This window comes from Aristolochia californica, unplaced genomic scaffold, assembly GCF_029961685.1.
Source record: "Aristolochia californica isolate CCGP_79_NKW_82.1479 unplaced genomic scaffold, dmAriCali1.0.hap1 SCAF_2, whole genome shotgun sequence".
NCBI classification, from domain to species: domain Eukaryota; kingdom Viridiplantae; phylum Streptophyta; class Magnoliopsida; order Piperales; family Aristolochiaceae; genus Aristolochia; species Aristolochia californica.
In genome coordinates, this window is record NW_027181881.1 from 558,833 (window position 1) to 614,123 (window position 55,291).

Sequence of the window (55,291 nt, forward strand, 5' to 3'; positions counted from 1 at the left end):
CACAAACTTCGGATGTTCGCGCATTGGGACAATGGGAGAGAGCTGCCGCTGCAATAGTTATTGTCTTTTGTGTTTTTCTTTTTTACTGTTTCCACTCTCTTTCCTTTATTAAAGAAAAAGGAGATTTTTTTTTTTATGGGAGATAAGGTTCACATGAAAAAAATGTGGAAATTAGAGGAGACAGAAACCAGAGCATCGTCTTTGCTTGCTCTTATTTGGGTCTCTCTCCATTTAAGGTTCGTAGGCTTCCTACCAGTTCCAAATTTTACCCTGAAAAGTGCATGTGATGACAACTTTACAGATCACGATTACCAGCTTTTGTGATTGTTTATTCCATGTGCAGCCGTGTCTTTACGATAGTGTCAACAGTGGAAGAGAAGCGTCTAATCCCATCGCTTTCTTCTCCATAGAAGTTATCTGAAATTCGAGAAGACACGTTATGCTGGATTTTTCAAAGAATCCTGGACTGTCACAAGTTTTGCTTGATAAAAAGAAGCTCTTTACCGAAGTCAATTTCCGGGAAAAGGGGCTGGTTCATGGGTGGGGTGTCCTAAACAGGTCAAAAATTTCGTCCGGAAGAGATTGGGTAACGTGTTTTTTTCTCGTTTCTCTCATGAGACACGAGACGGGACGCGATCTGCCAATAATATCAGTGTTCAGAAAGGGAATTGTGCTGTCTTCGTACGAGCCGAATGATTGAATTGAACTGTTCATTCGTGGGGTCCTCATCGTCTTTTAGTTCGATTAAAGAACTAGAGGGTACAGTTCTCCGAGCCACAGGCGGGACAGCCACCCACGACGGTTGGAACTTGAACTTTAACGTCCTTTATCTTCTGATTCAGCAGCTGTAGACTTATAAAAGAGAGTCCGCGGATAGGAGAGCGAGAAGAAGTTCTGTTGTTGTGAATGGTGAGAGAGGCGGAGAAGAAGGGAATGCGACTGGGGAAGTACGAGCTAGGACAGACGCTCGGAGAGGGCAACTTTGGGAAGGTGAAATACGCGAAGAATCTCGAGTCCGGGAAGGGATTCGCTGTCAAAATTTTGGAGAAGAAGAGGATTCTCGAACTAAAAATCGATGATCAGGTAAAATAACATACAAACTTTCACGCCTTTGGTATCCGTTATCTCTATAGGTCTCTTTTTGAGTTTTTCCAGTTTAGTTTCTCTGAAAAATTAAAAGTTTCTATGGCGATCGAGAGATTTTGATCCTTTGGATTCATTTCTTGCAGATAAAGAGAGAAATTGGAACTCTGAAGCTGTTGAAGCATCCGAACGTAGTCAGATTGCACGAGGTAGGAATCCATCCCCTGAGACGAAATTAAAATGCTTCCATTTCTCTCTGTTTTGCGAAATCGTCTCTTTTTATCTTTCTTCATTCCTGTAGAATCCCCGTTTTCCTCCTCGACGGAATCGAACGGGTTGATGAATTCGGCTTTCTTTTCCAATTATTTCTTCAATTATTTGTCTGTCTTTGCTGTCTCCAAGTTTTTAACGTAAATAAAAATTAACTCGGACCATTTATTTCTCTTCTTGTGCGGCACAAGAGATTCAATGAACGCTGCCATGTGGCAGCCATCCCAACCTGGATGGAAATTGAGACTTGGGTCCCACTCGACGCTTTATCGACGTCTCTTCGCGTCTGTGAACGTAGTATCGTTTTCGACGCCGTTAGAGCATATCATTTCAAGTGGGACCTGTTCCTGCGCGGTGGTGGCGGCTTCCGAAACATCTCAGGGCCACCGTAAAATGAACAGTCGGAGAGAAGAAGACTGATGTCAGCTGTCTTGAGTGGACTCTTTTTTTTTTCTGGCTCGTCTCCGAATATAGTTACAGTCGAATTGCTCAGACTGAACAAGTATTTTTAGGTTGAGTTCACCGAGCCACCTCGACAGAGTTTGGCTATTCCTCAGTGTTGAATTCTTTTAGTATTTGTTCATAGTTTCTCAGTTTAAAGTTGCAGAAGTTAGGTGGCCAATGTATAGAGACAAAAATTACTAAGAAACTTTAGAAAACTTTTGCTGTTTGCTTATCTGGTTCTGCTAAGCATGCGATCTCCAGACTTTGCTAATGCCATGGCAAACTGCAATCTGGAGAATTAAGTATGGTGGTCAGCTGTCTACAGCTCCAGTTATTCTGTCATTTTGCTAATCTTATTCCACTTTTATAAACAGCTTGCAAATGCTTATGGCATTCAAATTATTGAAACTTTAATTTTACTCTTTTGTGCAAACTTGGAATGCTACGAAATCCACAGTTAATAAAGCATTTCTCACCTTTGTTCAATTGAAATCACTTGAGAGTGTTTACTACTGAAGGTCAAATTATTAGGCTTTTCAGAATGAGAGTTCAACTCACTGAGGTTGGAATCTCCAGAGTGTCTCTCACTCCAATGATAATGTCCAATTTGTTTGCAAAGCTCTCGCCCTTGGGGTTGATTTCTATGATTTTATAATGACCACTCAAGAAATTTTATTCACCTTTGGTTGCTTTCCAGCTTTTTATCAACCCTATCCTGTTGATTTTTGTCTACACCCTGTTTCTAATATGTTTTTTTATCAATTTTTGCTCCTAATATTGACTTTTTCAGGTTATCGCTAGTAAAACCAAGATTTACATGGTGCTTGAATATGTCACTGGTGGTGAATTGTTTGACAAAATTGTGAGTATCCACATCACTTGTTATGAAGGTTTTTGTTTCTCTTTTGGTTAGTTATGTGATAAATCACCACAAAGATAATAATCGTTGATCATTTTGAATAATTTAGGCATCAAAAGGACGGCTAAGTGAAACTGAAGGTCAGAAGCTCTTTCAGCAGCTAATTGATGCTGTGAGCTACTGTCATGACAAGGGTGTATTTCATAGGGACCTGAAGGTTTGTTGAAGTTCCAAAAATCTTTCTGGCGTTTCCTGCTAAGAACAAAGAAGAATATATAGGACAATTCAATTGACCTAAAACATACCCTATAAATTTCCAAGTGGCTGGATAACTAATTTCATAGGAATGTGATTGAATCTAGAGTTGATTCTAGTAAATACCCTTGCTGGCTACCTTGTCCTCCTTTCTAACAACTTTTCTTGTAGCCCATAAAAAGTGCTTCTTCATATTCTGATATGCACTCGAGTTCTGTCAACTTACAAGCTAGTCTGCTTGTTTACAGCTAGAAAATGTACTTGTCGATGCAAAGGGGAATATAAAGATATCTGATTTTGGTCTCAGTGCTTTGCCCCAACATTTCAGAGTATTGTCTGATTGAAACTTGTTCTCCACTGAATTCTGATTCCAAATTCTATATTAATCACAAAATTCTTGTCTCAGACTCTTTGCTTTTCATTATCAACTTGCAGAATGATGGATTGTTGCACACAACCTGTGGAAGTCCAAATTATGTTGCTCCTGAGGTAACCTCCATCTTTCATTTCTTTTCCTAATTCATAAATTTATCAGTGTGGTATATCCCACATAGCATCACTAACTTGCTACCATATATGACAGGTTCTTGCCAACAGAGGATATGATGGTGCCACATCGGATCTTTGGTCATGTGGTGTTATTCTTTTTGTTATTCTTACAGGTTATCTTCCATTTGATGACAAAAATCTTGCTATTCTTTATCAGAAGGTAAGGAGGGTTACTTTTTGTTCTCATGCTTTGTTGAGCTAAAAGTTAGCTCTTTCATTTACGTTCTGACTTGTGATATGCTCAGATCCTTAGGGGTGATACCCAAATACCAAAGTGGATTTCTCCTGGTGCTCGAAAAATGATTAGGAGGATTCTTGATCCAAACCCCAAAACAAGGATAACCATAGGACAGATAAGAGCAGACGAATGGTTTAAGCAAGATTACATACCAGTGAATCCCTATGATGATGATGACAAATATATTGAAGATGAGCCCATTTCTATACAAGAGGTATGGAGAAGTTTTTTTATTCAAGTGCTGGAAGATACTATTTTTAGTCTTTCTTTTTACTTCCATTTAATTCATTCAGTATTTCACATTTCTCTTCTAAAGCCAAGTGAAAAGGATAAACAAGGAGATGTACCAACTCTCATCAACGCCTTTCAACTAATTGGGATGTCTTCATTCCTTGATCTTTCTGGGTTCTTTGAGAAAGAGGTGAGGATACACTTCTCTAGCTTCCAATCTAGACTGGCAATTCTAGCATTTCACCCATAAAGAACCAACGATAATCTTCCTGAGCTTTGATTAACTACAGGATGCTTCTGAGAGAAAGATCATGTTTACATCAAACTATTCCCAGAAGGATATAATTGAAAGGATTGAAGGCATTGTCTCAGAAATGGGATTTCGAATACTTAAAAGAAATGGCAAGGTTAGTTATTACCTAGAATAGTTGGAAGAGAAGCAAAAAGACTGTCAAGCACTCATATCTGAAATGAAATGTATATCTGTTCATGCAGTTGAAGGTGATGCAGGAACGTAAGGATTTGAACAGTCCAGGTTGCCTCTCAGTTGCTGCGGAGGTAATACAAAGTTTATCTATATTGAATAAACAAAATTATAAGAAAAATTGTGAACTCAAAAAACCTCACAAAGATTGTAACCTATATCCTTGCCTCGCAATGCTTATGAATGATCTATTTCTGATTTTGCGCAGCTGTTTGAGGTTAGTCCATCCCTTTATGTGGTAGAATTAAGAAAATCTTATGGAGATTCTACCCTGTATAGACAGGTGAGTGACTGAATTATTATCTCTCAATTCAAATGATCTTCGACCTTATGTCTTACATCCCTGAATCTGATGGCCACGCAGTTGTGTAAAAAGCTATCAAATGATCTGGGCATCTGCCAAACTCAACAGATTTTGACGGCCGAAGTATGAAGCTGAAATTTAGAGATTACCCAGGCGGAAATTTGTCCTTCAACCCGATTTAATTTCTGTACATATTTTCAATAGTATTAAGAGGACCAATAAATTGAAAGAAAACCACCTATCGTTCTACTTCTGTTCAACCTGTATATATGAATATCATACCTATTCAATCTTGCAGCTGAAGTTTAACAACATATAAAAACGGTATGATCCATTGGCCAAGTGAACCAGTACATCACTTCATTGAAGCGTTCGGATTTGCTTTTAAACAAAACCTCTTTTTGTTCTTCATGAGGTTGGGCCCAAAATAAACATAGTTTCAGTGTTATGCATAAAATTTCCCCTGCAGATTAAATGAAGGAAGCCTGAAGCTCTAAATATGTTTACATCACTATGAAACTCTTGAACAGGTCGAGATATCTCCCAGATAATCTGATATAATTGAAAGCTCACTCTTCACAACAGAGCAAAACTATATCTGATTGATGGGAGGTACAATAATTGACGGGTAATCTGCTTGGCAAGTCTGATACAAAAGTTTCTCGTATTACATGAAAGAGACCAAAGAGTCTAAACAGGGATGTGAACAAACAAAACTTTTCTACAGAATTCATAACTCGTGAGAAGGTTCTTGAAACTGATAATCCTTAAAACAGCTTAGTCAACTGGATAAAAACAATACAGAGATCTAATTAGTTGATTCTGCTAATGCTTCCTCAAAAAACTCTGATTTCCAGAGGTCACGTTAGAAGATGAGCACCCTCCAGAAAGAAAATCCTATGTCCGCATCTTAGGCTGCAAGCACAGGGACAGATACATTCAGTAACAATCCATTCCACTTCTACTAGGCTCAGTACTAGTTGAAGGGAACATAAAAAATTTCAATTCCATTAGCTTGCACATCACTTGCCTGTCAAAGCATACACAACAATTGATGCTTGAAGCTCCTTGTCCACTTTGAAATGTGCATGAAAGAATCTTTTTAACTGTTAACCATCATATCGATTGATTCACTACTCTAAGAATCAAAGCTGACAGGAGTACAAAAGCTTCATATGAAGTAGTCTACCATTTCAAACTAACCTCTTTATAGGAATGTGAAGTTAAGAATTCCTGTAGTTGTCTTTCTTGAGGATCAAACAATACAATATGACTAGGGAAAGACCAATTTGCCTTCATGTTTAGTATGAAACCAACAGGGTCCATCATGAAGCGGTCTGATTCATCCAACGTTCCTTTTTCATTGCTGCAAAATCATGCAGAAATGGCGTTAAAGAAAAGACAAATGCATAAAACAAAAAGATGGACAGCCTTGACAGGCAAAAGTTAGAAGTTTGATGATAACCACCTCGGTGAGCAATCTAAAAACCACATGGGTAGATCATGATGTAGTGATGAGTAATATGGCGTTGCATGGCAAGGTGTTAGGAAAAGAATGCTCCTCACTTCCCCTCCAACAGCCTCGTTAGCTAGAAAGTTCATAACATCTTCACTTCCCCTCTGTAGGCAGTTTTCAGGTCAGGGTCAATGAAGGCACTTACACAGCAAAAGAAGTCAACTCAGCAAACTGGAAAAGCTAAAAAATGATAGCTAGAAGGTAATGATCAAATAATTGCTTACCTGATGAACCAAGCTCATGTATAGGGCCATAGGAAGATTGGTTGCAAAAAGAAAGAATATAGCCAACTGCATCTTACTAGGACGGCGTACACTGAAGTTCAAAGATCTCTTCCTTTTATTGCTAAGATCTATTTCTGCCAATGTGTATCCAGCAAACATCAAAGCTATTGGAAGCACTGGCAGGACAAACCTGTAACTCAAGTCCTAGATATAAGTGTGCAGTTCATCATGAAGTGAGCAAAGGAAAGCACAAGTACAAAACCTCTCAACTTGATTGTTTTCCTATTTCTTCCTTCCTATCAGACTTGGGTTTGCATCACAATCATTTCTCAAGTGAAAAGAGTTCACATTTTCTATGAGGAAAATAGTCCTCTTTAGCAATGCAAGTGGGAGATCAAGCTACAGGTCAATTAAGCTACCTGAATTCCTTGTGACCAAGTATACTGTAAAGCCCCAGGACCCATACGATTAGACCAAAAAGTTTCCATTGTTTAGATTTATGGATTCCAAAGGCAGAGAATGGTAGAAAAGAGAAGATCATAACTGGAAATCCCTCCGTGAAGTACCAATGCCACTTGTGTGTTCCATAATAGTCCCCACCAGTGGAGAGAAAGTTGAACTTCAGAAAATTTAGTGGCACAAAGACCAATGAGCCATACATTATCCAATCCACTAAACCTGTAACCATGATCACAAGGGTCCTGAGAACAGAAGAAAATTATGTGAGGGAGACTACCTTGCAGAAAACAATAAAACAAGAAAAGCGCTACAAGCATCTCCGCCTTTTTAAATTATGAATCATTTGATTCTGTTATGTGGAGAGAAGCAATTCAGATGGAGAGGCCAGGTAGATTGAAAGTGCCAGAACTATTTCAATAGTACAAAATCAGACATTCCTTGAGAAAATTTCAATTGCAATGGAGACTAAGAATCCTTGTATAACTAAACGTGGGTAGGTGCAATAAGGGAAAAATACATGCATACATCACTGGGCAGCTTGGCTAGGAACAAACATAATGAGCTGCAAAGGGACACAAATTTTTTTTTTAATCTCTCTGTAATTATTCTCATCCTTAAACTGCTTATCTTTTCTATATATTGTCTGTGTGTAGCTGAAGCTGTTTCTCACTTAAACAAGAACACCAAAATAGTATGATGTAAGTGCAAATCCATGTTCAAGTTTTGAAGGCTTCCGAAAGGTCAAAATATTGACAACACAAAACAAAGATATCCCAGAATAAGAATCTAGGACAAGGACTGAAGCAAATATATTTAAGAAAACATTAAATGCTAGCAATAAGAAAAGAAAAAAAAGACAGCTCTATTACCTACCCAATTGGGAGTACCTCGAAAAATAAAAACATCATTCTGTCATGTGCCTCAAATAGCTCCAGAAGGCCAACATACAACCATGTGATTGCACTTGTTGGTCGGATAGCACAAGCTAGTCCTGCTAAAGCCAAAGCCAACTTTCTTGAATCTGTTGGAACTTTCTTAGAAGAGCCTCTAAAAGTAGGCCAGTAGTATAGACTAATAACAGTTAAAACCGTCTCCAGGACATTTGATAAAGTTCGAGGCGAACAGAAGAACATAAACCAGTTCATCAACTGACAAAATAGCTGAACATAAGTCAAGTACAGCATGGGAACCAGCTCTTGAAAATGGAAGTTTGTCCAGTCTGTTCATATTTATAACATATAATAAAAAAGGATACAACCCCATTTTTTAATGGTGATTGGCTTTTCATTGAAATTGTAAGGATACAACCCATTTTGCTACGTGCTCATTAAAAATAAGACAGGAAAGTTTGTGTAGATAAAAATCGCCAAATGATGAGAATATGGATTGAAGAAGTCGGGGAGCCTTCATCTGCCATTCCAGAAAAAAAATAAACATAAAGTATGAGTATAAAGAAATTTGACATGCAGTCACAGAGTAGTGGAACAATACGAGGATTTGTATTGGATGTGAATACTTAATAAACCAAATAAACAGCATAAGAAATCTGGTATGCACTTCCATGCCTGTGGAAGAAAGATTCAACATGCTTTTATAGACAAAAGATCTGGAAACTTATACATATAAGAACTTGATGTTCAGCTTTATAAGGAACTTTATGTCAGCTGAACAAGAATAGTGTCAACCAGGTAGGGGTATAGCTACATTATGCTGAGGGGACCATTGCCATGCAGCAATCTTTCTATGGCCATTCAGTTTTTTAACTTCTGTCTTTGGCCCCCACCACCAAAATTCTAGCTATGACCCTGCTATCAGGAGATGGTGTCCATGCTAACACAATCATTCCTTAATTACATGTAAACCCTGAGGAACTGACATTGCCACTTCGAAGCCACTTCTATAGAAGGATGGTCATACATAACCTACTTTGCAAGAAACACACCTGACATAGGACAACTAAGCAAATAACAACCAATTCGACATTACCATGAACCACGGTGTGTCCAGCTGAAAGAATGCCATGATTTTGTAAAGTGAGGCAAAGATCAGTGGATGAAGATAACTGCGAATCCCCCTTTGCCATTCCCACGTCAAATGCCCGTACCTAACATTTGCATTAGATCCCAGCACCCAATAAATATGCCAGATTATCAGATCAATTGAACACATTTAAACTGAGTGAACTGCAGCCTACTTACCCAAATACAATGCGATGAGCAACTTCTAGAGACTGCCAGTGCTCATCAGGGTTGAAATAGGTCTGAACAAGGAAGCAGTTCACTAATCGAAATGTAAGACAGATTCCAAAAATTCTTTTCCCTGATGAAAAGAAAAGAGTGGTTCTTTTAGTCTTTGGAGTTTCTTCTTCTTGTTGCTCAGCAAGGATAGGTTTGAGGTCAATTGGATCTTGGGTTTTCAGTCTCTGCTTCATATTTGCCAAAAGGGCTGCCACTAGGAAGAATGGTAAGCTCACGTAACTGGGTCTTCAAAGATGACACTGCGAGCTAGCAGAAATGTACAAAAATAGTATTAGGATCCATAACTCAGTGAATTCAGTGACTTTTGGTTTGCATATAACGAAATTCAAAGTCAGCCAGTTACTCAATGGTGGTTTCATTGAATAGTAATTTCTCCATCTTCATTTCTGACATTTTTGCTAATTTTAAAGTTGTCTAACTTGAGTATAAATCAATGAATCAACAATTACAAGCTCCATCAAAATAGATATCTACTTGCCGCTGTGCATTGATATGGTGAGCAATGGGTGCCAGCTGTCATAGTAAGATATTAAAGCAGAAAGTAGAAGTTCGTGTAAAGAAAGTAGATCATCTAAGCGAAGAGTAACTGACACTGATGGTAAGAGAAAATGGAAACTTATTTTAAATTCATATAATTTTGATGGCCTTTTTCAAGTTTGACACTTTGTATTGGTGGATTTGAGTCAAAGAAATTCAACACGCCTATTAGCAAAACAGATGTTTCCACAAGATACACAATCGGGCAAACATCACGTTAGAAAAATTGATGATATGGCTTTCAATGTGACAAAGATTTATTACTAAAAGAAAGCACCAAACTCAATATTGTGATTATCAAGTCAGGAATCAGAATTCATGATACAAAGTTGATATATCGGTGATACTGAGTCAGTACAATGACAGAAACTTGGTATTCATATTCTATATTGCAACAAAAGGGCCAAGTGGGTCCCCCTGAAACCTGCCTTATCCCTATGTCAGTGTTGATGCCAAGAATGGAGAGAAGCACGGCTCCCCTCTCATTCCCTTGCTGTCAATTTAAGCGGAAAAGTATACCTGAGAGGAGAAAACAACAAAGAATAATTTAATCGAACAGATGACCAGAAGACTCACCGAGACAGGGCGAGAAGATTTAGCCAAAGCGGTAACTGCAAAGCACGTTATGAGCAAGAAGCTAAACAATAAGAAAACAAGGAACCGTAGCGTTCAATGCTTCACCCCAGTCAGAGCTCAGAACCCAGTCTGCAAACACCTCCGGTCTCCGGTCTAATGGCCGCAAGCACCTCTAGCCGAGAGAGAGAATGGGGAGAGAGGGGCAGATGAGCTTCCTCGGTTAAAAATAAAATCAATTGACGACGAAGAACGAAGAGATTAACGAAGAAATCGTAGAAATGGAGGATGATTTTGCCGAGCCTCTCGAGTTTCTGATTCGCCGACTCCCCGAAATCGAAGCCCGAAGACAAAGTCGAAGAGAGGAACGTTTGCCGGAAATTAGGTTCGGGCCCGAAATTGCTCGTGAAGTAACGAGCCGGCTCGCGAGCCGTTGAACTGAATCGCCGTTCGCGTAAACGAGCCCGAACCTCTTACTCGAATTCGGTTCGAGTTCGAAATTTATAAAACCGAGCTCAAGCAATTCGCGACTCGATTCGACCACAGGCGAACTAGGAAAATGTCAAGGAAAATGCCTTTACAAAATGCTGCTCTCCAATTTCAGCATTAAACGACACAAGACATAACTGTAAAATTCCAGATCATATGGATCAGTCAAATCGCATAACCAATCCAATTCAAGTAATGATGGAGAGGACAGAAAAGCCTGTAAAAGTACAATCGCATTTGATTTCTCATTTTCTTCAACCGGAATCAATATATCTCCACAAACAGGAAAGAAAGGAACAAACCAGAAAAGAGATAAAATAACCCGAATTAGGTCTACGGATTGATCGAGTGAGCGAAGCTGTTGTGACACGAAAAAAAGGGGAAAAGATCTTAACACAGGAACCGTGGCCCAGCCGGAGTGACAGTACTGAGAAGCAGAGAAAGCTCCAGCACGACGCCGACGAGGTAAGGGTTGGATCCGGTTGAAGCCAATTATCTAAGTTTGAAGTTGAAACCAGAGAAGATATCACGCATACGATCTTATCTCACCAACGTATTTCCATAGAAAACGAAATTATACCTCCGGTGACTGTAATTGCCTCGACTCACCAACTTCTCTGGAAAAGAAAGACTGGATCACCCTTCTCTCCTCTTCCGTCTCTTGCGCCTCTACCGCTAGATCGTGGAGTACCAGCTAGTACATTTCACCTAGCATTTTCCTTGGGAAACAGTACGTGTGGAAAGATTTTTTTCCCAAAGTCTCGGGTTTGACAGTACGTGTACTACAATAATTCAAACGCCTGTACTTTTCCTTTGAGGGTGTACTTTGACAGTTGCAGAAACTCGTTCCTCTTGCATTATATATCACATCTTATACCTGCAAGTCGTTCCTCAGAACTTAAAGGAAGCGACGGGTTTTGCAGAAGCGGCTGGGAGGAAGAAGATTTGGGCGAGAGAATGGGGGAAAGAAAAGGGTGCAGAAAGGGGGCAAAGACGGGGGCAAGGCAGTGCAAGGGATGGGTAAACAACAAAAGCGTCTCTGTTGTTGCCCGTCCCCTGCACTGCCTCTTCCCTGGCTCTCTCTTTTTTCTTTTTCTTCTCGTATTTTTACGATTTTTTACTCTCTTACTAACCTTTCAATTTTTCCAGCTCAGTTGCTTTCCTCGTTCGCCCAAGAGGGATGGAATGATCCATCCAACTTCCGGGAGATTTGGCAGGCCAAACACAAGCGTGATAATCAAACATCTCAGATTTTTTCAGCAGGAATGTTCCAAGACGGGAGCCCACTAATGCTGGCAAAAATCCACTCGTCGGCGCTACTTTTGATGATGAGCACCTTACTGATGTAGACAACGCTCGACAGACCGAAGTATGGAGTGTTTCAAAACTGTAATTACTGTATATCATCTTTTCTTCGTTAAGATAGCGTTCAATGCTATTCTCATTCCCAAAGAAAAACCCAAACTACCATGGGCGGAATGCAAGTTAGAATATCCAAATGGGCTACCTTTCGCAAAAGGGTCCGACCCCAAAATCAAGTTTACAAACATCTGAATCTCGGCGTACCAATGAAATTTATACATTGGCTACAATATATTCAGAGGAGCGCAAGAATTAAGACACCCTTACAGTCTACAGAACGTTGGGTGTACAATAAACATCATTTTCCCCTGAAAACCAAATTGGAGAATAATTGTCAGACGAAGTATAGGGTATAAAGAATGAATTGGGGGGGGGAGAGGAGGGGGGAGGGGGGGTACTTACGTGTTCATCATCAAAGTGATGTTGTCCCCCTTTAAAAGAATCCTTCCTGAAAAGATAATAGAAATGATCCAAGGATTTTAGACGGTAACAAGTGGAAAAAAGACGAAGATGAATTAGAATGAATCATTAAAGACATACCCAAGGACTTTCTAGTATTCTTCTTGGCGTTAAACTCTTCGGCATCCTCTAAAACTAAATTCATGTACTCATCAAATCCCTGACAAAAAGACAAGAAAACCAATACTAAGATAATGCACTCTTCAATTGTGAAAGATCATACCCAGAATATAACAAAGGTAGAGAATTAAGAGAACTAAAACTTGGGTTTATACTAGAGAATGCACAATTTCAAGCCCACTAAGAGAAAGATAAGCAACTAAACAAGAAATTATCAGATTCAAAAATAAGTACACATCCAAAAGTTTGAAAGCATTCTGAATGTTTGCTGATAAAGTCAATGAAAAAGAATAATCACCACATAAGCATTACTATTTCCAAAAATCAACAATCAAAAGGTCCAGATATATACTTATGATGAGATGAAATGGTCTAAACATTACCTGCTACTAGTACAACAGACCAACTCAATGTAAAAGATATGACTGATAGAGGTTCCTCCCACAGCCAGAGATATATCACCAAAACTGCAAACATTTTTCATCTAACGCTTCAACAAGCTGATGAGGGAAGCCTATTCTAGGTTCATGAGGTGTTTACCAGAATCGCCCCTGGAACAAAGACAAAACCAAGAAAAAAAACGGTGGCCTAACTAGGTATAGGTGAGCAGAAAGTGTTGAAATATCAGAAAATGCAGGCCAAATGTTTGGAGATGTTAGATATGACAAAGGCCAGATAGCATGCCCACCATACGCAGTTCAATGCTATGACAGGAACAGTAGAAAATTTAATGATGACAAAGAAAAGTTGCATATAAAATGAGTGGACAAAACGGCCTAGAAGACTCTTCCAGCAATCAAAACAAGTGAAGATCCCCCCACCCCCACAAAACAAAACAAAAACAAAAAAATGGGGGAAGCCTATTCTAGGTTTGGTAATACAATAGCTCGTCAAAAGGTATCCAGTAGGGTAGAAGAGCTAGTTGTACACATAAGGTGTTTACCAGAATCACCCCTGGAACAAAAACAAAACCAAGAAAAAAAAACGGTGGCCTAACTAGGTATAGGTGAGCAGAAAGTGTTGAAAATATCAGAAAATGACAGGTCAAATGTTTGGAGATGTTAGACACGACAAAGGCCAGATAGCTATGCAGTTCAATGCTATGACAGGAACAGTTGGAAATTTAATGATGAAAAATTTTGCATATAAAGTGTGTGAATAAAAAGACCAAGAAAGACAAAATTCTTGAGCTACCAGCAATCAAAACAAATCAAGATATTCTAGGAGTGCCAGTTGCAGCAAAAGCCATTTTGGAGGGATGAGGTACAGGCGACACAGTGACTTGAGGGGCCCCAAGCAGTCTCTGAAATATGTATGTGTCTGTGAGAAAAGGTATAAGTAACAAAAAAAAGGTACCATACAAGGGCGGCTGAAAGAGAGAAATACAAAGACAATGAAAAAATAAAAAAATAAATGAAACAAAACAGGTACCATATAAAGATCGTCAAAGCTATAAACAAACAAAACAAGTGGTTCCTTCAGTCTACTTAATAATGTATTTACTGTTATCAACAAGGAGCAATTTTACATGGCCACTTATACATTGGAAAGGCTGATCTTCTATCACATCCTTAAGATAGTTTAGGACACCTCATTAAGGTTGTGTGTAGGTACAAAGGCTTCATAAACAAAATGGTGTAGCATCACAAAGTGGCACATAAATCTTTTTGAGTGCATCCATCTGACCTAGAGGATCGTGAAGCAGCAGTAGAACAAGCTAAACCTCAAGGATGATGCTTCTTAAAAAGGGTTGGAATATTAGGATATCGATAAAAATATAGTGAGGTACAGGGACACTATTAATATCCTTGGGAATGTGAGACTGTAATTATTGTCATCTAAGAAGTGTTATTGAAAATAAATCTAATGGAGGGACACAATTATAATTCTTGAGGATTAATGAAATAAAGGAAATAGTCCAAAATTTCAGCCAAGATCATTGTTGATAAGATCGGTTACCTCTGATGAAACCAAATAATAATTCATATATATATATATATATATATATATACACACACACACACGGCTGATCCAATACGAAAAACCATTTGGTGTGAAACAGCGATCTGATCGGACAGCTGAGATAGCCATCGATCGTGATTGGATAGCTGAGATAGTGTTTCGCATGTTTCGCACCAAATCTATCTATATCTATATATAGATATATAGATATATTATGTAGTTCCATAGCAATTAATAACAATATCAGACTGCCAATTATTCTTGAAAAATCTAACTTGAAATGCATCATCCTCTGCAATTCTCAAAATAGTAATAAAATACTAATCTCTGTAATAAATACTAATAGGTGCAAAATCAAAATGATTAAAATTTAAGTATTCTCAATAAAGCAGGTTTGCTATTCAAATCCTCCCTCCAGTGCCTAAAATAATTTCACTTGTCTTTCTAGTAAAAAAAAAAAAAAAGCATTCTCAATACAGTTGCATCAGGTTAAAGATATTCCTGACAGACAATTTTGCCACCTATGAGAAAACTCATAGTTGTAACAGATTTTTAATGCATGGCCTTCATTAGGTAAAATTCTCATATATGCACTCCCAGAGAACGTCTCTCATACAAGAAGCCATTCTCTGCACAAACTTATGTTTTATAGAACCAGCAATATTACTAGAGATTTTATTTTGTGTATTATTTCATGCTCTAAGGCCACTTAAGTTTAAAGTAAAAACCACATTTTATGTGCATAGTCCTTAGGGTTGCCCGGACAAATAATCTAAAGGCTTTGAAACAACAGGAGATCTCAACATTCCAACTACATAAGTCAGGAAATGGACCCATAGAGAAGAAGTGGCCTACTAATACACCCACTTCATTTTGTTTAAGATCCACACTTGGTCAAGTGGCGTCCACTTCTCCAAACATCCTCTTTCTTCAGGAACCTTTACTCTAGTTTTACAAATATAGGTGACCTTAGAGAGTCGAGAAGACAAAAATTCTATTATTTTCTCATTTGATGAAACTTTAGGCATATGGTGATGTTCTGATGAGTGCATGTGTAAGCACTTTACCGTTATTTGGACTTTGCTGTATGAATTTTTATGATTAATATAATCAGTCATCTTAGTTTGGTTAATCTTTCTAATTTCACGATAAGCCACTCAAAATAATGACCAAAAAATTGCTCAAATCAATCAAATTTAAAAGGTGTGGACATGATAGACATAATCTGTGTCTCTAACTATCCAAAAAACCTCACCTTCTTTAATCTCTATATCCTAGTTTTGTAAAATTAAGACATATGTTCATTCCTCCTCTTTAGGACTTCTCATGTTCAGCCACTGAAATCGATGATTCCAATAAAGCCCAACGCCACTATTGCCTTTCATATTTTAAAGGTCACTCAATAATCAATAGTACTCCCTGTAATAGCTCAATACCGTCTTGACCATTAAAATGAAGCCTAAAAACAAACCTCAGCCACAGCAAAAGGGATTGACACAAGAATGAGCATCACAAATGAACAAAAAAACTAGCAGAAAAGCACAGGAAAACATCCAACTTACGATGATGCGGCCTTCGATCCTCAGATCCTTCTGCTCGAAAAGCCAAATTTGAATGCGAGCTTTCTGAGCCACATCCCAAACACAGTAAGAAAACGATGACGAAATGTACTAAAGCGACAGAAAAAGTCAACAAGTCACAATCCTTACGCTTTGAAGAAACCGGAAAATAAGATTCTGTCGCGGCGATCATCCCAATAGAACAGCACACAGAAACCGTCAGAACAAAAAAATAAAACAAATGCCGATCCTAGTAAAACAGAATCAAAGAGAAACAACTTACGATGGGCTGGGTCATAATCCTCTGAACTCTAGTGGTCGCCATGGCTGCAGGTTCGCCTTCTTTCCCGCCCTTTGGCTCGCAGATGCTCGGAGAAATCCAAAACCCTAGATAAATCTGCGTGACCGTGTAGAGGGAATAATTCGACGAAGCAAAATAAGTTGCAGTACCTTCATAAAAAAAAAATTAAGTTGCAGTATAGAAATATCCGCTGTACCAAGCCCATTTCTCTGATCAAATTGGGCTCACTCAAAAAGGCCCATTTCACATGTAGAGCCATTTAAGTTTAGGATTTCCTCATTTTGTCAGGTAGTCGTAGAAAGCTTTTACAAGGGCTGGAAACTTGTTCTTGAAACTAAATCAAAACTTCTCTTAAGTTTTATGGGAAACCATTTGAAATTTTAAAAAATTAAAATTAACAATAAAAAATTATTTTTAAAACAATTTATTTAATAGAATATTATTTTTTTATAATTATTTATTTTATCTAAAATTTAATTGATAATTATTTTTATTAATAATTTATTTCTAATATTAATTTACATCAAAATGTAGGAATTTTTCTTGTTTAATTCTTATTTGTTTCTTACAAGCTTCAAGATAGTTTCTTGGAATTCCATGAACATTTTATATTTTTTTAATTAAGTTCTTAACTTCATTTTTTTTTTTTTTGCATATATTTATTACCACATTTCTAGTCAAAGTTTCTCATTTTATTCCCTATTTTTTATATCTTTGTTTGGTACCTATGAACTACATATTTAAAATATGGTCGACAAATATAAAACAAGGGTTTAGGGTTTAGAATCGACTTCCACCTCCAATCTCCAAACAAAAGGGAGAGTGGGAATGTTGAACCTTTCTCCTCTCCTTTGTGTTAAAAGAGAAAAGAACTCTCTTCTTTCCACCCCAAAGTAAGGGGAAGGGAGTATGAAGAGGACATAAGTGGTGCCTCTCATCCTCTCTCAAGATGGAGGAGGGTGGCACCATCCTTAGTAACCTCAGAGCAAGTGGTGAATACACCTTCTCTGTTCTTCTCTTTCCTCTACGAGTGGTGGAGGATACATCAGGAGGATGGTAGTGTCTAGTATTGGTGTGCAAACAGAGTGAGTTAGAGGGAGAATCCAACTTGATTCGACTTGTCAAAAGCATAATAAGGTTAATCCCTCGCCTCATAAGGCGAAAACGCACTATAAGAGAAAAAAATAATCACATATGTCGGAGGTGCTGACAGGTTTCGCAAACTTCATAGGTAGGATCTTATCATCACCATCTTAATCATATATATATATATATATATACACATGGCTGATCCAATACGAAAAATTATTTAGTGTAAAACATACGAAACAATTGAGATAGCCGTTAATCAGATGGCTGTGATAGCGTTTCGCATGTTTCACACTAAATGTAGAAAGACATCCAACATGATTGCCATAGAAGAAGATCTTAAATTCTTTTACATTCAAATTAATCAAGCAGAAATCATGGCTGAACTGTCCAAAGCCTTTGCAGAAAAGAAAACTGGTTCTTAACTCGGTTTTTTATTTGAAAACCAATTAGATAAGAATCGAACCCAAAATCTCATAAAACTCTGCTGCCTTCCTAGTTTTCTTTCGGAGAATCAAAACCACTCTGGAGCATCCAATGGCAACTCTAGAAGTGTCTCTGATAAATCTCTGCTACCTCAACTAAGAATTCAATGACCACTGCCCGATTTTGAGGACTAAAGGAAATTTAGTGGTTGAAATGTTAGCTTCCCTTAGAAGTCATATTTGTAGTTGACTTTAGTCATTAGTCATAACAGAGGTCCAATTCATACACCAGTACAAACTTCCAAGTGAGAGAAAAATTTACAAGAAACATCCAGTTGTTCCATCCAGTATAACTTGGAGTGTTCCAATGAACCGAGTTTTCAGAATTTTCTGAGTTATAAATAAATATCACCAGTAAAATTGATGTAGTAATCTCTTGGCAATGCTTGTTCCAGTCACATACATGACAAAAAGAAGGAAGCACTCAGGCCTTTGAAATCATTTTATATCCAACTGGATGAGAAGCCTGACACAGAGAACATGGAAATGCAATTAGAATATCCAAACAGATTATGGCATAGTTTAAGCTGTTTAAGCGGAACTCATCTGTAACAAGCGCATCAAACTGAAGTAGAAGTAATTCAACCAGAAACAGATTTTCTAATCGTTGATCGCCAGATGACTTAACTAAAGCAAAAGGCAAGTTAAGCAGAGGACAGCCATCAAGAGTAGAGAGATGTAGAAATTCTATAAAGTGATTTCTCTCATAAAACTCTAACAACGTTTTCACCATCTCTAGGGTTTAGTGTCCCTCTAGCATTATTAAGATGAAGAAAATAAATGAAAGAAACAATATTTGAATGTAAGAGAAAAATTGTTGCACAGACAGAATAGACAAGGAAACCTCTAATGTTTACTAAAAAATTTCTTTTGTAACCTGTGTCTTTGGCTCAATGGTCACATGGAGGTTTTTTACTTTATACTGTGAGGTCTTAGGTTGAAGTCTCAACAGGGGTAAAGGGAAGGTCTGTGTGTGTGATCAACATTAAAAAGAAAAAAACTCCAATGCCATAAAATACATCCATGGAGTCTCTGTGCTTCTGAGAACAAAATGCTAAGTTCTTTTGGAGTCTATAGCTCAATAGTGAGGAAAACCCTTCAGATTGAGATCCATTGAGGACCCTCTACAGTCGGGTATGAGATATCAAAGAGAGAGAAAGAACCGAGAGGTGATCCAACTTGTTCTTACAGTTGAGTCATGAGCTCTGGGTAATATAAATGCGATTGGATCATTCAAAGAGGAGTTTCTTTTCCATTAAACCCTTCTCATGTAGACCTAAATCTTCAGTAACTAGAGTCAATCATAAACAAGTACAAAACCCCATATCCAGCATTAGCACGCACAGAGTAGCTAGAGTAAAAGGAAGATAATTCAAATCAAACAGAAGAACTATTTAGCAGACAAATGAAGCCAAATATTTACAGAAACAGAACAGTATTCAAGAATTATCCAACAATGCTTAGAAAATTAGATCATATTCAGGAGTTATAAAACGGACAAACAAGCGCAAGGAATGTCTTCATATTTTACTGTGGAGTTAGTTTTCTTCATCAATATCATTCTTCTGTTCTTATCTTGATCAGTGATCTGTCTCCTCTGTTTTCCAAAGCACGCATTTTTATTTTTTTTATGAACTGTTAGACTAGATTCGGATCAAACATTCAGCTAAGGCATTCACAGACAATTACTGGAGAGAGAGAACATGATGGAAACTAATTTGAGACTGAAAAACGATGAAGAAGCTAAACAAAACATTCTCCTGGCCGTATTGCCTTCATGAAAGTAGTTTCTCATGGGAAATATTCAAAGTCCAGAAACTCTGAAATAACCAATGTCGGACTGATTCACAAGTGGAGATGAGACAGAATTAACCAAACGAAAGATGTGAAACATCCCAAAACAAAGCTCGGGAACACAGAAAAATCTAAATTCAAAATTTCAAGTTTGAAGCAACAACGTACTTCTGATCTCCTTCAATCCAACACACTGAGCAGCTGCAATCTGCTGGTAGATGTAACTGTGCCTCGCCTAATCTGTGGTCTAGTTGACCCGATTCAATACACTGCAAATCCTCCAAAAGAATTCCGTAATGCTTTTTGACATCTTCCACAGTTTTCCCACCAACCATGGCTGCAACAACATTCCACCGATCCGGGTTTGCTTCGTCCACCACAGCTAGAGCCAGCTCAAATAGTTTATTCTCCTCCCAGCTCCACCCAGGAAACACTTCTCGAATTTCTGTCATTTCACCGCTACCCAGTTCACCTCTTCCGCGCAAGATTCCTCAATACTCACATTCTAGAGCAAACGGAAAACAGAAACTTAGACACGCTTTTGGTGATTCAGGGCTCAGTTAGGTTGGGAAAATTTTCCGAATCTTCTCTGCAAACGTTTTTCAGAGTCTTCCTCCGTTTTCTTTCTACGAGCTAGAAGTAAAGTCTACAAACATACAATACAACAAGAAGAAAAGCACCAGCATAGGTGGAAAAATAATTAAAAAAATGAACTCCAGAATCCAAGGCACTAGACGAAAACAAAAAAAAAAAAAAATAGTAATTAAATAAAACAACTGACCCAACTTCTGATATCCCATTTCTGACAAAACTAAGTATCTGAATTTCCATTTTCTGGAAAGATTCCAACAGCTTTCAGATCCCAGAATACAACCTGACAAAAATACAAAACACCCATTTCGCTTTTCTCTCTCACATCGGAGAATCGAAACCAGAAGAGATGACAATCTTTTAGCTACTCCAGTGAACGTTTATCCCTTTTTAAGTGATGACTCAAGAAGAAAAAGAAAACGAAGCAAAAGCTAATTTTTTTGTGAGACTAAAGAGCAAAACTTGAAGTGGATTGACAGAGTTTTGCCTGGTTATCGTGCAAGAAAAGAATAAGATTCAGTTTCACCAGAGTTTGCATTACAGCCATGTGAAGCAAAACCTGTAGGTAAAAAGATGTCCTTTTCTGGGATTTCTCCACATGGACAGAGACCAGCTGTAAAAGGTTAAGAGGAGATAGGCTAAGCAAGTGATTTGATTCCTCTTTTTTCTACATTTGATTAGATAAACCAGTGAGTTATAAGTCATCTTTTGAACATTTCATTGCTGCTTTTCACAAGGTCGCAATTGTTTCATGCTGTAAAAGATAAAGATGAGATAAGCTAAGCAAGTGATTTGATTCCTCTTTTTTTCTACGTTTGATTAGATAAACCAGTGAGTTACATTTACATATTCATCTGTCTACTTCAATCAAAACATGTAGTTCCCTGGGATTTTTGCAAGATCAGGCTATACTTATCACTTTCCATTTTTCTGTTAATGATTTACATAAATCCCATTTCTTAAGCCACATTTTATCTTCATTATCCAAATTTAGGACTTGCATTGACACTAATATTCCTTTTATTTTTTTTGTCCAAAGAGATCCTTAGTTTCCCAAAAAGATTGGAAAAGAAGTCTTTGCAAAAGTAATGGTCAAGGTGACCCAAGGGAAAGAAAATGCAGCTTTTTTGTACATTCTTTGAAGTTAACATCAAATTGACGATTTTTAAACACAATGATGAAAGCTTATCTCCAGAGGTTAAAATATATTAATGAGACCTTATCTAGACTTGTTTAAATTAATTTGATAGGGCTAATCTGTCCAATCTTGTCTATGAAATATCCTCAATTTTGGACTTTTTAAACCATTGTGTGAGCCTCAACCTCCCTACTTGCCTGGGATTATAGGTCACAGTGTTGGATATCCGATGTGCAAATTGCAGAGTATCTTCTCTTATCATCTGGGGATTGTCGAAATGGCAAAAACTCTTACAAGTCTCCTCTTAGGAGTAACATCTTGTCGCATTAGTTTATACACGACGTGAAATCTTATTTTATATCCTCATAAACATATCAAATTTTAAAATAACCAAGATAGGATCATACTTCTCACCCAAAGGACGTTTGATCTAAGATTATTGGTTAAAATAACCCTATCACTGCCCCCTCCCCGGCACATAACCGATACGCCCACCCCTCTGCTTCGGCCCAATAGGGAACACAGGATGACAAGATGGGTCCAATCTCACGGGAATTAGCCGGCAAAAGAGATTGCGCTATCATGGGTTGGGACTTGGGAGGATTCGAAACGGCGACCCAGGACTGGTTGCTGTCTGTGGGGACCATTTGCTTTTTATAGGATCCGTTTCGTCATCACAAATCCACTTGGAGTTGGATCGTAGGGCTGCGATTGAAGCATCTATGTGGGACCGTCAGGGTCGATATTGTCACATGGTGGACCCATATATGAGATTGAATAATTCAGGGGCTATGAAGAGCAAAGTTTTTTGTTTTTTTTCTGTACAGATTAGTATTTACAATGTTAAGATACGTGGTTCAAGGTTGAATAGGGGTTACCTTGGCTTGACAGCATCTCAGCTATGAAACTGACAATTGATTACCTAATGCTTTATGGTACACCTGCATCAGACCATTGTTTTCAGGTATTTGAAGCTTCTCATCCAACATGGTTCTGTAGTGATCATCTCTATCATCCAAGGTTCGCATAAATTCAACCTATAAGAGGGGGAAAGAGTTTAAAAGATCAGAATAGGCATGCTGTCCTCAACAATCCTAATGTGTCTTGCTTTTGAAGTTAAATGCAAACAGATGCTGTTCTGGTACTCAAAAAATGTTTAAGACGAAGAAAAGAGTTCTCAGTTAATCATCAAGAAATAGATGTTGCTTCCTTCCGGAAGATAGGATGATTTATTTAGTCATACCTGTTTCTGGAACAAATCAAATTCATCAGAGCTCAAAGAACCATCACTATTAGCATCAAGAAGTTGCATAAGCTCTAGAGCATCCTCGCCTTCAGCTCCCAGTTCCTCCACCACTTCTGTAAGTTCGTCAATGCTAATCCTACCATCACCATTTTTATCAAGAAGCTGGAAAACTCGATATCTCCTATCCATAGTGACCTCTCGATTATTTGAAGGAAGATCTTTGAGACGAAGAGCTGCAAGTTCAGCAGCAGCCACCATAATGGCCTTCAACCGTTTTGCCTGAATGCTCAAACACCACCAGTAAGTGTGATCATCAGCGTTTAAACTCAGTGCACCAAACACTGACAAATTACTACACAGTCAAACATAATCCAGTGCTTTTCCTATATAAAACTATCAGATGGTCTGACAGAATTTGGAATAAGAACGGCCCAGCACTAGCACATTAGCTCCGCATACATGGTTAGCAGAGCCAGAATAAAGAGGGTATACCCTATGAAATATATATCATTTCTCTTTGTTCAAGTAGAAATACAAGCATACAGGATGGAACATCTCTAATCTGAAAGAGACATTCACTATGAAGCTGCCCAGGTTCAAATATTTCAATGACTGGAAGGTTGACCCAACAACTTTCAGTAGTTTAAAAAGAACAATAGGTCTATTCATTCCAAATGCGTATCATTAAGTGTATAAAAATTTGATCAAATAGCTAGAAACAGCCTTTCACTAGCTTTATTTCATCGTTGAAACCATTCACAGAAAAACTCCTTCAATTGCTTGCTTCAAAATATATCAGGTATCGAGCCTATCACTCTCAATCAAAGGAACAACAATGAAAGAGAAAAAGAAAGTTGAAACTAGAGGTCAACACAGAAAGGAGTATTCCTTTTACCTCCTCTGGATCTGTAAGACCTCCTTTGTATAATGCATGGGAAGCAGTTCCACCGACCGCCAAATTGTCCATCTCTGTAGTTCGTATCTGTATCTCCATAAGTGGTATAGACGTTCCTGAATTACTGACATCAACAGCCATATGCAAGCTTTCATACCCGTTGGCTTTGGGCCTCGCAATGTAGTCCTTTGTCCTTGCTGGTATTTCTCTCCACAAGGATTGTACCACTTCACGAGTTCTATAGCATGCTCCCTGACCCCTTTCAATCATTCCATCTCCAGGTTTAGGATCCAAAATGACCCTCAAACCTAAAATGTCATGTACATCTTCTGGATTTCGACCATCCTTGAGAAGCTTCTTCATGGTGGAGAATCGACTTTTGTAGCGTCCTTCAACTGAAATATCATAGACCAGGTCCTCCAACAAGGGGTCCATCTTTAATGATCGGAGTACTTGTTCCTTGTATATATCGATTAGCTGCTTACCATCATTGTGGTAGCTTCTCAACCATGTGTCAACATAAAGATAAGAATAAGGAAAGAGATAGCGAAAAGAGAGATCTTCAAGCTCCAGTGACAACGTTCCAGTGCCAATAGCATGGGCAAGAGGAGCATATATGTTCATAACCTCAAGAGCAAACTTTTGCTGGTGATATCTCGGTAGGTGATCTAAATGCTTCATCATATCAAGCTTGTGTGCAAGCTCTAATACCACTGCCCTAAGGTTATAGTAACTTAAGCAAAATTTCCTAAGTGCGGCAGAGCTCTCAGCATCCAAGGTTTCCACTTTTGAAGGGATTTCCTTTACTCTCAAACTTTCGTGCAATAGATGAGCAGTCCCAGTACTGATTTGCTTTTTTATTTCAAGTATAGTTATAGCACCAGTCTCAAGAACTTCTCTTAGTATACAGGAAGAAATAACTTCCGCATCCATCTGCAAGAAACATCAATGAAAATGAATTAAAAGCTACATTATGATCAAACTATCTCACAGAATGAATTCTATACCGCTTTTTCTAATCACTAAAGAAGGTTAAATAGGAAGCAAGTCATGAAAAATGAGTTAAAATCTTTGTCCTACCACTCAACAACCTGAGGTAAACAAACAGGGAGTCGAACTTCATCAACAAAAGTAAGAATAACTCTTACTGATTAGCGAAGATTTTTTAGTCTTCAAAACAAACACTTGAGTATAACAAAAGGGAGCGCATCCTGTATACAAGAAACTGTAACAATAACAGTGTTTTATAATTTTCTAGAGAAAAGCGGCAGAAGGACAAAACTAATACTACTGACACAACAAAGCGCGAGCATTTCCCATATGAAAAATGAGTTAAAACTGCTTCTTGTTGTAATACCCAGGGAAATTGAAATGATCTAAAAGTCTTTCGCCATTAATGAAAACATTCATCATCATCATCAGAGCCTTGTTCCCACAGAGCGCGTCAGAAGGTATACCATAGTGCTGTTTTCTGGTTCCAAGGAAAAGAAACATAAAAGGAACGAAGCTGTTACCAAATTCAACTAAGACCATTCCCTTTACCATTTGAGTCAAACCTAGTTCTATACTGGTATTGCTCTAGTCTTCATGAAAGAGTGAAAAATAGCTTAGTTTACGTGAAAAGTTTTATGTTTATTTTCCTCCATCAGCCGTGTCTACCTTTAGAAGAAAATAAAAAGTCAACGTGTTCCCCTCCAAAACTGAAAGGAGTGGAACAAATGCCTATCCAAGAGAGTCATCATTAGGACCAAAGACGCATGAGACCTTCTCGAATCTCGACTCCGAGATTCCACACCAAGATTACACCTGGTGCATCACCAATAATTTACAATCCAAGTAGCAGAAGCAATACCTGAAGATCAGCGAGAAGGCAAGCGACAGACAGCGCACGCGTAAGCGGGGCCCTTCCGTCGGGCAAAAAGGGCAAGGCCTGAAGCAGAGGAATACAGAGTTTGAGAGACTTGAAAAGCAGCCGCGAAGAGCTCGTGGAGAGCAAATTCATCCTATCCGTCAGCTCATTGAAGGCTCCAACCAACTCCACTACCATTCTCCCGCCGGGGTGCTCAATCGCCGGAGAATGCGCGCCTGCCGCAGCGAACGGCCGCAAACCGATCAGTCCCGTTGGCGGTTGGTAAATTATACGAGGCTGAAAGGTCGGCAGGGGATTCGTAGCTTTGCTTCTTGAAATCGACTGGGGAAAGCATCGGCTGAAGGCATGGCTGGAGAGCTCCATGGGAGCCAGACGAAGAACTGAGGTGACCTCCTGAGGAGGCTTCAGGCGACTTCTAGTCCGCGAGCCTCTGGCGTCTGGAGGAGGATTTGCCGCGTCAGGGGTGGGCCTGAAATGGGGATGGGCTTCAATGATCCTTGTCATGATGTAATCAACAGTAAAGCTCAAGTGACGTATGGCAAATTGCCCATAAAAAAGTGGGCAGGATTTTAATGGGCTCTAAAGTAAATAGTTTTATTTAGGTATCCAAACTAGGAAACAACTTTAATAGAGAGGTGGGATAAGAGTTTGGTTCTTCTGAAGCCCATCATCTCCAGTTAGCTCAATCTGACCCGAACCGGAGGCAGTAAGATCAGCTCGACACTTTCGCCAGCAGGGACCCACCCAGACCAGCGCCAGCCGCACACGAGATTGAATCTCTCCCCGTGTAAGGCTTAGTTTCTTAATTTACCTCCTCTCCCTTCCGGCAGGTAGAGAGAGCGAGACTCTGCGGGTACAGCCACGCTCCTCGTTATTACCCATTTAAAGACTCTCCAGCGTCCCGACTCGCGCTTCTCACATTCCCCTCCATAAGCAATCCCCGTTTTTTCTCTGCTCTCAACCCGCAGACGCCATGAAAGATTTCCCCCAGTTTTGGACGGTGCGCTTCAATCAATTTATCGATATGTCTAATGTCTGAATGTGGCGGGTTGTCTCTTGGAAAGCCCTAGATTGAGGAAATCCGACCTGTGAGCGATATTAAAGTGCGAATCTTCGGGGGAAAAGCCTTGATTTGTTGGGGCTGTTGGTTGTTGGTTTTATTAGGGTTTTTAGTTGGGAGCTCTCTTGGGTTTATGCGGGGATGAAGCAGGGCGAGGCTGCTGTGTGTTCTAGTTGTAACTCCAAACAGAGCTGGCTTTTGCACAACATTCGCCTCCAAGGTGATTTTTATCAGTACTGTACTTCGTGTGTGCTGAAAGTCCACCGTGGATCGTTTTGTAGTAACTGCTTCGATGTGTTCGAAGGTCCGCCGCCTAATGATTATGTCAAGTGCTCGAAATGTCCTTCGAAGTGCGCCTCCATTTCTCATTCCTCGTGTCTTGGCTCCGAAAATTCTTCTCGGTTTGTTTGCGCCATTTGTTCCAACCCTAATTTCTTGTTTTTCAACCCCGTCGCTAGCGGGAAAGAGGGGAAAACGTCCGACGGTAAGATAGTGGTACCCACGGGCCGTCCCGTCATTGATCTTACGGCTTCTAAAGTACTTCTTGCAGCAGCAAAAATTGCGGCTCAGTCTATGAGTAGAGCTGCGTCGGCTGCTAGACAAGACGCCGAAAAGAAAGTTAGAGAAGCTGCTTTTGCGAGGAAGAGAGCTAGGGAAGCCCTTGAAAGAGCTGCTTCTATTAAGGCGAAACATAAAGAGACTATGCTCTTACTGGATGCAGAAAAAAGGAAGACGCTTAAAGTAAACAGTGTTGTTTCCGCGGCTGTGGATGCGCAGAAACGGGTACAAAATAGTATTGCTTCTGGGAATATGAACAATGTGAGTACAGGAGAGAAGGGAGAGCTCGTGGCCACCACAGTGGCGTCAAGTTTGTTGCAGATATCACCAAAGAATGGTGAACTAAAAGGGCCGTCCGCTTCAGTATCAGGGGTTCAGTCACTTCCAACCAATATCCTGAACGAAGAAAATGAGAAAAACCGGTCATCATTGGAAACTTCTGGTGAAGATAAAGGCAGATTAAAAGGATTTCCAGAATCCGGGATGAGTTCTCATTTACTAAAGTTGAACCAAGGTAAAAACTTTCGTGTCTTTGTTCCATTCTAGCCAAGTTTTACATTTTTTTGAAGTTATTTTCAACTATTAGATGTGGTGTAAAGTTTACAAGAAATAGTCTACTGCTCCAACTAAATAATGCGATGAACTGCTGTAATTTCATGGCTTTTTTCCACTTTCTGGAACCAAGGTACATGGATGGCGGTTATTGATCCTGTGGTTCAATGGCTATAACCTAGGTTTGTTAATGCAAGTTCTGCTGTTCAGAAATGGCATAAATAGTTAAACCAATAAAAAAACGGAAGAGTTGCCAGTATGGCATTCACCAAACTGTCACTTGCCATGTTACTTAAAGGGTTCATAGATCATATTGTTCTCATTGAACATGAACGGAAGTACACTTTACAAAAATGTGTACTGGAAGTAAATGTTGGATTTTAGATGAAGGATTTGGTTTTGTGAAAGCCCCTCTGGTTGTGTTCTCATTGAACATGAACGGAAGTACACTTTAAAAAAATGTGTAGTGGAAGTAAATGTTGAATCTTAGATGAAGGCTTTGTTTTTTTTTGTGAATGCCCCTCTGGTTGCTATAACATCAATATGTCATGTAAACATTGCTTCCGTGTTGATTAGTTTTCTATTGATGGTGGATCACCATTGTTCCATTACTACAAACAATGGTTTGAATCCTGGTCTGGTCCGACCTGTTGAGCTGGTTCAACCAGGGCCTGGAGATCTGTCTGGGCTCAATATCGCCTGGGTAAACACTTCTTAGAGTTACACAGGAGATCCAGCATTATCTGTTGGACAATCCAACACAGCTGGGTCAGTTGATTGCTTTCCTACTTGGGTAATCCAACACAGCCTGGTCAGTTGGTTCCATTGCTACTCAGATGACCTGACCAGGCCAGGTCCAATATCACCTTAATTGAGGATTGTAAAAATTTTAGCTGTGGGTTTCAGGGAAAATACCTCCAACCAGAGAGATCTATTATACGTTGATGAGATTTTTGACATCTCGAGTACCATGTCTATTTTTTGGTGCCATACTCCAAGAAGTAATGGGCAAGCAGATTCTTTGGCTAGGGAGGGTGCTTCTAGATTACATCTTATTGTTGCCAATACCATTCCCATTTGATTTTGTTTTTGTTTGTGTTTTATATTTTCTTTCATTTTTTTATTTTTTTTAAACTTTGATGTAATTTCTCCTTTCATGGAGTTCCATTTATGAAACCTCTTTCTCATTGTTTTAAGAAAAAAAATAGCAGTGGGTGTTCTTAGTAACCAAGTAGATTTGAATGTGAGAACAAACAGTGGCTAACAATGTCACCTGCTGTCATATTAAGAAACATGAATGTTAAAGTTGAGTCCAGGTCCATCTAAAAATGACTAGCTGAAATTAGAAGGCCTCTTCTCAAGTAATAAGCACCTGATCTTTTTAATTGTAGATATATGTGGGTGTAGACTGACAAGTATAACATTTGATCTCTTTTACCTGCAATTTGATTTTCTAATATCGTATATGGTTACAAATAAAGTTAAGCTGCTGATCTATGTGAAATTTACTATATTCATGTATAATAAGATAGTAACCTTTTGGTTATGTATTTAAAGTAATTTAAGCATTTATCTTTAATAAAATCTCATCCCACCTTTTAAAAAAAAGAAAGATTTAAGCATCCCAGGTTTGTTATTTTATCCTTAGTTTTAATTATTTTACTTCTGATTCTTGGAATTTTTTTATTTTGATGAAGTAACAACAAAAAATGACTTTCGTGAAATTTTGAAAAGGTCATAAATAATCATGTTCACAAAGATAAATAAATTGCACATAATTTCATAACAACACTGATAATATTGTTTTTATTAAATTTTAATATTTTATAATAATAACATCTCTTTGTTTTATTATGAAAAAAGTTTGTAACTATATCAACCATCAAGAGACAAGAAAAATATGTGTGTATATATATACACACACTATAAAAATAAATTTACACAGATAAGTTTGTGCTTGTTTTATTTTTTATTATTATTATTATTATTATTTTTTTGTCATTTGTGTGTATAACTGAGCCGGCAGGTCAACCTGTTGAACCATTTCCGTTATCTTGTCTGGGTTGAGTTTCAAGACATTGACTGCAGACATATGGACTAACAACAAAAAAGTATATGTTTCAGTTTATGGTGATATTTTTCAATGGGTAATGGGCTCTAGATTGCAGCCCATCTTCTGCAATGTCTGCCATGTCAATAAACAACTTCTTTTATTATTACTCATCACTTGAAAGTTATAAACAGGCGAAGCTTTCATTTTCATCACCCTTATTGTTGTTTACTATCTTTATTTGTTATTTTTCTTTTGCTAAGCTACAGGTATGATGCTCTAGTTTGGTCATTGCAGAATCATCTTTATCTAAAGCCAGTTCAGGAGTAGTGTTCACCGGTTCGCAAAGTACTGCAAGTTTGCTTTCATGATGTGTTTGGAAGTCCCCAAGTCTATTTGTTGGGTATATTTCATTTTCTCTTCTGCTTAATTCAGAAAACCATATAAACATATGTCGACATTATGCTTTCAATTACTTTGAAACCTTTTGAGGAATTGGAAATGGGAATTCAGGGCCCATTATATTATCCATATAAAGAACTTTTCGTGTGGTACTGATTAGTTTTTTTTATTTGTTTCTCTGTTCTTTTTTTTTCTTTATGGTTAAGCTTTTAGAGAACATTTTTTCAATCTTCTATTGTCAGAGCAGTAGATTCGGTTTAGCAATCAAATTTTGGTGTGATAACCATATATAGCGGATAAATTCTTTGCAGAATTGAAGTTACTTTTGGTTATTTAGTTGTGATCTTTTTGAATTTTAATTTCTGTAAAAGGCATTGTTGAAAAAAGAAGAAGCATGTAACAGATTTATTTGTGGTCTGAAGAAGTGAATTGACTTGAGAGTTAAACTGAGTTACATTAAAGCAAAGTCTGCATAATTTTGGTGCTTAGCCTTGTTTTTTTGGATTTTTGTCCCTTTTTGGTAATTTCTTTCTCTCTTTTTTATTAGGCTTTTGTTGAAATTCTTTGTCATTCTCAAACATGATCGAGTTGATCCTGTCCTTTTGAAACAATTATTAAAGGGAAGGGATATATCCTGTTTTTTATTCGCCCATTTCTTGGGCAACCCACCATAAGAAAAAAAGGGCACTGCAAGTCTCATCTAAGTGATGAAAAGAATTTATGTTCTTCTGAATGTTTGATAAAAACAAATTTGAGTTCAGTGAGGGCATCAAATTCACGATCTCAACCTTAAGTTGAATATATTTGATGATGTAACAGCTTTTACAGTTGAAAATGCTTATCTTACTTGTTTTGAAACTATGATGCTTAGAACCATTAATTAACTTCTTTTGTCAACTTTTAAAGAGAAGTGAGAAATGTAGGGTAGTCTCATACCTCGGAGTATCTTCCATTATGAAGGAACACTTTATTGGGGATGAGCATAGTGCAATTCATGAAGTGACATATATAAGTTGGATGCGTTAGGTCTATTTCAGTAGGATTAATGCACAAAAAGGAGACTGCATTAGAAAATGGAATGAATTGTGAATTACAAGGCCATCTACTTTGCATTTTGTGTTTTTAGTTTTTTTTTTTTTTTTTTCCTATTTTTTAGTAATGGGCAATTATTGCCACATTTTTTTGTGGAGGTCTAAGTTGTACTATGTGTATATAATGGCACATTATTTCACTTTTATTCCCCCATTTAGGAGTGATCTATGGTTGGTTAAGTTGTTCTAGTATGAGTACTTCGGTTCAAGAATCACCTGGGCTTCAGCTTTAGTTATGCATGTGTTTAATCATCGTTCAAGAAAAAATGGAGGCCTTGCCTTGCCATTCAAAGCAAAAAGAAGAGGTCTTGTCATTGTTGGAATTGTCAGGCTTTTCTCTTCATTGATTAATTCCTGTAAATGCCAACTTTTAGAACATTGAGAGGAATGAAGTCTGAGTAGACAGCTAATTCTTGATTAAATATTTGATTCCTCAAGTTAGAGGTTGATGCCATCTCTGGGTCCTTTCCATCTTTTTGAGCCCTATTGTTTGTTCATATGGTGAATGGATTTTTTGGCTAAAGTTTTTTTTTTTGTCGCAATGTCTATAAATATAGTCTAATGCTACTATAAAAGCAAATTTTGCTTGTCACACTTACAATGAGGGATTGGAGGGCCACCCCTTGTTTACAAGAGAATCAGCAAAAGGGTTTGCTGATCTCAGCACATGCATCCAGAATCTCATGGAAGGCCTGCCAGTGGTGCCAAGGGGGTTTGCTGGCCTTGGACAAAATACCATTAATTGAATGAAATTGTGATTGCAATGACTTGTTTAATGTACCTAATCATCCTTGGTTAAGTGCTATTATTGTCATGTGATAAAGATTATAGTGAAGCCGACTATTCCTTCAATTTTATTTATGCCTTGATTCAGTCAAATATTATATATGCAAAACTTTCTTTTGTTGATTTCTGGTCTGCTGTTAATACTCTTCGCCAGCTTGTTGTGGGAACTGTCTTTCCTTTTCACGTGATACCTTATATCTTCTTGGCATATTGAGCTTCTTGGATTCTTTTCTCTTTCTCTTTCTTTTGTTCCATTTCACTCTCTGGTGCTTTAATTTATCTTTATATTGCTATTTTACCACTTAGATTTGCTGTCCTATTTAGTTGGCTCTTGGATCCACAACGCGATAAATGGCCTTAAACCTACCATCCTTCTCAAAATGTTAACATTTATTTGGACATGAAATTTTGAAGTAATTGTTGATTAACTTGCAACTAATATGACCTTGATAAAATGTAAATGGGATGCAGCTTTTTATTGATTAAAAATCATGAATACAAGAGGGGGAGGAAAGCCATCCCAAAGATTACAAGGGAAAGTGTTTCTAGCAACAATCAATTGCCACGGAATTCCTTTGGCCAATTTATTTGGGATACTATTTTCTGTGTACATAATTATTTAGTCGGAGAAGGAAAAAATTTGACATAGAAATAGTTGAAAACATATACAGGGGAATATTTATTAACTAGGAATCTATGCACATGTTTAACGATCCAATAAATTGGTATTTATTAGAAGTGCATATTTGTCTTTTAGTAAAGCCAAACTTTAAGTCTAATGGAAAGTGAAAGTGAGAATAATTCCACATAAATAAATGTTAAGAAAAATCTTATAATTATTAGTTGGGACTGACCTCCTAATTTCAGTTAATCATTTTAAGATGAGATAGACCTGGACCCAACTTTAAACATGGTAACGGAGTAGTTTGTATAAGCTTGGATGCGAAGAGGAACGTTAGGAATGACCTCCTAATTTTGGCTAATTATTTTGAGATGGACCTGGACCCAACTTTTAGTATTGGAGTAGGATGTCTATCTTATTAGTTTGTATAAGCATGGATGTGAGGAGTGTTAGTGAGAAAAGCCCCACAAAGATAAATGTGTTAAGAAAAATCTATAGTTTTTTGTCAGAAAATTACTTTCTAACTTCGGCTAGTCATATTGGGATGGATTTACAGCCAAATTTTAACAAAAAGCTTAAACCAACATTACAATGTTAAACGTTTGGGATATCTTATATAGTGATTAGTGAAACTAGTTGAATTATGCTAAAGTAATGCACAGATGAACGTTATAGTTGATGATAGCACGAGTTAGCGATTGTGCCAGGATAAGTAAATAATATGGTTGCTGATTGAGAAAAAAAAAAACATTAATACAAATTGAGAGTAACTAAAGTAACTTTGAAAGGAGATTGGTCGTTTGCAAATTTAAAGTTTTTTTGTTTTTCTTTTGTGCCCATTTATCCTTTTATTTTGAAGATATCCAAGTAAGTGTTCAATTTAGCTGCATGATATTTGATTTCGTCCGTTTGGAACCAAATCACAACAAATATCCCCCCCTTACGTTCTTGGCTAAGTGTTCAAGATGGTCAGGTGGTAAAGTGTTGTTCATCAATTGGAGACCATCTTTCAAGATTTGTATGTTCTTACGATGCAGTTGTATTCTTTTCTTAGAGGGCAGGTCCTCAGTCATGTTCTAATTAATGAACTCAAGCGCAGTTAGGTCATACTTGATGAACAGATGGAGAGGCAACTACATAAAGTGTGGATTTTATGGTGCTTTTCTGGATATCTGGCAAAACTGGAAAGTAAAAGGTGGAAAACACCTTTTTAAGAAAAGGGGCAAAAAATTTGAACCCAACTTGAATATTTCCTACAATATTTTTCTGATAGAGAAGCTGTTTTCATCTTTTTCCATATTTGCAATTTTTCCCTGAAAGTTATTACATCTCTTGCCTAAATAATTTTTGCTTATTATTTTGGTGTTTGCTTGTGGTTTTGGCTTTGTGCTATTTGATGTTAGTTGAAGTTTTCAGCATAATGTTCTTATCGTAGTTTTTACTTATTGCAGGTCACTGGTTGTGGAGATTGCTGTTGATGGCTCCTGATGTTTTAAGTAGTTTTGACCGGTGATTGACTGCTTGAAAATGTTATCTGGTGGGATATAAAGCTTGGGCTGTTGTGGAAAGGTTTTTGGGCAGAGAAAAGTTTGAGGATTGTGATGTCTGTGACAATCATTCTCCAATTGGAATTGTTCTGGAGCAACATCAGGCAGGTGTCTTTGAGTGGGTTGGATGTGGTTCTTTCACCTTTTTAGTGTGCTCTGATAGCTACAACTGGAAACCTTTACAAGCTTGAAAGGGCGTTCATAAGATCCCTTTGCTGGATAATCATGGGGATGGAGAAAAGGTTTACGGGGATTAAAACTTGTTTTATGGTTTATCAAGTGGCTGAAATTGTGGATTCCCTCAAAGCTATGGTAAATCTAGTTCTACCTGCTCAACATTCAGGGAAGCTGTGTCAGAGGTTTGTTCATGGCAGAAGGTTTGATGGCATGGTTGACTTGTACTTTGAGGTGACTCAGATGGTAAGTGCTTTTAGCTAAAATGAAGCCGAAGACGTGTTTTTGATATGGTCCGTCTAGAATCAGAATAACTGCTTCAGAGGTTGGAGAAGACTGTCGAGGGAGATCTTTTTACTTGCCGACTTTCTGTTTGAGCTATTTTGTTTAATTGCTAATATCAATTCATCCGAGGCCAGAAGCCATGAGATTAAATGTCCAGCCAATGATGTCAGTTTCATCCTAGCCAGAACGCCAAGCCGAATTGCCTCTGTCGAGCAGGAATGCATTGCCAAAGAAGTGGCAATCTTTATTTTTCTTCTCCAGAGCGGCCGGCTGTAGAATGATTGTTGAACTCTACTCGTATCAAGGAAGGCTTTCCAAAATCTCTCAGCTGCTAGAAAGCAGAATTGGTGGGCTTCCAGCATAAGCACTTTGGTGATATTAAGCTAGTAGCATTTGTTTATGCCGTTATTCTTCAATCAAGGAATATGCATGCGCTGCGTGCTAGGATCTGCTTTGTTCTTCTTATACACCCTCCAAATTATTCACTAAAGCTATGATATCACTTTGTGACAGGTCCCTGAAATTCCAAGTCGGAATACCCGAGTCAGATAAGGGACTTGGATAAGATACTGAGTGGAGATACTGTGGTTACCCGATCTGATTTGATCCCTTACTGATCAGTCGACACAATGTATTCCATCAAGCACTTTAGATTTAAGAATATCGACAAAATCAAAGATGCCTCTGCAACCCACATGATGCTAGGAACATTTAAAACTTACTCAAAAAAAAATTATTTCCATCACAAACAATCAAAAATTTACATTTATTCGTTGAGGATTCATGAAAAGTAAACCTTAAAACACAAACAAAATTAATCTAGTTATTCAAGATGCATTACTCGTTGGAGATTTTGCAGATCTTTTACTTCAAAATTAATTTTTCAGCATAAACATACCAAATTAAGTTAATAATACGTATTACCTGTTCAGGATATTGCAAATTAGATACATAATTAGGTTACACAAATAGCAAAAACACTGAGAATTCAAGAAGCTCAAAGTAAGAGAACTTTAATAGTTGGCTTTCCTCGTTCATCCCATTTACAACGACTATACAAGTTGGCATACAAGGGAAGCCATGGAAATGGCTTCAGAAACAAAGAAGAGAAAGGACTGCATTTATGTAATGTTTACAAGAAATAATGAGAACGTGACGCATCCATTGCAGTCACAACTATTTGAGAATAGTCACATTTTCACCATACCTATCACAATACATGGTTTGCCAAATTGGGCAAGATGCAGACGCAGCTCTTCGGTCCCCAGATCATCCAAAAATCTTGTGTGGCAGGATAACCTCCTTCTCAAAGGAATAGGAACTAATAAACAAACACTCGGTCATTGAGTCAATTGGAAGCTCCTCCCATCATATGGAGCGCCAACTGAAACTCATCGGTGCAGTAAGAATACTAGTTTCCCGTATAAACACTTGAAAGAAACAAGCATAAAATTAGATGATTAGGGACTAAAAACCATATATCAGAATGGAGAAGAATGTCAACGACTCATAACCAAGAAACAGGAGTACACCAGGAGTTGCTGAAAAGATTACTCACTCTATGCTCCAAAGTACTGAAGAAGACCATCATCCAGATCCAGGTCCAGCTCAGTGTCAAATGAACCAGGTACATCCATTGGAAACGGAAAAGGGCTATGAAAGCCACACTCTAACGATAAGTCATCTATCGTGGACCCATAGCTACTGTCAACAAGTTTATTTTGTTCTGGGTGGAATGCATCCGTCACCAAGTCATGCACGTGTCCACTGATATCATGTGTGTTCCCATCATGAGCCACTCCAAACAACTGACTTCCATGATGTGGCACTTCATCCTCAGGCCTTATCCGGTGATCGACCATTTCCATTTCCGGCTGTTGCTTATCAGAAGGAAGCCCATACTCCCTAGAGGAGCTATAGAAATCAAAAGAATGTCCACTTTCCAAATCGGCATTACCAACACCTGAATATAGCAAGGGCTGATCATTAACACGTATGCTTTGAGAACCCACATCTGTGGATGGAAACCCAGAGAAGTTACTAAACCCAGATGCAGCTAATGGGTCTCGACTTCCATGACTTAGTCCCTGAGAGTCAGAAGCCAGATTTGGGTAGGTTTCTTGCTCTGTAGGAGGCACGTGATACCCAATTGGCTGAATGGTTGTTTGATTCATATCAGGGAGAATATTTCTATGACTCGCATTGATTCTTTTCTTCTTTGGTTTTTCATTTCTCTGGTCTTTATCTAGAACATCTTGGCAGTCATTTTCACATGGGTGACTTGTCCTATCACTTGGATCCGCATTTCCATCTGGATCTGTGTCCACAGGCAAGCCTCTCTTATTTCCTCTAGACTTGGAAGAAACTGAATCCCTGCCATCTTCAATAGCTTGCACATCATAATCACTGCTGCCGCTACCACATGGGATTTCTCTTCTTTCTTCCCGACCCATAGGGTTTGTCTCAGTAATGCCAGAGCCACCATTTTCACTACTATGTTGTTGAACAAGCACTTCTTCTTGGTTCAAAACCCCCAACCAGATAGAGCTCTCCTTGGCAGTCATTTTATCTTGCAAGCACTTAGACTGGCGAACATGCCGCCGGATCTTTGCTATATCAGGGGACATGTGCTTGATAACCCCAGTCAGAACTCCAACTTTCCACACTTTCTTCAAATCATGTGGTTTCTTATAAGGCGGAGTCTGACCCTCTGGAAGTCCCAAATCGATCCACCACTCTTCATTGCCAGATGGCCACCAAGGTGGTGGGACAGCCTTCTCTAATGGATACTTTCGCTGAGGTGGATCACAGTGTTGCATTAAAGCAGACAAAAGAGAACCCAAAGTAGCATCCTGAAGATCTTGGAGACCACGGAAATTCTTTGTTCCCTTATTTTCTCCATATACAGTAGCAGAATTCTCTGCTTCATACTTAGCTATTGCAGCCGGCCCATTCTTATCAAATTTCACTTTCTCTTTCCACCAAGCTCTTATATTGTCAGAAGCACCACTTACAGGCTTACCCTTTTCTGGTATGATTCCATAGACAAAACCTCGAACATTACACACTTCCATCAACTTTAACATATACTTAAGAATGCCATCTTGGGCTCTGGACATCTTCTTCCTCCGGGCCTGATCAGATGTCTGCTTGGGTTTTAGTTTGTCAGCAGCCTGTTGAGCTTCAAGTTTTTGTCTCTCCTTAAGCCTCCTGAGCTTTATCCGGTCCTTCCACATTCTTCTTTCCAGTTCATCGGGTTCAATATCTTCGTCACTTACATCATTGTCTACCATATTTTCCAACCTAAGATCATCACCTTCAAGATCCGAACCATCTCCCAGCCCATTGGCAATCATTACAAGATGCTCCATTGATTTTAAGAGGCAGTGTATACAGAAAATCAACAAGAGTCCTCACAATTGAGTTACCATCTCTTCACTTTCATCCTACATGGATAGTAAAGTTGAAACTGAAAACAGCAGAAGTCTTCTCTACAACAGAAGAAGATGTTGTATCAAATAAACTGAGACAACATTAAAATATCAAAACCTACAATACACCACAGAAATTAGTTGAGCTCCAATAAACAGATGGAACAATAGATCCATCTGGTGGACAATACCACAACCTATTAGTTAATGATAGTAGCATCTGGTGAATCCATCTCAAAATTTATAGCTATCAGGATTAGGTTCCTGTTTTTCTGCAGTGCAAAGTTGTCTAACTGTGCAATTCTTCATTTAAGTCCTCATAATGATTTTACCACTAACTTAATCAGTGAGTGTTGATACAATGATACAATAAGTTTGTACTTCTGTAACATGACTTAGTTAGAATTCAAACCGCACAAAAAAAAAAACAATTCTTTTTCATGCAACAGAATTAAGGTATTCAAACATCTAAGACCCAAAACCATGACCAGGAAAGCAGGTATAAGCTTAACTGATTTCTAGGAACGAATTATCGAAGTCAAAGCAAGACATGGAAGTCAGAACAACAAAACAAGCAGTTCGAAATGCATTGAACTCCCGTAAAATAGATAACACCATTTAAGGTGTTCATCAAACATAGACCAATTAATAATTAAGAACCAAACCAACAAAGACAAAAACCTCAAAGAAAAAAATCAAGATAATATTTAAAATTGGACGACAACACCAGGCATAGAAATAATAATAACAAGAAAACATTGAAGAAGGAGAAAAACCAGAGATTACACTGCATATCAAGCCATCTGTATCTCTTCTACTGAGATTCTCTCTTCCGAATAGAAGACTAAAGGAAGTCTATACTGTTTGATCGACCCGCTTATGTTGTTAAATACTTGTTATATCAAACCCACTTTCCTCGTGCTAATCTTAAAATGAAATATCAACAAATGGACTGAAAGTCATAGGACACAAAAAGAAGCAGACCAAGTGTGATAATTGAGAAATATCAGCAATCCAGAAGTTCATTCGGTAGAATCCAGTCCCAGACAATAAAAACTCATTCATGCAAGAAGCACATTATCCTGACGAGAAATTCTCTAATCCATCCCTAGTAAAATTTAATCGAGGTTCAAACACCAACAAAAACCACCGAGAAATCCTTGGGCGAAAACAACCGCTTACCTAAAGAAGCCACCTTAAGAACACGCTCAACCTTTTTCAAACTCAGTAACTTCCTTCTCCGCACAGAAGCAAAACAAAATCCAACTCGGTTCCGAAAGCAAATTATTCAATCACCACAGCATACAAGTCAAAGCTTGGATTCGATTCCGTATCTCGACAATCCCCAAATCCGAATTTCCCGCTTCGAAGCTTGGCCTGAGGTCGGAAGCAGAGGCGAGAGAGCAGAAAATCGATAAATTTAGGTTTTTTGAACGCCGCGAAGAGGCGTGAGCTGTGAAACTCCAGCGTCGAGTTGCCAAATACAGAAAAACTTCATTATTGGCGCTATATTTATATTTTTATTACAGTTTTTTAAAATTTTAAGAAGAAAAAGCGAAAGGCAAATGCAATGTACGCAGCGCAGAATGCAAGTTGCGATGCGAAAGTTTGAAACGGAATCACGAATGGTCTGCGACTGCGAGTAACAACAAGCACCTGTCGGACCCACCAAACGGAGTCGACCGACTTGATCGGAACTTAGGAAATAGAGGGTAATTTAATCACATACGAACCCGCTCGCGCCCTCCATTCACCGGAATATTCGTTTTTTTTCTGGTAAAAGGATGTTAGTTACTTCCTGAAAAACAGAGAAAATTACTCCTGCTAGTTCGAAATACTTCTGGTCAGCGATAGCCGTCTCGGAAATCCGACATCGGACTGCGTAACGTAAAAATTCTTTTTAAAAATATAAAATATTTAAATTTAATTCATTTTTATTTACTTCAAAGAGGATAATAATTTATTTTTATTAGTTATAATATTTATAATCTATTGATTATAATTTTTAGTCTTGACTTATTTTAGACTAGTTATAGTTTATTATGTTAATTCTAATTTATTAATATTATATATGATTTATTTATAGTTAACTTAATTTATTTGAATTATATTTAATTTATTTAAAATAAATTAAAAATTATTTTATATTATTTACTAAAAAAATCATTAACTATTTTTTGCTTGTATTAATTTTTATTTATTTATTATTTATTATAATAAATATAATTTATTTTTGCACAAATAAATCTAATTGCAACTAATATTAAAAACACATGCATAAACCTATGTTATGGTCCTGGGGTTAAGTACCTATGTCTTCCGTTTTTAACAAACCGGTCTTTTGGGTAGTATTGGTTAGGTGCTTAACATTTAGTATCAGAGTGAGCGCCACGTTGCGAGTTTGATTCCCGGGGCGCACAGAGGTTGGATTAAAATTATTGGTAGGGCGCAAAGGCTAGATTAAAATTACTGGTAAGATGCGGTTGGGCCAGTATCGTTGCGCCGCCGTGGTCGTCAGCTCGTCGTGAGTTCGAATCCCCGAGGAGAGTCCCAGTGCCGGTGTTGCGAGCCCCCGATGTGGTCGCCGTAAGGGATTATGGGATCTTGACCTGACACCTGTCGTTGAGTGTTAAGCTGTTGTGTACTGTTATGGTCCTGGGGTTAAGTACATATGTCTTCCACTCCAACAGGCTGATCTTTTGGATAATATTGCCTAGGTGCTTAATAGTAGATAATGTAGATTAAAATAATTATTTTTTAACAAGGTTGGTTAAAATTTTGGTAAAAATAAATGAAAGCCATGTTTCATTTAATAAAGAGATATTTTGAAAATTAATAAAAAACATAAAAGAGCATTTTTTGGAAGATATGAATAATTTACTTGAATATTAGTGAATTTATAGGAGACACTTCTAAACTAAAATCTGAATTTTTTTTTTCAGAATTCTAATAAATTCCCACAAATTGTTCTCTTATAAATCCTGAAGCAAAATGCACAAAATTTCACAAGGAGCATACACCTAAAGTTTCATAAGAAGATGTTGTTTCATTAGGAATAAACAAGCTAAAAAACTATTGTCCATCATTTCATAGATATTTCAGGCCGTATCGAATAAGATGTAACGAGTAACACCCCGATAGGCTATTTTTAGAGGTGCTACACTTCTAAACCCCATTATGGGGGCGTAACCTAAGCAAAAATCCGAGATGTATTGGTCGAGAGACATATCATTGGTACAGGCAACACTAGTTCTAAGCCTTCTTATTTTTCGAATTAAGTCTTTTAAACTAGTCTAAAACCGCTTGATAGGTTACAAATTACTCTCATTTTTCTTTTTTTTAAAAATCATTAATTAATATGATCCTTAGTTAAGATTCAAATATTAATATTTTATTCTTATTTCAATTTTAATTAGTTTTAAAATTTTATCAATTATTTGATAAGAAAAAATTATTCTCTTTGAAGAAGGAAAATTTTTGAACAAGACCTTGTTAGATATGTCCCAATTTTGAATATTTCTTTGTAATTTTGAAAAATATAAATAAATAAATAAATTTAATATTTTTATTTTAAAAATTAAATTACTAAAAACCTACCTTTTCTTCACATGTAAGGGAGAAGTTAAAAAAGGGAGGAAGAGAAAGGGGAGGGGGAAGCCCTTTGATACCATGCATGTAATATACAAAAGAAAAACAATTGGAGAACTTTGTTGTAATATTGATTTTTTTAGTGTACAGTTCACGAAGGATCACACAAAACCATTTTCTTTGATATTTTCATTTTGCTCATCTAATCTCACAAAACCTTAATTTCTTGGTCGCTTGCGAGTTTGATCCCTCCTACCTTCCTCTACGATCATCTCCAAAATTCAGTTCTTCATGCCCTTAATCCGAGCATGTATGGCGCACCTGTGCTTCGGAGCCAGGAATTGCCATTGATGAAACTTCCTACAGTGTACTGGAGAGCCTCCCTCCTGCTGATCACCTTGACACCGGGCCACCTCACTCTCCTGGTGGTCCTGGCACCAGGGCCCCGATTGGCGTATTCTGCATAGTAGAGGGTTTTGAGGGCGAAATCACCATCCCATGGCATGTAGCCGTCGGGTTGGATGAAGTCGGCGATGGTGCTCTCCATGATAATGGTCCTGGAGTACTCCTTCCATGGTCGACCAAGGTAGGTCTTGGTGGTGAACCTCGTGTTGAACAGCCTGGTTTCAGGGACGATTCTGCAGTTGTGGATCACAATACCGGTGGGCTCACGCTTGTCTGTCCTTCCTTGCGCTGTAACGATGTTCTGTTGATTGTCCATGGGTTTACGAACGATAAGCTTACAGTTCTGGATTACCACCGCAGAATCACCGAAGATGAAGTCGACTGTGCCAGAGATGATGCAATTGCGGTAAAACTGGCGATGCGTCTGCACATAAAGGGTATCTTGGTAAGCATCCATGCGGCAATTGTAGAAGGCAGACATATCTGACTTCACTCGGAGAGCCACGGCTTGGTGCTTCTCGGGGCCTGCTGTGTTGCGGAAACCCATTGATTTGCAGATGAACCCATTGCCTTCCGCCGCTGCAAACACAAATAAAAATCAGCCCAGTGAACTCCTGCAAAATTCTGAGCGATTATCGGAGCGAATCGTTCTCAGATTTGGATGGGTTTTCTTACCAAAGGTGGCAGTTTGGTAAGTGGGCGTGCCATCTACGAAGTTCTTGCTAGCAGTGACAACGGTCCTTCTGGGGCCATCTCCATACATGAAGATATTTTCCATATCATTGTCGATCAGGACTTGTTCCCTGTAAATACCAGCTTTAACGTAGATAATATAACGACCAGAACGGGAGTTGGGGATGTTCTTGAGAGCATCATTGATGGTCCTGTAATTGCCTCTTCCATCTTGAGCTACCACCACATTGGGCCTCAGTTTTTGAGTATCTTTGTAGGCCAACAGCTTGCGATCGGCAGTTGAGAGCCATGTTGGGAATCCCTTTTCATCCATATCGTGCAATCTCCCGTCGTTCTCCAAAAGCCGACGTTTGTTGCTATTGAAGTTGAGGGGAATATTGAATGTGGACATAATGGCAGAGATCTCTGAAACAATGGCTAGGGCGTTGCTAGTCAGCTGGGTAGCGTTAATCATCCCATTCGAAATAGCAGATTTCACCTCTGGGTGAGGAACTCCATCCATGCAAGCTTGTTGATAGGAGAGCACAGCACTGAGCCAGTTCTTGATGTCATCCACCCGATCAGACAATGTGTGCAACTCCTTGTCCCCCACCGCGGAGAACGAAGCTTGCAACTCCTGGATAGCACTCTGCATCAGATCCTCACAGTCTGATAGTGCCATTTTCGTCATGGGGTCACTCTCCTTCTTTCCCAACCCTATTGAGAGATTGAAGACGGACTTCACCTCTTCAATGGCTGCATGGAAAGCCGCTTTCACCAATTCCTTTGGGTCAGTATTACCTCCATTACTCTTCACTGCTTCATTCAGGACATTCTCACAGGATTCCCTGTGGTCAGTAGGAGCACAAATGGTGGAGACGGCCTTCACAGAGGTGGAAATATTGGCCCCGTTGTCGCTGTGTCTGTGAGCAATGCCCACAATAGCAACTACAACAGCAACGACGAGCATCACAGAGACACCAGCGAGGATGATCTTTTTGCCAAGGTTGCTGCCCTTCCTCTCCAAGCTGTAACCACCGAGAGAAGCCATGGCTACTGCCTGGATGGTCTTACGACTGCTGGCGGAGAGGAAAGGGAAGGCTGAATTTGATTTTAATGAACTGCATGGAAGGGATTTTAAAGGTCTCGTAGACTATTTTTTCCTGAGGCCTGCCTTCTTCTTGGATTTTGAGTGAATCTCTGCGTTCTTACTGATTCCTCCCTTTCTTTCGATGATTTTCAATCGTTAAACAACATAAGAATAGAGTTTTTTTTTTTTAGTAAACAGAAATAATGTCTTTGTAAAATAAAAATCTGACTAAAGGTTCAAAACCTACCTCTATTCTTAGAAAATTAAGCAATAAACGAATTTTTTGAATTTAAAATACTTAATATTCAATTAATTAACTAATATTTTATTAGTTCTCCAATAAGTGCTGGTCTTTTTCCCTCTTGCAAAGCTACAAGGGGAGAGGGTGCCTCTCCCTCCCTCCCTGTTTTTTGGCACCAATGTGGAAGGCTAGGAGGGGTGCCCCTCTCCTCTCTTTATCTTTTATAAGAGGACTAGGGGAGAGCTTCAAGGCTTCCACACTACTATATATTCACTTTTTTTTTTTTTTTTTTGGTCTTGTTATGATAGATCTCAACCATCATCAAACCTTCAAAATCTCATACTGCTAAAAATTTTGGATAATTTTTAAGTATTAGTCTCTTAGAGGCCATACTACCGAAAGTATTTCCATATGTAGCTAAATTCTAAATAAAACCCTTTTGAAATTAATAAAAACCCATTAAGTGAAAGATTTTTTTTGCTCTTTTCTTCGTAAACTATTCAAATCCGACCAAACGAAACTCTAAGAAGGTATTAAGAAGTCATAGTGAAACACCCACGACATGGATCGGACCGTATGGAATGGAACAAGCAAGAGTCGTCTCAATGTGGATCGAAATGCATAAATCATATGCATGTTGATTACTAAATCCAAGTAATTTGGACTCAAAGAGGTATTTTTGTCATTTTAATTGGATTTTTTTAATTAATTGGGTTAATAATTATCTTTATTTGTTATCTATTAAGCTCATATTTTATCATGAATTCTATTAAAAAAATACTTAATTTGAAGTATACAACAGCCAAATGGTGGGATTTGGATAAGATAATCTATAAAATTCAGATTTTAAATAAGCAATTAATCATCCCCAATGATTGGCTATTTATTCTCACAGCTTGAGATAGTATGTAATTAGTTAGTTACTTTTTCTTATAATAAGTAGGAAGTTTTAGACCTCTGGTGGGATTTTTCTATCAAGAAGAAGAAGAAGTTACTGTGTTTGCTAAAAATGTCCCTCCATTTTCTCCTTCTATGACTGACAATGTCAATCGAAGGGAGGAATTAGCTTGTCGGAATGACAAGGATCACAAAAGATCGAAGAAAAAGGAAGGCCACGCAGAGAATACTCTCATGGCCTTTAAATTCCCTTCCCATGCAGCCCCGTCAACGTGGTGAAGGAATAAGATCTCTTTTCTTTGTTTCCATTCGAGCTTAAACCAATTTTAGCCTCCCCTTCCCTCTCCAGCAACAACAAGAAGCCATCCAAGGTCGTGGCCATGGGCTCATCCAATGGCTACGACGCGGAGAGGAAGGGCGGTCATATCGGCAAGAAGATTATCCTTGGTGGTGTCTCTGTAATGCTCGTCGTCGCTGTTGTGGTTGCAGTTGTGACCGTCGCACATAGACACAAGTCCAGTGATGGTCTCCCAGGTGAGAACGGGAACAACGGCGGCATTTCCACCTCTGTGAAGGCCGTCTCCACCATTTGTGCTCCTACTGACCACAGGGAATCCTGTGAGAATGTCCTGAATGAAGCGGTGAAGAGTAATGGAGGTAATACTGACCCAAAGGAGTTGGTGAAAGCGGCTTTCCATGCAGCCATTGAAGAGGTGAAGTCCGTCTTCAATCTCTCAATAGGGTTGGGAAAGAAGGAGAGTGACCCCATGACGAAAATGGCACTATCAGACTGTGAGGACCTGATGCAGAGTGCTATCCAGGAGTTGCAAGCTTCGTTCTCTGCGGTGGGGGACAAGGAGTTGCACACATTGTCTGATCGGGTGGATGACATCAAGAACTGGCTCAGTGCTGTGCTCTCCTATCAACAAGCTTGCATGGATGGAGTTCCTCACCCAGAGGTGAAATCTGCTATTTCGAATGGGATGATTAACGCTACCCAGCTGACTAGCAACGCCCTAGCCATTGTTTCAGAGATCTCTGCCATTATGTCCACATTCAATATTCCCCTCAACTTCAATAGCAACAAACGTCGGCTTTTGGAGAACGACGGGAGATTGCACGATATGGATGAAAAGGGATTCCCAACATGGCTCTCAACTGCCGATCGCAAGCTGTTGGCCTACAAAGATACTCAAAAACTGAGGCCCAATGTGGTGGTAGCTCAAGATGGAAGAGGCAATTACAGGACCATCAATGATGCTCTCAAGAACATCCCCAAATCCCGTTCTGGTCGTTATATTATCTACGTTAAAGCTGGTATTTACAGGGAACAAGTCCTGATCGACAATGATATGGAAAATATCTTCATGTATGGAGATGGCCCCAGAAGGACCGTTGTCACTGCTAGCAAGAACTTCGTAGATGGCACGCCCACTTACCAAACTGCCACATTTGGTAAGAAAACCCATCCAAATCTGAGAACGATTCGCTCCGATAATAGCTCAGAATTTTGCAGGAGTTCACTGGGCTGATTTTTATTTGTGTTTGCAGCGGCGGAAGGCAATGGGTTCATCTGCAAATCAATGGGTTTCCGCAACACAGCAGGCCCCGAGAAGCACCAAGCCGTGGCTCTCCGAGTGAAGTCGGATATGTCTGCCTTCTACAATTGCCGCATGGATGCTTACCAAGATACCCTTTACGTGCAGACGCATCGCCAATTTTACCGCAATTGCATCATCTCCGGCACAGTCGACTTCATCTTCGGCGACTCTGCGGTGGTAATCCAGAACAGTAAGCTTATCGTTCGCAAACCCATGGACAATCAGCAGAACATCGTTACAGCGCAAGGAAGGACAGACAAGCGTGAGCCCACCGGCATTGTGATCCACAACTGCAGAATCGTCCCTGAAACCAGGCTGTTCAACACGAGGTTCACCACCAAGACCTACCTTGGTCGACCATGGAAGGAGTACTCCAGGACCATTATCATGGAGAGCACCATCGCCGACTTCATCCAACCCGACGGCTACATGCCATGGGATGGTGACTTCGCCCTCAAAACCCTCTACTATGCAGAATACGCCAATCGGGGCCCTGGTGCCAGGACCACCAGGAGAGTGAGGTGGCCCGGTGTCAAGGTGATCAGCAGGAGGGAGGCTCTCCAGTACACCGTAGGAAGTTTCATCAATGGCAAATACTGGCTCCGAAGTACAGGCGCGCCATACATGCTCGGATTGAGGGCTTAAAAGACATGAAGCAAAGGAGGAGAGGAAGAAAAAACAGGCAAAAGACAGAGATCAAACAAAATAACCTTGAGAGAAAAGAGTAGTAATAAAAAATTTAATAGATATTTGAAAAGAGAGAGAGAGAGAGAGAGGGTCGATGATCATTCATTCAAACGCCCATCTGAAACTTGATTGTTCAATTCATGCCAGAGTACATCTTCAATTATGTATCTATTATTCTTTGCCAATTTCTCTTCCTAGCCCAGTTTCCTCTCCATATTTTCAGTTTCTTCATTTTTTTCTCCTTCAATGGTGCATATTTCTTCAAATTTATGTGGAGTGATCTGAACTTTGTTTCCCTCTCATTAAGAATGATAATCTACCTACCTAGCTTGAAATAATAGGGTTTTATCTGGAAAACATTAACCCATTAACAGAAGTGGATATAATATACATATCATCTATTGGATCATATTCGCCTGCCTCAAGGAAAATATTATCAAAAATACATTATATCAGGATTGTATCAATACTTCTTAAATTGATCCATACACACCAATACGAGACACCCACTCATAATTCACAGTTCCCTGTAACTTGATAGGACTATCTGCTGCACCAAGGGAGCATCAGATCCCATCTCAAGAATATAAGCAGCAAATAGCTGGCAGTATAAACAGATGTAACAAATATTCTCAATCTCACCTCCAAGGATCCGATCTTTTGCTAGGATGTTGCTACAAAGTCTGTAGAATGGCTAAAGACAGATTTCTCCAGTATGTTGTGATGAACCATCAAAGCAGACATTGGATTAGAATGATCTTTAGCACACGAGTAAGAAATAAAGTGGGAAGCATTGGCACAGGGGAAGGGAGAGGTTGAGAACTGAATTGAGGCAAATTTGGGAAGAAACCTGAGAACAGCCAACAAATTTGCTTAAGGTTCACAGAAAATCAGAAAAAGAAACAACTGGTTCCTTGTTCTTATCAATCATTTTCTTCTGTATAATGAAGTAAAGAGTATTCAACAGGACACATGTTAATCTTGTGTTGAACTGTTGTAAAGGATATCTACAGCAATGTCGAGACAAGGGCATAATCTTGCCTGTAAATATAATAAACAATACAAAAACAAATTCAAAACACTATAGTTGGAAAGTTAATATCCGTTGGTGGACGTTGATTTTCACTTATCCAATATCAGAAGCTTTCTCTGAAGTCCAATAACACCCGGATCCTCCAGTCGTCTCTTTCCACAACTCAGAATTCTCTGCACGCTCCACATCTGGCACAAAAGAATTAGGCTCTATAAATCCAAAAACCCAAAATGCCAACATAAGAAATTCTTCAAAGAAAATGAAAAAATAAAAAAAAATATCGCTCCATCAAGTTATTTTCATTCCATGAACATTAACCCCAAAATTTCAGATCTCTGATCTGGTTGTGGACAACCAGCATTACAAAAGCAAGAATCGAGTCATAGGCATGAAGAAAGAAAGTCACAGATCTAAGTATGTTTCTTATAAATCCTAAAATAAATATCACTAAAATGCAGTTTATGTAGTTGAGTTTGCAACTAGCAAATAACCTTTCCACCCCATTCTAAGTTCTGACAACAATTTGTTTCTATTTCACTCATTCATATGGAAACCATTAGCACACAGAAAACCACAGTAGCCTTCCATGATCATAAAAATTGTTCAGTTTGATGTTCTAGTGGATAAAATTTTAGATGAGTTGATTAACTCTGTTAAGTAGATTTATTCTGCATTGCATCACTTTCTCTCTCCATACAAGACTAATCATAGAATTTTAAGGTCATAGGTAAATAAGATGTGCTCCATACAAGAAATAAAATGCAATGGTGAAAATGTGATTATTCTCAAATAGTTGTGACTGCAATGGATGCGTCACATTCTCATTATTTCTTGTAAACATTACATATATGCAATCCTTTCTCTTCTTGTTTCTGAAACCATTTCCATGGCTTCCCTTGTATGCCAACATGTATAGTCGTTGTAAATGGGATGACCGTAATTTAATATTGAAAAATAGTTGGGCTTTGAGCAGGTAGAACTAGATTTACCATAGCTTTGAGGGAATTCACAAATTCAGCCACTTTATAAACCATAAAACAAGTTTTAATCCCCGTAAACCTGTTCTCCATCCCCCTGATTATCCAGCAAAGGGATCTTATGAACGCCCTTTCAAGCTTGTAAAGGTTTCCAGATGTAGCTATCAGAGCACACTAGAAAGGTGAAAGAACAATTCCAATTGGAGAATGATTGTCACAGACATCACAATCCTCAAACTTTTCTCTGCTCAAAAACCTTTCCACAACAGCCCAAGCTTTATATCCCACCAGATAACATTTTCAAGCAGTCAATCACCGGTCAAACCTACTTAAAACATCAGGAGCCATCAACAGCAATCTCCACAACCAGTGACCTGCAATAAGTAAAAACTACGATAAGAACACTATGCTGAAAACTTCAACAGTTGTCTAACATCAAATAGCACTAAGCCAAAACCACAAGCTAACACCAAAATGATAAGCAAAAACTATTTAGGCAAGAGATGTAATAACTTTCAGGGAAACATTGCAAATATGGAAAAAGATGAAAACAGCTTCTCTATCAGAAAAATATTGTGGGAAATATTTAAGTTGGGTTCAAATTTTTTGCCCCTTTTCTTAAAAAGGTGTTTTCCACCTTTTACTTTCCAATTTTGCCAGATATCCAGAAAAGCACCATAAAATCCACACTTAATGTAGTTGCCTCTCCATCTGTACATCAAGTATGACCTAACTGCGCTTGAATTCATTAATTAGAACACGGTGTATTTTGCTAAATTTATGACAAAAGCGCAAAACTGAGGACCTGCCCTCTAAGAAAAGAATACAACTGCATCTTAAGAACAAACAAATCTTGAAAGACCAATTGATGAACAACACTTTACCACCTGACCATCTTGAACACTTAGCCAAGAATGTAAGGGGGGATATTTGTTGTGATTTGGTTCCAAACGGATGAAATCAAATATCATGCAGCTAAATTGAACACTTACTTGGATATCTTCAAAATAAAAGGATAAATTGGCACAAAAGAAAAAAAATAAAAAATTAAATTTGTAAACGACCAATCTCCTTTCAAAGTTACTTTAGTTACTCTCAATTTGTATTAATGTTTTTTTTTCTCAATCAGCAACCATATTTTTACTTATCCTGGCACAATCGCTAACTCATGCTATCATCAACTATAACGTGCATCTGTGCATTACTTTAGCATAATTCAACTAGTTTCACTAATCACTATATAAGATATCCCAAACATTTAACATGGTAATGTTGGTTTAAGCTTTTTGTTAAAATTTGGCTGTAAATCCATCCCAATATGACTAGCCGAAGTTAGAAAGTCATTTTCTGACAAAAAACTATAGATTTTTCTTAACACATTTATCTCAATAACACTCCTCACATCCAAACTTATACAAACTAATAAGACAGACATCCTACTCCAACACTAAAAGTTGGGTCCAGGTCCATCTCAAAATAATTAGCCAAAATTAGGAGGTCATTCCTAACGCTCCTCTTCACATCCAAGCTTATACAAACTAATAAGATAGGCATCCTACTCCGTTACCATGTTTAAAGTTGGGTCCAGGTCCATCTCATCTTAAAATGATTAACTGAAATTAGGAGGTCAGTCCCAGCTAATAATTATAGGATTTTTCTTAACATTTATTTATGTGGAATTATTCTCACTTACACTTTCCGTTAGACTTAAAGTTTGGCTTTACTAAAAGACAAATATGCACTTCGAATAAATACCAATTTGTTGGATCGTTAAACATGTGCATAAATTCATAGTTAATAAATATTCGCCTGTATATGTTTTCAACTATTTCTATGTCAAATTTTCTCCTTCTCCAAGTCGTTTTATTTCAAAAGAGTTATGTACACAGAAAATAGTGTCCCAAATAAATTGGCCAAAGGAATTCCGTGGCAATTGATTGTTGCTAGGAACTCTTTCCCTAGTAATCTTTGGGATGGCTTTCCTCCCTCTCTTGTATTCATGATTTTTAATCAATAAAAAGCTGCATCCCATTTACATTTTATCAAGGTCATATTAGTTGCAAGTTAACCAACAATTACTTCAAAATTTCATGTCCAAAAAATATGTCAACATTTTGAGAAGGATGGTAGGTTTCAGACCATTTATCTCGTTGTGGATCCAAGAGCCAACTACATAGGACAGCAAATCTAAGAAGTAAAATAGCAAGATAAAGATAAATTGAAGCGCCAGAGAGTGAAATGGAACAAAAAGACAGAGAAAGAGAAAAGAATCCAAGAAGCTCAATATGCCAAGAAGATATAAGGTATCACGTGAAAAGGAAAGACAGTTCCCACAACAAGCTGGCGGAGAGAATTAACAGCAGGCCAGAAATCAACAAAAGAAAGTTTTGCATATATAATATTTGACTGAATCAGGACATAAATAAAATTGAAGGAATAGTCCGCTTCACTATGATCTTTATCGCATGACAATAATAGCACTTAACCAAGAATGATTAGGTACATTAAACAAGTCATTGCAATCACAATTTCGTTCAATTAATGGTATTTTGTCCAAGGCCAGCAAGCCCCCTTGGCACCACTGGCAGGCCTTCCATGAGATTCTGGATGCATGTGCTGAGATCAGCAAACCCTTTTTGCTGATTCTCTTGTAAACAAGGGGTGGCCCTCCAATCCCTCATTGTAAGTGTGACAAGCAAAATTTGCTTTTATAGTAGCATTAGACTATATTTATAGACATTGCGACAAAAAAAAAAACTTTAGCCAAAAAATCCATTCACCATATGAACAAACAATAGGGCTCAAAAAGATGGAAAGGACCCAGAGATGACATCAACCTCTAACTTGAGGAATCAAATATTTAATCAAGAATTAGCTGTCTACTCAGACTTCATTCCTCTCAATGTTCTAAAAGTTGGCATTTACAGGAATTAATCAATGAAGAGAAAAGCCTGACAATTCCAACAATGACAAGACCTCTTCTTTTTGCTTTGAATGGCAAGGCAAGGCCTCTATTTTTTCTTGAACGATGATTAAACACATGCATAACTAAAGCTGAAGCCCAGGTGAGTCTTGAACCGAAGTACTCATACTAGAACAACTTAACTAACCATAGATCACTCCTAAATGGGGGAGTTAAAGTGAAATAATGAATAATGTGCCATGATATACACATAGTACAACTTAGATTTGCACAAAAAAATGTGGCCACAATTCCCCATTACTAGAAAACAGAAAAAAAAAAAAACACAAAATGCAAAGTAGATGGCCTTGTAATTCACAATTCATTCCACTTTCTAATGCAGTCTCCTTTTTGTGCATTAATCCTACTGAAATAAACCTAACGCATCCAACTTATATATGTCACTTCATGAATTGCACTATTGTCATCCCCAATAAAGTGTTCCTTCATAATGGAAGATACTCCCAGGCATGAGACTGCCCTACATTTATCACTTCTTTTTAAAAGTTGACAAAAGAAGTTAATTAATGTTCTAAGCATCATAGTTTCAAAACAAGTAAGATAAACATTTTCAATTGTAAAAGCTGTTACATCATCAAATATATTCAACTTAAGGTTGAGATCATGAATTTGATGCCCTCTCTGAACTCAAATTTGTTTTTATCAAACATTCAGAAAAACATAAATTCTTTTCATCACTTAGACGAGACTTGCAGTGCCCTTTTTTCTTATGGTGGGTCGCCCAAGAAATGGGCGAATAAAAAACAGGATATATCCCTTCCCTTTAATAATTGTTTCAAAAGGACAGGATCAACTCGATCATGTTTGAGAACAACAAAGAATTTCAACAAAAGCCTATTAAAAAAGAAAGAAAGAAACTACCAAAAAGGGACAAAAATCCAAAGAAACAAGGCTAAGCACCAAAATTATGCAGACTTTGCTTTAATGTAACTCAGTTAACTCTCAAGTCAATTCTCTTCTTCAGACCACAAATAAATCTGTTACATGCTTCTTCTTTTTTCAACAATGCCTTTTACAGAAATTAAAATTCAAAAAGCTCACAACTAAATAACCAAAAGGAACTTCAATTCTGCAAAGAATTTACCCGCTATATATGGCTATCACACCAAAAAATTGATTGCTAAACCGAATCTACTACTCTGATAATAGATGATAGAAAAAATGTTCTAACCATAAAGAAAAAAAAGAACAGAGAAACAAATAAAAAAACTAATCAGTACAACAAGAAAAGTTCTTTATATGGATAATATAATGGGCCCTGAATTCCCATTTCCAATTCCTCAAAAGGTTTCAAAGTAATTGAAAGCATAATGCCGACATATGTTTATATGGTTTTCCAAATTAAGCAGAAGAGAAAATGAAATATACCCAACAAATAGACTTGGGGACTTCCAAACACATCATGAAAGCAAACTTGCAGTACTTTGCGAACCGGTGAATTCTACTCCTGAACTGGCTTTAGATAAAGATGATTCTGCAATGACCAAACTAGAGCATCATACCTGTAGCTTAGCAAAAGAAAAATAACAAATAAAGATAGTAAACAACAATAACGGTGATGAAAATGAAAACTTCGCCTGTTTATAACTTTCAAGTGATGAGTAATAATAAAAGTTGTTGTTTATTGACATGGTAGACATTGCAGAAGATGGGCTGCAATCTAGAGTTCATTACCCACTGAAAAATATCACCACTCAAACTGAAACATATACTTTTTTGTTGTCAGTCCATATGTCTGCAGTCAATGTCTTGAAACTCAACCCAGACGAGATAACGGAAATGGTTCAACAGGTTGACCTGCTGGCTCAGTTAAACACACAAGTGACAAAAAAATATATAAAAATAAAAAATAAAACAAGCACAAACTTATGTGTAAATTTATTTTTATAGTGTGTATATATATATATATATATATATATATACACACATATTTTTCTTGTCTCTTGATGGTTGATATAGTTACAAACTTTTTTCATAATAAAACAAAGACGTTATTGTTATAAAATATTAAAATTTAATAAAAAAAATATTATCAGTGTTGTTATGAAATTATGTGCAATATATTTATCTTTGTGAACATGATTATTTATGACCTTTTCAAAATTTCACGAAAGTCATTTTTTGTTGTTACTTCATCAAAATAAAAAAATTCCAAGAATCAGAAGTAAAATAATTAAAACTAAGGATGAAATAACAAACCTGGGATGCTTAAATCTTTCTTTTTTTTTAAAAGGTGGGATGAGATTTTATTAAAGATAAATGCTTAAATTACTTTAAATACATGATCAAAAGGGCTACTATCTTATTATACATGATTATAGGAGTAAATTACACATAGATCAGCAGCTTAACTTTATTTTTAGAAGTTCAAGACTTCCATATACGATATTAAAAAATCAAATTGCAGGTAAAAGAGATCAAATGTTATACTTGTCAGTCTACACCCACATATATTTACCATTAAAAAGATCTGGTGCTTATTACTTGAGAAAAGGCCTTCAAATTTTAGCTAGTCATTTTTAGATGGACCTCGACACAACTTTAACATTCATGTTACTTAATATGACAGCAGGTGACATTGTTAGCCACTGTTTGTTCTCACATTCAAATCTACTTGGTTACTAAGAACCCCCACTGTTATTTTTTTCCTAAAACAATGAGAAAGAGGTTTCATAAATGGAACTCCATGAAAGGAGAAATTACATCAAAGGTAAAAAACAAAAAAACAAAAAAATGAAAGAAAATATACAACAAACAAATACAAAATCAAATGGGAAAGGTATTGGCAACAATAAGATGTAATCTAGAAGCACCCTCCCTAGCCAAAGAATCTGCTTGCCCATTACTTCTTGGAGTATGACACCAAAAAATAGACATGGTACTCGAGATGTCAAAAATCTCATCAAGGTACAATA

General features: G+C 38.0%; 8 protein-coding genes and 2 long non-coding RNA genes across 17 annotated transcripts; 3 read left to right on the forward strand and 7 right to left on the reverse strand.

Moving 5' to 3' along the window:
- The first annotated feature begins 885 nt into the window (after nucleotides 1–885).
- On the forward strand, nucleotides 886–5,034 carry LOC137956864 (CBL-interacting protein kinase 1-like). The gene is made up of 13 exons (XM_068804516.1): nucleotides 886–1,083; nucleotides 1,230–1,292; nucleotides 2,588–2,659; nucleotides 2,766–2,873; nucleotides 3,160–3,240; nucleotides 3,347–3,400; nucleotides 3,495–3,620; nucleotides 3,706–3,912; nucleotides 4,015–4,119; nucleotides 4,220–4,336; nucleotides 4,425–4,487; nucleotides 4,622–4,696; nucleotides 4,778–5,034. Exons 1-13 carry the CDS (start codon nucleotides 907–909, stop codon nucleotides 4,844–4,846), a joined length of 1,317 nt encoding a protein of 438 aa, XP_068660617.1. The 5' UTR covers nucleotides 886–906; the 3' UTR covers nucleotides 4,847–5,034.
- A 111-nt stretch (nucleotides 5,035–5,145) lies between these two features.
- Nucleotides 5,146–11,708, reverse strand: LOC137955810 (mannosyltransferase APTG1). 6 transcript variants are annotated; one of them, XM_068802957.1, is made up of 11 exons: nucleotides 10,288–10,809; nucleotides 9,115–9,420; nucleotides 8,903–9,020; nucleotides 8,222–8,326; nucleotides 7,790–8,076; nucleotides 6,877–7,158; nucleotides 6,458–6,647; nucleotides 6,186–6,337; nucleotides 5,921–6,083; nucleotides 5,748–5,823; nucleotides 5,146–5,632 (listed from the first exon to the last, which is right to left on the reverse strand). In XM_068802957.1, exons 2-11 carry the CDS (start codon nucleotides 9,345–9,347, stop codon nucleotides 5,628–5,630), a joined length of 1,611 nt encoding a protein of 536 aa, XP_068659058.1. In that variant the 5' UTR covers nucleotides 9,348–9,420; nucleotides 10,288–10,809; the 3' UTR covers nucleotides 5,146–5,627. The 6 variants fall into 6 exon arrangements, with proteins under 6 accessions (XP_068659058.1, XP_068659059.1, XP_068659060.1 ...); XM_068802958.1 differs by lacking the exon at nucleotides 5,748–5,823; XM_068802955.1 differs by lacking the exons at nucleotides 5,146–5,632; nucleotides 10,288–10,809 and adding an exon at nucleotides 11,354–11,708 and having other exon boundaries at nucleotides 5,740–5,823.
- A 556-nt stretch (nucleotides 11,709–12,264) lies between these two features.
- Nucleotides 12,265–16,674, reverse strand: LOC137956580 (uncharacterized). Its single transcript, XM_068804122.1, has 6 exons — nucleotides 16,519–16,674; nucleotides 16,386–16,412; nucleotides 16,239–16,301; nucleotides 12,676–12,754; nucleotides 12,538–12,583; nucleotides 12,265–12,443 (listed from the first exon to the last, which is right to left on the reverse strand). Exons 1-6 carry the CDS (start codon nucleotides 16,558–16,560, stop codon nucleotides 12,434–12,436), a joined length of 267 nt encoding a protein of 88 aa, XP_068660223.1. The 5' UTR covers nucleotides 16,561–16,674; the 3' UTR covers nucleotides 12,265–12,433.
- Nucleotides 16,675–18,098: 1,424 nt separating this feature from the next.
- Nucleotides 18,099–21,000, reverse strand: LOC137955758 (uncharacterized). Its single transcript, XR_011113180.1, has 3 exons — nucleotides 20,686–21,000; nucleotides 20,073–20,550; nucleotides 18,099–18,576 (listed from the first exon to the last, which is right to left on the reverse strand). It is a non-coding gene; the product is annotated as an uncharacterized lncRNA (long non-coding RNA).
- Nucleotides 21,001–22,172: 1,172 nt separating this feature from the next.
- LOC137955757 (probable GTP diphosphokinase CRSH, chloroplastic) lies at nucleotides 22,173–26,037 on the reverse strand. Its single transcript, XM_068802870.1, has 4 exons — nucleotides 25,627–26,037; nucleotides 23,775–24,707; nucleotides 22,877–23,158; nucleotides 22,173–22,670 (listed from the first exon to the last, which is right to left on the reverse strand). Exons 1-4 carry the CDS (start codon nucleotides 26,005–26,007, stop codon nucleotides 22,533–22,535), a joined length of 1,734 nt encoding a protein of 577 aa, XP_068658971.1. The 5' UTR covers nucleotides 26,008–26,037; the 3' UTR covers nucleotides 22,173–22,532.
- A 456-nt stretch (nucleotides 26,038–26,493) lies between these two features.
- Nucleotides 26,494–35,261, forward strand: LOC137956359 (uncharacterized). Of its 2 annotated transcripts, XM_068803825.1 has the most exons (3): nucleotides 26,494–27,776; nucleotides 30,162–30,267; nucleotides 34,217–35,261. In XM_068803825.1, exons 1-2 carry the CDS (start codon nucleotides 26,846–26,848, stop codon nucleotides 30,233–30,235), a joined length of 1,005 nt encoding a protein of 334 aa, XP_068659926.1. In that variant the 5' UTR covers nucleotides 26,494–26,845; the 3' UTR covers nucleotides 30,236–30,267; nucleotides 34,217–35,261. The 2 variants fall into 2 exon arrangements, with proteins under 2 accessions (XP_068659926.1, XP_068659927.1); XM_068803826.1 differs by lacking the exon at nucleotides 34,217–35,261 and having other exon boundaries at nucleotides 30,134–30,211.
- A 544-nt stretch (nucleotides 35,262–35,805) lies between these two features.
- On the reverse strand, nucleotides 35,806–39,661 carry LOC137956374 (ETHYLENE INSENSITIVE 3-like 3 protein). 2 transcript variants are annotated; one of them, XM_068803850.1, is made up of 3 exons: nucleotides 39,385–39,661; nucleotides 36,330–38,262; nucleotides 35,806–36,201 (listed from the first exon to the last, which is right to left on the reverse strand). In XM_068803850.1, exon 2 carries the CDS (start codon nucleotides 38,140–38,142, stop codon nucleotides 36,331–36,333), a length of 1,812 nt encoding a protein of 603 aa, XP_068659951.1. In that variant the 5' UTR covers nucleotides 38,143–38,262; nucleotides 39,385–39,661; the 3' UTR covers nucleotides 35,806–36,201; nucleotide 36,330. The 2 variants fall into 2 exon arrangements, with proteins under 2 accessions (XP_068659951.1, XP_068659950.1); XM_068803849.1 differs by having other exon boundaries at nucleotides 35,806–38,262.
- Nucleotides 39,662–42,079: 2,418 nt separating this feature from the next.
- LOC137956317 (putative pectinesterase/pectinesterase inhibitor 28) lies at nucleotides 42,080–43,918 on the reverse strand. The gene is made up of 2 exons (XM_068803763.1): nucleotides 42,871–43,918; nucleotides 42,080–42,774 (listed from the first exon to the last, which is right to left on the reverse strand). Exons 1-2 carry the CDS (start codon nucleotides 43,916–43,918, stop codon nucleotides 42,080–42,082), a joined length of 1,743 nt encoding a protein of 580 aa, XP_068659864.1.
- Nucleotides 43,919–45,475: 1,557 nt separating this feature from the next.
- LOC137956329 (probable pectinesterase/pectinesterase inhibitor 21) lies at nucleotides 45,476–47,341 on the forward strand. The gene is made up of 2 exons (XM_068803781.1): nucleotides 45,476–46,550; nucleotides 46,647–47,341. The coding sequence occupies exons 1-2, from the start codon at nucleotides 45,476–45,478 to the stop codon at nucleotides 47,339–47,341; spliced, it is 1,770 nt and encodes a 589-aa protein (XP_068659882.1).
- Nucleotides 47,342–48,555: 1,214 nt separating this feature from the next.
- Nucleotides 48,556–53,833, reverse strand: LOC137955349 (uncharacterized). Its single transcript, XR_011113144.1, has 3 exons — nucleotides 53,745–53,833; nucleotides 49,406–49,767; nucleotides 48,556–48,604 (listed from the first exon to the last, which is right to left on the reverse strand). It is a non-coding gene; the product is annotated as an uncharacterized lncRNA (long non-coding RNA).
- Between the last annotated feature and the right edge of the window lie 1,458 nt (nucleotides 53,834–55,291).

Excerpts from the sequence above, each read along its gene's own strand:
- LOC137956374 (XM_068803850.1), bottom strand. The coding sequence starts at position 38,142 with ATGGAGCATCTTGTAATGATTGCCAATGGGCTGGGAGATGGTTCGGAT.
- LOC137956864 (XM_068804516.1), top strand. The coding sequence starts at position 907 with ATGGTGAGAGAGGCGGAGAAGAAGGGAATGCGACTGGGGAAGTACGAG. Across the intron at positions 2,660-2,765 it reads GTGAATTGTTTGACAAAATT|GCATCAAAAGGACGGCTAAG; the intron begins GTGAGTATCCAC and ends TGAATAATTTAG. Across the intron at positions 3,913-4,014 it reads AGCCCATTTCTATACAAGAG|CCAAGTGAAAAGGATAAACA; the intron begins GTATGGAGAAGT and ends TCTCTTCTAAAG.
- LOC137955757 (XM_068802870.1), bottom strand. The coding sequence starts at position 26,007 with ATGGAGCTCTCCAGCCATGCCTTCAGCCGATGCTTTCCCCAGTCGATT. Across the intron at positions 23,159-23,774 it reads GTCTTACAGATCCAGAGGAG|GCAAAACGGTTGAAGGCCAT; the intron begins GTAAAAGGAATA and ends TTGAGCATTCAG. Across the intron at positions 22,671-22,876 it reads TTGATTTGTTCCAGAAACAG|GTTGAATTTATGCGAACCTT; the intron begins GTATGACTAAAT and ends CCCCTCTTATAG.
- LOC137956359 (XM_068803825.1), top strand. The coding sequence starts at position 26,846 with ATGAAGCAGGGCGAGGCTGCTGTGTGTTCTAGTTGTAACTCCAAACAG. Across the intron at positions 27,777-30,161 it reads TTTACTAAAGTTGAACCAAG|AATCATCTTTATCTAAAGCC; the intron begins GTAAAAACTTTC and ends TGGTCATTGCAG.
- LOC137956580 (XM_068804122.1), bottom strand. The coding sequence starts at position 16,560 with ATGGCGACCACTAGAGTTCAGAGGATTATGACCCAGCCCATC. Across the intron at positions 16,413-16,518 it reads GGATTATGACCCAGCCCATC|AATCTTATTTTCCGGTTTCT; the intron begins GTAAGTTGTTTC and ends TCGCCGCGACAG. Across the intron at positions 16,302-16,385 it reads TTTTCCGGTTTCTTCAAAGC|AAAGCTCGCATTCAAATTTG; the intron begins GTAAGGATTGTG and ends GATGTGGCTCAG.
- LOC137956329 (XM_068803781.1), top strand. The coding sequence starts at position 45,476 with ATGGGCTCATCCAATGGCTACGACGCGGAGAGGAAGGGCGGTCATATC. Across the intron at positions 46,551-46,646 it reads TTACCAAACTGCCACATTTG|CGGCGGAAGGCAATGGGTTC; the intron begins GTAAGAAAACCC and ends TTGTGTTTGCAG.
- LOC137956317 (XM_068803763.1), bottom strand. The coding sequence starts at position 43,918 with ATGGCTTCTCTCGGTGGTTACAGCTTGGAGAGGAAGGGCAGCAACCTT. Across the intron at positions 42,775-42,870 it reads TTACCAAACTGCCACCTTTG|CGGCGGAAGGCAATGGGTTC; the intron begins GTAAGAAAACCC and ends TTGTGTTTGCAG.
- LOC137955810 (XM_068802955.1), bottom strand. The coding sequence starts at position 9,347 with ATGAAGCAGAGACTGAAAACCCAAGATCCAATTGACCTCAAACCTATC. Across the intron at positions 8,077-8,221 it reads AGCACGTAGCAAAATGGGTT|CTATTTTGTCAGTTGATGAA; the intron begins GTATCCTTACAA and ends ACTTATGTTCAG. Across the intron at positions 5,824-5,920 it reads CTTCACATTCCTATAAAGAG|TTAAAAAGATTCTTTCATGC; the intron begins GTTAGTTTGAAA and ends GATGGTTAACAG.